This window comes from Palaemon carinicauda, chromosome 5 (assembly GCF_036898095.1).
Source record: "Palaemon carinicauda isolate YSFRI2023 chromosome 5, ASM3689809v2, whole genome shotgun sequence".
Lineage (NCBI taxonomy): Eukaryota > Metazoa > Arthropoda > Malacostraca > Decapoda > Palaemonidae > Palaemon > Palaemon carinicauda.
Genome location: NC_090729.1, coordinates 160,849,512 through 160,921,600, shown reverse-complemented (window position 1 = coordinate 160,921,600; position 72,089 = coordinate 160,849,512). Strand labels below are relative to the sequence as shown.

Genomic DNA, 72,089 nt, shown 5'->3' with positions numbered 1-72,089 from the left:
AAGAAGCTAGCTATTTAGGCACTTATTTGATTTACAGTTTTTAGTATTCCCTCGTTTGAAGAGTTTTATTGTAGCGCACGCTTGTTTATTCAGGACACCACTGTATGGAGTTATTTGAGCCTTATTACTTTGTCTATTCAGTTATTCATGACCTTTTTTGGTCTTTGGAGTAATTCTAGACACTTTTGTCGTTAGTGTCATTTAGAACACATCTAGGAGATCGTCTTAGACACTCATTGGATAATAAAGTGATCTATTAAGTTATATAGAGCACTATATTGCTTGTGGTATTATGTTCTACATACCTGGGTCTAAGGAGCTTTTTTGTGCACTCATAGGATTGAAGATTTCATGTCACTCATTGTTTTCTTGATTCTAATCCGGCAAATCATTGGTTGATTTTGCTCATTCTTGTTTTCAAGAGTTCCAGTTTTATTTTCAATCTTAAGGCTCCAGAGTTATGTGGCATTGCTCTGTGATCTAATTGAAAAAAATCTTTGTAATTGGTGAATTTAAGATTTATACATATTTCTGATAATTTATCTTTTATCTTTTTGTAAGGGGGATATTTAAATGAGAACTTCTGTATCAATGAAATACAAGTTATCTAGCCCATATGTAGCACCTCAAGTTTTTCTTTCTGTTCTATCTGCCAAACAGTCATAAATCTGGCGGGAAATTTGCCTTATCTATTTTTGTTTCTTGAATAAGAAAATATTAAAAGCATAATATTCTGTAAATTTCTTGCATATTGCTAAGGGAAAACCGTATGCAGTAATTAACTTTTGCTTTCCTCGTATTAGAATTAATGTATTCCTCTTTTACCATTCTGTTTTCTAAGGATGAAGACAAACTAGAATCCTTCTTTTGATTTATATGTTAAAGATAAACAATAATATGGTATCTTATATTTCTTATTCCTTGATGCGTGAATAATTCTTAACCATCAGTCAAATTTCGTCCCAATACCCAATCTCCCTTTGACCTTTTGTACTTTGCAACATTTGGCATTCTCTCTCTCTCTCTCTCTCTCTCTCTCTCTCTCTCTCTCTCTCTCTCTCTCTCTCTCTCTCTCTCTCTCTCTCTCTCTCTCTCTCTCAGAGAAATTGAAGAACTTAAAGTGAGTGAAGTAATGGAGAGGCTAGCTAATGAAACTTAATAGATTAAATAACAAAGAAAATGTTGAAATATAGATCAATAAGCGTCCATTCAACAAAAGGATTACGAACCATTGGGTGTGGGAGAATAAAGGTAATAGATTTAAGTTATTGAAAGGCTAGATATGAAATTAAATATATTATCTCAGTATGGATGTAGTGCCATTAGTGTACCTCCAGCGGTCCATTGTAGGCATTGTTTAATGGTCTTTGCAACATTCCTGCTGACCCTACCTACACTTGCACATTCCTTCTGACTCTTCCTGCATTTGCACGTTTCTTCTGCTTCTGACCCTACCTGTACTTGTACGTTCCTCTTGACCATACCTGCACTAGCACGTTCCTTCTGATCCTACCTACACTTACTGATCCTAACCACACTTGCCTGTTTCTTCTCAACTTACATGCACTGTCATGTTCTTTTTGAACATCCTGCACTTGCTCATTTCTTTAGATCCTACCTGCATTTACCCGTTCCTTCTGATCCTACCTGCACTTGCCGTTTCCTTCTGATCCTACCTGTCCTTGCATGTTCCTTCTTATCCTACTTGCACTTGGCTGTTCCTTCTGATTCTACCTGTACGTGGCCGTTCCTTCTTATCCTACGTGCACTTAAACGTTCCTTCCGACTCTACTTGCACTTTTACGTTCCATCTGACCCTACCTGCACTTGCATGTTCCTTCTGACCTTGCTTGCACTTTCTTTCTTACCCTATCTGCACTTGTTCATTCCTTATAACCCTACCTGCACTTGCACATTCCTTCTGACCCTACCTTGTTTTGCACTTTCCTTCTCATCCTACCTGCTCTTGCACTTTCCTTCTTATACTACTTGCCCTTGTACATTACTTCTGACCCTACTTGGGCTTGCACTTTCCTTCTTGTCCTACTTGTACTTGCACGTTCCCTCTTACCAAGACTGCACTTTTTTTATATCCTTGTACTTTAACTCTGTACCCGCTTCCTTTCTTCCATTTTTCTGTTGAATCTCTCATCTCTTACTACAGTGTAACTGTAGGGATATCCCCCAGTTGCAGGTGGGCACGGAATGACCCCACAAGCCCCAGTGCTGAATTTTATAGCCAAAATTCCTAAAGCAAATCCAATCCTAAATATACCCTGAACTATGGATGATTGGCAGTATAAAAGTGTGTTGGTGAATGAAAGAATAAGCTACAGTATATCGATTAATGGAAATATAAAATGTAAAATATGTCATGAAATATTGGTGAAATGACGTAGAGTCCAGCTCATTAGATATTTGTGAATTAAAATGCATTTGTAATAAATATCAACGATATTAAAGGTTATAAGTTCAGGTTTGTATCATGGATTTAACGTAAACAAGTGTTTTTGATAAAGTGTTTGTAATAATTTGGTAAATAACAGAAACCTATGGCAGGTCAACAACTAATACTTTAATTATTTATTCATAAATCACCAACTATAGGTCTATGGCATGAAATAAAAGAATCTAAATGGTGTGACTGTTGACTGATATTAGAAAGGATCATTCGTTAATTAGGAGTTATAGAGGGCTATCGCAGGAAGAAGCTGATTACTGATAAACTTCTGCAGTGAACTGCATTGTTAGATGAACACTTTAATTTCTTGGGTCCATAAAACCTTTTTGTAAAATGTTTCTGTATAGATAAGGGAGGGAGAAGAGTTTGGAATCAAGGTTATGTAGATAACAGTGGATTTGTGGTTATGTATGAAATAGATAGGTAATAAACTAGATTGGCCACTCCAATGTAAGGAAGTTCTTTTATTTTCCAGGTACTTTTAAGTAGTTTGATAATATTCTCTCTCTCTCTCTCTCTCTCTCTCTCTCTCTCTCTCTCTCTCTCTCTCTCTCTCTCTCTCTCTCTCTCTCTCTCTCTTTGTGGGGGGTGGGGTGCTACATGAATATACCTTGAAGAATAATATGCTAATTGTTAAAAGTAAAAGGAAATTTTATACACATTTTTAGATAATATTGAATTATGGAGAAGTTCTCTTTTATTTCAACCCGATGCTCACTTGCAATTTCAGATCTCCCACTCCCCATCCTTGATCCTTCCTTTATGCCAAAATTGGAAATGTTATAAAAACCAAAACAAAAAGACTTAGCCTTGTATGGCAGATGAGTCTCCCACTGCCCCCTCCTCTTTGAGCCTCAGCATTTGCCATTTTATTCCTCACCACAAAAAGGGCTAAAATATTCATGAGGTAGATCCTGATCTTAACTAGAGCAATCAATTGTTCTTTTAGACTGTTATTTTATTCCCCATGTACAGAACTTGTTCATTCTATCACTGGTGTCATGAGAGCAGTAGATCAATGTGGTATCTTGAATATATTGTACTTGTCAAATGCCGACAGTCTGAACTGGTAAACAAGTTGGACTTAGTCTGCTTATTGATCCAGCAGTCTTGTTACTGCAGGTTTTCTCCTGCCAGCTAAAGTCATTATAAATTTTGTCTTTAATATGCCATTACAGTATTAACTTGCTCAAAAGCCTCATTATTTGAATTTGTAATTGTTCATTAGATTTTAGAATTTTCTATAAATGACCTTAAATAATGTATTCAAATCAAATATTTCAGAATCTTTAAGAAGGTTGTGTTGTAGGAGGTTATAATGTCAAATGTACAGGTTTTGGTACTATCATTTTCATATCTATCAAAGTTGTATACACTTGTGTCAATGACAAAACCATCAAATTTGTTATGAACTGTGTAATGTAAGTAGTGGAAATTCTAATGTATAAGGGTCGTAATTCAATTTGCTTCAAACCTGTTTGTGCTCTTTTTGAAGTTAATAGTAACTCTTATTTATATTTTTTTCTTAAAATCTTCAAGTTCAAGTATAATTAAAATGCCGTATTAAGAATTAATGATAATTGTACTTTACGTAAGTGTTTCAAGGAATTGGGTAAGAAGGTCATTTTTAAGTCCTGCATTTCAGAGCTTTTTATTAAGGCGAGATACGTAGGCTCTCTGAAAAGGTGCACAGCTCGGTTCATAAATTCCATTTTGTTTCTTGTCTCGTGTCATTTGTGCCTATGACATAAAGAAGGGATAAATAACACTTTAATCATTTTTAGATGAATGGTGAAATAAGTTCTTAAATACAGAATCTTGTTGTTGACTGGAAAGCTGTAGGTTTGTGTTGTTTAAAGGATGTGGAAACTGATTTGGTATGAAGAATAGGTTTATAATTCATGGCAAACATCTTCTCAGGTTTGTGTGTTTCAAGTGCGAATTTCTAGGATTTATGGCAAAGAATTTTTTATTTCCTTACATTGGTCAATGTATGAAAGTTCTCCATTTCCATAATAGTGCTTAGTTTACGTATCCTCATAACCTGTGTTTTAAAGATGCATTGATTTCTGTGTAGCTTTTTTCGTGAATGCAATATTGATGTGCAGAAATAATCCTCTCTTAAAACAGTATCCTTCCTTTAGGAAAATTCATAACATAGAGACGTGTTAGATTTTTTACACTTACAAATTTCACAATAATTGGAATATCATACTCAAAAGTTCTTTAATGCCCTAAATATGAATAATTCATAATCCACTTTACTCCTTTTCCGAGTCCCCTAACCATCTTTATAGTTAGATATCTTGACAATATTTGCAGTTGAATGTAGGAATCGATTTGCAGTCTTAAGAGACTTTAAGAGACGAACAGAGAAATAATGAAGAATGGTGTGATATTAAGAGAGCATATATCAGTCAGTTGGTAGTGAAGTGTTGGGACATGCAGTTACAAGGAGAAAACCGTGGGTATCAAATGATACTTTGGATACTTAAAAAAAAAAAAAAATAAGACAAATTGATTGTTGAAAGTTTTTGAGGAAGCAATGAAAACTATAAGGTACAGCATGCTAAGTATTCCAGTATCGATAGTGAAGTCAAAAGAAAAGCTTGAAATGAATGGAGAGAAATTTAGACAGGAAAGCAGATGAAGCTGATAAAGCTATGAATTCAGGGAGTGGATATGGTGTAAGAATTGCTAATACAATTATTAATGAAATCTCTACTGTGGCAAAGAAGAAGAAACATATACCCATCAAAGAGGGAAATGGATCTATTATAACAACAGAAAGTGAAGAAAGGCAACATTTAGTGAGGTCATGAATAGAAGATATGAAGGGAATATTTTGATTGATATACCTGAAGCTGCTGATGACCTTCATGTACCAATGAATGAATTCAATGTGTTTGAAGTCAAATCTATAATTAAAAAATCTAGAGCTGGAAAGAACCTGGGTACGATGGAATAACTACTGAAATGATAATGGCCAAAAATGAGGTGACTCCCAGAATACTTACAAGATTATTTTGTAGAACGTGGCGTGAAGAGGTAAAACCTGATGAATGGGAACTAGGAGTGTTAGTGTAAATGACCCCACCCACCCCCCCCCCCAAAAAAAAAAGAAAAAAAAAAAGAGAAATATAACTGATTGCAGTGATTATAGAGGCATTACACTTGCGTCAGTTGTTATGAAAATTTATAGTATGCTCATATTAAAGAGACTATAGAGAAATATTGATGAAAAGCTGAGAGATGAACAAGCAGGATTTCGAAAAGGTAGAAGTTGTACTGACCAAAATTTATGATATGTGGTACAGCAATGTGTAGAATATAGAAATCTACTTTTGATGGCATTTGTGGACTATGAAAAAGCCTTTCAAAAGTGTTCACCTGCCAATTTTGTGGAGAGTCCAGCGTTACTGTGGAGTTCCTCTTAAATATGTAAATTTGATTGTCTGTTCATGAGCATAGCAAATGCAAAGTTAATGTTATTTGAGTCCTATCAAATGGATTTACAGTGAATAGTTGAGTACTCCAAAGGAATGGGTTGTCACCTATGTTGTTTGTCCTCCTCATGGATTTTGTAATGCATAGAACAATTGTGGATGGTGGAGAAGGATTGGACTGGATTGGTAACAAGAAATTAACCGACCTAGTGTAAGCTGATGACACTGTCCTTCCTTATTAGCAGAACACCACAAGACTTGCAAAGCTTGCTTACCAGAATGCATGAAATATCACATGAGGTTGGCTCAAGATAAATAAAAGAAAGACAGAGGTGAGAACGGAAAATTACTATTGCTTGCTAAGCTACAACCCTAGTTGGAAAAGCAGGATGCTATAAGCCCAGTGGCCCCAATAGGGAAAATAGCACAGTGAGGAAAGGAAACAAGGGAAAACAAAGTATTTTAAGAACAGTAACATCATCTCCTATGTAAACTAAAACCTTTAACAAAACAAGAGGAAGAGAAATAAGATAGAATAGCGTGCCTGAGTGCACCTTCAAGCAAGAGAACTCTAACCCAAGACAGTGGAAGTCCATGGCACAGAGGCCATGGCACTACGCAAGACTAGAGAACAATGGTTTGATTTCGGAGTGTCCTTCTCCTAGAAGAGCTGCTAAAGAGTCACTTCTACCATTACCAAGAGGGAAGTGGCCACTGAACAATTAAAAGTGCAGTAGCTAACCCCTTGAGAGAAGAATTGTTTCGTAATCTCAATGTTGTCAGGTGTATTAGGACAGAGGAGTATATGTAAAGTATAGGCCAGACTATTCGGTGTATGTGTAGGCAAAGGTAATATAAACCGTAACCAGAGAGAATGATCCAATGTAGTACTGTCTGGCCAGTCAGAGGACCCCAAAACTCTCTAGTGGTATTATCACAACGGATGGTTGGTGCCCTGGCCAACCTACTATGTACTATGTAATGAAAGATGAAATATCATTGGGAAGTGAAAGGATTAATGAGGTGGACTCATTTAAACATTTAGGAACTATGATTTAATACAGGATCTTTAGAATTTGAGTTAAATGAAAGATTGGAAAAAGCAAATCAGACAATGGCTAGGTTAAGTAAAATTTGGAAATCAGATCACCTGAAATTACATATAAAAATATCCAACAGATTTTGTAGATTTGAGAACAAAGCCCTCAGAAGAATATTGAGAGTTAAATGGCAGGACAGGATTAGAAACAAAACTATGAGAGATTACCGAAGTGCCATATGTGGATGAGATCATGGCGAGTGGTAAATGGGAATGGTTTACGTATGACGCTCGCATTCCCCAAGAGAGATTAGTTCACCAAGCTTTCAACAGGTCTCCACAAGGCACTAGAAGAGTTAGAAGACCCAGGGCTACATGGCTGAGGACTATAAATAGTGAAGTAGGAGATGATGAATAGAGAAGCATTGAATTAAGAGCTCAAGATAGAGATGACTGGCGAAATCTAACCGAGGGCCTTTGTGTCAATATGCGTAGGATGAGATGATGATGATGATGCATTTAAATTGTCTCAAGGTTTTAATCTTGCCGAAAACAAAGGACCCACTACTGACCTTGTAAGTAATTATTTTTGTGCTCACACCCTACGAGGATGCCATTGATTTGCTTGTTTGCCCTTGAAGGGACCATCAGTACTTATTCGGACTAGATAGTTTTAGTATTAAATTTGGAATTATAAGATTAGATTAAACATTTTCGGCGGAGCTGCGAAAGTAATGAAAATAGAATATGGTTTGATATTGCATAACATATCTACCTTAGTGTTACATTATTTTTCACGACATAGTGAAATAGGGTAACTCGCACCTCACCCTCCCTTCTCTCTCAAAAAAACAAGAACGGAGTACTGTCATCAGTGCATCTCACAGGGTCTTAACAGTGCTCCTTCAGGATACTGTAGCTGCTCTAGCTTTATAGCCTTCAACTCTACCACCCCCTTCCTTGCCTTCAGTCTTCCGTCTTACTGTCGAAGCTCTTATAAATTTTGTTTCAAAGCACCTGCATGGTTTCCCCCTGGTTGTACTTAGATGTTGAATGACCTCATAAACCCAAGCGCTAGGCTACATTCTTAAATTTAATCCAATTTCCCTCTTTTAAAACACTAATAACGTGATTCCCCGTCAGAGAATGTTTTTTTTTATCTTGCTGCTAACAAGATCAATTGTGTTTTTAAGCCACTTTTACTCTCTAAAATGGTTATTCATCGCACATTTGTAAAGCAAAAAGATTAGAATCCGGTAAATTTTGACCCTTTATATCAGTATCTGATTTAATTGTTATGAGAATTTGTAAATATTGAATGTTGGGACTTGGTGCCATGAAAGTGTTAAGAATTTCACTACGAGGAATGAGGGATTGCTGCGCTAGTATTGAGTGGTTGATGTGAGATTCTTATGGAGAAATTAGATTGTTCTTTTGCCTAGTTCCTTTCAATGGAGCATGTCCGAAGGTGGACAAGGGAAGTCTTGTTTTTTTGGTAGTGTTTTCTTACAGAAGTCACACTGAAAGGGTTTTAGTTACAGCTTTTTGTAGATGGTTAGGGATTAGGATTGTAGTTTTTCCATCTAGAATTATGATGGGTTTTGCATTACAATTTACGTAGCCTAGTTTCTGAAGAAATTTCGTTCAACTATGTGGAAAGGTGAAAAATATCCTCTATCCATTTATCAAGTACAACACTTAGTCAGTCAGCTCAATGGCAAGCTTCAAACTCGAGTTTCTTTAAAACAATCTTTTTCCAAGAGTGTAGAATCATCAGCTTTAGTAAGCAGAGCGTAAAAAAAAATGGTATTTTAAGTTTTTGAAATAGACCATTATAATCTTAAAAACTGTATTAGATTAAAAGTATCGCTTGAAGTTTTAGTATATCATTGAATTTTATAGATTTTCTGAGATAACTATGCGTTTAACTCAAAAGTTTAGTGTTTTATATGAATTTATGTAAAAAATAAAATCTTTTAAGAGCAATTCATTTTCTCTATTTTAGAGTTTTAAAATCACCGAAAAGTAAATGATAGATTATATTTTTCTTTTTGTTCAGAGGTGTTTGAGTTTGATGCTTCACTCATTATAAGTATATTCTGTATTTTCCTAAAAAGGAATATCTTATATAGAAGTTATAATTCTTGGTCCTGTGTTTCTTTATAACGAAAACGATTCTAGTGTATTTTTATTCTGAATACAACGTGTAATGAATTCATCATTATTAAATGTCACCATGTTGGTGAACTGCCGGGTATTATAGATAATTCAGTATTTAATAATCTAAAGATGTAATTTCCTTCGTTGGTAATTTTTTTTCAACCATCTTACATTGAAAGGAATTTGGGAGATTTAGAGATGTTTATTTTCCGAGCAATGCTAAAATCCTATCTATTATTCAGTATATGACCATCTTATTCCGGTTTTCAGTAGAGAATATCATACTCCACGAATGTGATCTCCACTTACCTGTCTCTTGTCTGAGCTCATTCTGATAACTTTATAAAGGCATTTTAAACTTCATTTCAGGATGGGTTAATCTAAAGTCTGTTAAAAGCTAAAATTTAGAGTATCAAATTATTTTAATTACCGGTACTAAAAATAGCTTGATCATCAACTATTTGAACCGTAACTTGTAGTGATAAATTAAATTACACAGGACCTGCTAAAACAGGTTATAAATGATAAAGGTCATCTACTGAGATTATTGGCAGAAGATATCTTAGTCAGGTACAAGCAGAGAATACTATAGTAAGAGCTTATAAGATGAGGACTGTGTTATAAATAATTATAAGACAGTGATAGTATATTAAGGGCTTATATGTTGAGGACAGTAACAATGGATTATAAGCTGAAGATAGTATATTAAAGGTGGGAAAAGCATCTAGTGGAGTTGACTTTATCTAATTCTATAGGCGTATAAGACATACTCCTATTTCTAGGAGTCTTGTATATTTTTTGGGCACTAGTTTCAGTGGATTGTCAGTAGGCGTTATATCAGCTCTGAATTAAGACTTCATTACCTCAAACTGTTGGCAAATATTCAATTAGCATCATATGTGGGCTATCATAACTGTTTATCTACATGTACCAATTTTCATTAGTTTTTTTATTTTGTTTAATTGGTGTTGTTAGCTAAGTGTTTTGGCTTAAACTCGCTTTCCATGGTTGCTCTCTCTAGGGTTTGCATTTGAGAACTTATTACAGAACTAAAGTGATTTAGGTGTCCACGTGTAAGATGAATGCGTACTTCGGTCCGATCTGACTGTCTGCTGGGAGAAGTAGCAAGGATGGTCAGGGCAGTAGTCTTGCACGGCTCTTCTCTTTTACCCGACTCAATCATGTGCATTAAATGGGACGAGACAGGGAGGCATCTTGGCATTTGTGAATCTTGTCTGCTTTTGAGAGAGCTTCAGATGTCTGTAGTAATGGATTGTTCTGAAATTGTATAAAGGCATGAAAATTACTTAATTACTGCTTTTAGATTCCGTGTTTGTTTTTCCTTCTAGAAAGAGTAATAAGTTTTTTGTCTAGCTCCATAATTTCATGTTTCATTAAAAAATAACATAAATAGGGTCACTTAAAAATGACATAAATGTTTTAACTTGTAACTTAATGAGAGCTCCAAACTATTCCTGAAGTCTTTAGATTACAATCCTGTTATCATTGTTTGTAAAATTATCAATAAAATGTTAAAAAAAAAGGAAGGAAAAGGAAAGCATTCAAGGGCCTAGTAACATTGCCTCCTCAGAAGAAAACTTTGCATTAAGTTCCTTGTTACTAGGTGGGACAGGGGATGGCCTTGGTGGGCTTTCCTTTTCCTCCATTTTTTTTTTTTTTTTTATTAATAATTTTATCTTTCTATTAGAGAAATCACTGCTTACTTACACAGTCATGAAATATGTAACCTTAAATTCTAAGCTTCAAATGCACCAACCAGTTGTTCAAAACAGAAAATGGACACTGATGGGAAAAACAAAGAAAACGAATCCTTTGTCATTCTGTGCACTATATTGGATGAAGGGAGACTCACTTAAGAGCGTTTCTTGATCGAATCATGAGCTTAATACATGACAAACGTTAAGTTTTCTTTGAATCTAAGATATTTAAAGCTTTCAGAAAATGGGGTTTCATGAATTTGATGCATATGTGTCATTGTCTCATGGTGTTTGTATTTCCATTGTATATAACTACACTGAAACCTGTCATGTTTGACATTCAATCTTCTACAATAAAAGTCTTTTAAAGAATTTTATAAGTTTTTCTCCGCCTATATTGTGTTAATGGAAAGATTTAAATGTAGGTATTCTTTTGGATAAAATTCAGAGGCTTTTGTGGAATATTAACAAATGGAAATAAGGCCATTATTATCATGACTTTAGTAAGGGAAAAAAATCTACTTGACAAACTGCTGGATTAAGAAGTGGACTTATATCCAAAATGTAATACCAGACAGTTCGTCCATCTTGACTTTGAATATATCATGAAACACTTGGTACTGCTGCTGTTCTCATACCCCAGTGTGGGAGTGAACGACCTCTGTAGGGGGGGGGGGGGGTGCCAATAACAGTCCAAATAGAGAAGTGACTAGTTAGAACAACGGACTACTTCATGTGCTTTTTGGCCCATTTTTTCGTGGGGAATAAGGCATTTGCTGGTACTTCAAGGGGTAGGGGGCCGATTAAGGAGAACACTCTGTCATACGAGGTTTAGTATAGGAATTAAGTTTTAGTATTCAATTTTCTTTTTTTTTTAATTTTTTTTAATCCTTTTCTTTTTGTGTAGCCTACCAGGTTAACTAATTAAAGATTTTGATATTTTTACATGTTTTTATTTTATTCTTATTATCGTTTTTACAATGTTTGAGTATGGTAAACATATCTTGAATATTTCAGTAATAATAACTTTTATTCAAGTGAAAATTACTTTGAACATTTTGTTGTAAATAATAGGTGCTGCTTGAAGAGGTACATTGTACAATTGGTAAACAATTCTTGATACAAGAGATTTTCCTGAATTTTTCACGAAAAGACAGTGGATGGCACAAAACATTTATATACTATTCCATTGATTTCCAAATTTTGGGGCGACTACCTTTACAAGTTACACGTTTAGCACTGATCTCACTTTTTTTGCCATAAATTAGCATTCAGAACCCTTGCCCTTATATATCTTGAAGTATTTTCGTCCATATTTTCATAATTATGCAATTGAATTATTATTTACAAAATATTGAAAACTATCATTATAATTATAACTAATGTACATTTATGAGTTTTATAAACATCTGTCTCCAAGTTTTAATTATTATAATTAAGATTTGTATATAACAAAATTGTAAATGACAAAACTTGTTTTATTGTATATAAAAAGCACCTGGTTTTAAAACATTTCATATCCACCTAATAATCCTTTTTACTTCTTTTATATGAAGGTATTTTAGATTTGCAAAGCAATTCTATCTCTAAAACCTTGGATACATTTAAAATATACAATCAACATTTCTTTCACAAATGAAAATTTCAACCACAACATTACCCACTGAATCTATAAGCACTTTATAAGTACTGGCCTATAAATACTAATTCAAAATGCTGTTGAAAGTTATCTCCCAAGAATTCACTAAATTTTCAGAAACCCCAAAAATCTTTCTTTGAGCTTCCCAATAGGTAATTATTCCTCCCATTGTCCTAACAAATTGATCACGACCCCCGGGTGCAATTCCTAACCCCTTCAAGTTTAACCTATTTATCAAGAAATGTTCACTAATTATTAATCTTAACCTTTTCATCAAGTATAACTAGTCTTTCAGGGGTGATCTTGAAGTTTTACATTAAATACAATCTTAGAACATCTACTTTAATATTCTATGAATGATGATTTGAAACTATTTCAATGATGTCTTCCCTCTCTAAAGTCTATCACAACTCGAATTGAATTACTATACCTTTCATGAAAAATTTAATATAAAATTTATTTGTAAAATGCTCTATGAGATATATTCTACGCTTGAGTAAGAAGCAGTTAATTGCAGTTTATACATAAAGAATATGCAAAGCTTAAAACCAGTTGACAAAAGACACTATCATTTCAATAGCCATTTGGTCATTCTAATGTTTAGAAACAAATTCCCGTTCACTAGAAGGATATATAAATAAGTTCTACTGCAAACAAGCATTCGGAATGTCATACGTGACCAGAATAATCAAAATTTGGATATTTTAGAAAACATTCATTTAATGAAAAATATTTACTTATTTGAAATATTTTGATTTTTTGTTGTTGTGTATATAACCTTATTGTAATTGAGAGAGAGAGAGAGAGAGAGAGAGAGAGAGAGAGAGAGAGAGAGAGAGAGAGAGAGAGAGAGAGAGAGAGAGAGAGAGAGAGAGAGAGAGAGAGAGAGAGAGAGAGAGAGAGAGGACTCTAAAGCTTAGAAATACTATTCAAGACCTAAAATATAGGGATTCCCTTGTTATAAAAATTATTCTATTCATGACTTTCCTTGCTTCCCGTTAAACACTATATGAACTAGTTGCTTGCAAAACATGGAAAACACTTTAATAAATAAAGTGAAATCTTTACAAAGCATAGGCCTACCTGGTTCTCCCTTGGTTTTACTGAAATATATGAAAAAATTCTAGTACTATGATATTTTCAGTTAAGGAGTGTCATTATTGCAAGAGGGAAGGATAAATGACAAAAGCCAAATTCAATAATTGGTATTTATTTTTTTTTTACCTTAAATCACAGAGGCCATATTCATCAATTAGTAATTTTTTTACTTTACTATATTTATAACCCCAGTATTTATACGTGTCAATTGCTAGAATATGATAAAGATATTCTTCCCCACCTGCCCTTTAATAAATAACGTGACTGAAAAGCAATGGCAACATGTGGCTATTAGAATGCCAACCTTTTTCTTTAGTTTAATAGCGACTCTCTTGAGCACATGTGCTAATACCTTTCAAGTGATTTCAAGTGGACATAGGCCTACTATAGATTTGACGTGTAAAAGAAAATTCAATGACAGTTGTTAATAATTAGATGACATTTAGGAAAAAGGAAATGGTGTACTGAAGAAAACCAAATGATTTTCGTAGTTGGAATAACTAGTTGTAGGTTATATTCACAAGCAATTTATGTAATTTAATGTAAAGTGTTGAAAGAATTTTAATCAATTGCTAAAAAGGTCACACATTTAGATGACTTGTTTACAGAACTTTACACAATTCTACAAATTACAGTATATGATCTAGAATTACTGTAACCCAGCCACTGAGGGGGGCAAGCCAGCCTCAACTTGGTGCCGGTCCCAAGACCTGGTAAATGGGAAGGGTTGGCGACAAGGTAGGCATGCGAACATGAGAAATTAGCCGAAACCAATATGGCCAGTGGAGATTGTGAGATTAGAATTAATGCTAGGGCATATATATGAAGAAGTGTGGGACAGAGGTAGATGGAGAACGCTGGACAGAAACATTGACCACACAAAGTGGGAAAAGATGCAGACACAGATGATGATGATGATCTAGAATTACTGTATTTTAAGAGATTCAGAGGAATTGGACATTTTATTTAACATTTCTTAGACTTAACTAGTTTTTAATGTTCAATGTCCTCCCTTTTCAGACAAATTTAAAATACATATAAAACCAATTCATCTAACATTACCTATAACAATTCCAGCTATATCTGTATTCGCTAACTAGTTTGCAAGCACCTAAAATAATTAGATAATTATGCTTATTTGATATCAAATAATAATTAGGAAGTGGCAATCTGAATTTTAATTACAAAAAAAAAAAAACTTATAAATGTTGATCTGGCCTAATTTTTCAAGTTAAATGTGTGTTTAGAATTCACTAGAAAAATATTATTACATAAATGCATAGAACTAAAATAAAAAATTAGCTTTATATGCACTGACTCTGCAAAGATTAAGAGCAAATAAAATACTTACTACTACAGTACACTGATTAAAGTTAATAGCTTTAATGATTAAATTTACGGCTTCCAGAAATAAACTTGTAAATAACCTAGAAATATCATTCCTATAAAAATTTATATTTACTGTAACTTGACTTTTTATTTTCATCTTCAATTAGTGATTGCCATTGAACTATGAGAGATAAATGGAGTGACCATTATTAACACCCAACCCCCTGAAATCTCAATACAGTAAACTCTAGTAAATTGAGCATCAAGATATTTGTAGTACTGCAATGATATTTCTCATAAGGGTATTTCAATACTCCAGAAAAGTTGTGAGAATTTGCTGGTGCTCCTTTTTCAGTAATAAATCCCTGATTATTTTTTGCTAGGTGCTCTTTTTTTCTGTAAGTAAATCCCCGATTATTTGTTGCTGATCTTCATCTTGTCAAAGTTTTCTTCTCAATGATTCTGTCTGAAAAATAAATAAAACATGTTAATTGTACAGATATATCAGTCTTATTACATTTTTTACAGTGCACTTCAATATCAAGACTACTTTTAGTGACAATTTGCATGATAAAATTACAAAGAATATAAAATATTATAAAGTATTAAATATGAATGTGGAAATAATGACAAACTAGACATGCTCATGAAATTTATAATAGCAAATATTACAACTGAAAGTATGTCCCCTGAAGTGGATAAATATTACCTCCTAAATCCTAACAAGGAAATACTTCACTCCAAAAATTGAATGGCCAGCCTCTAGTCATCCACTGACTAACAGAACTTCCCCTACCCAACTTTCTTCAAAAGGTACTTAATAAACATTAATTCACTGAATAAAACATTTTACCTTACATCACAACGGATACCTGGTCAAACCCACAATACTCAAATATTTATATAAAAAAGCTATGTATCAATTCTGAGCAAAAATAGGATTTACTGACAGTAAGAGTTTCAAGTGTGTGTTATTTAGTATAAAAGTTTAGTGCTGTGTACTGTAGCCTATATGAGTAATTAGTGGTGTTTTCACTCCTAAAAACAAAAAAACTACCAACTTCTTCCTAAATTTATCGGGAAAATGTATCATTCTCGTCATTGAAATGAAACTTAATTTTCATTATATATTGCATGGATCCTCCATAAACTAACTCCAGCTATCCTAAATCAATCATTTATCAAGGTGGATTTTCTGGTTAACCTTCAGTCAATGAACCACTTTGTTCTATCCATCTTTCTTATCTTACCTTAAATTGTGGGAAAACTTCTCACAATCTCCGACTCACTAACCAAGTCTCGGTTAGTTCATTGTCAAGCATGTTCAACATTATTGTTTTTGACTTGCAGGGTATACTTCATCCATGGACTAACATCCAAAATTATTAAACTAACAACCTGGTAATACCGGAGTCATATCTTAACGTTCAGAACCTCAACACATGTCTTTTGCTCTTGATTAACCAACGCTACCTAAAATCAAAGAAAAGTCGATCCAACGTTTTCATCGATTATATAATCCTGCCTTTACCCAACATTGGCTGCCCTATCCTATCTTTGTCCATTGACTGACCTATAATTTTCTGCTTAAATTACTAATCATGTTTCATATTAACTGATAAATTAATTATTGTTTTGATTATTATAGTACGTTTACTTCACCGAATCTTTAGCAATAGTCGGCATAACTCATAATTGCAAGCTCATAGTATTTAGTGCTTTGTACGAATCTAAACTTCAGGCTATATAGTGTACCCAATAAATTAGTAGCAAACTATAGCTTAGATTAAGCCATCTATCCTACAACCATAAGAATGAATAAGAATATCATCATAGGATGAGGATTTAAGTCTTTTACTGTATTCCCCTTTGTGATTTAGAAGTACCGTATAACTTTTACAGATTTCTGTATTGATAGTAGGATTGTAAAATAATTTTTTTATATATACCCATCAGTATTATAAAGCATTGAATAAACTGTATGACATTGCTTTGACATGCAACTTTAACTAAAATAAATTATTACAGAGCAGCTAAATAAATAGCTGTTACAGTTATAAGAAAATTAAACCCCAATTTTTAAAGACAGTTAAAATATCAAGCAAAATATGCATGGTCTAATATTCAAGCAAAATATGCATAGTCTAAGAAAGACTTAAGGCAACAAACTAGAGATACTTCTCTTAAATAAAAAAAAAAAAAAAAAGTACATGATTATTAACACATCAGGGCGACAGATGCTTATCCCAGAATTTTATCACTGAAGAATTGAATTCCTCTTTAACTTGGAGATTCAGCTAGTGGTGATCTAGCTTGTAGGGTCCAGCAAATAGACCTAGCACCACTATTTACAATGCACAAAAGGTGCAAGAACACTTATTTCAGGTACAGAGACACCACCTATATGTGCTTGCTGATTTTTCTTTCCATAAGGTACCATCATTCACAAGAGGCTAGCACTACTCTCTCTCTCCCATGTAAGGCAGAGAAAGGAAGAACATTGTTTGCCTTCACTGGTTCACACAGGCCGATGACAACATACTTGCATGGAAAGACAGGAACTCTTAAAAGTGACAGCAACCAGGGTTATAATCTCAGGAAAACATTGAACGAAAGGGGACTGGCAGCAACTTTTCCAAATACACAATGCAGGGGTTTCCTTTGACAGAAGTACATTGAGCCTAAGAGTAAACCATTGCCTAAGGTTTGTTATTGTTATTGTCATACAGCTACACTAGCGAGGGAGACCGCACACGGTAGTACTATCAGTCAGCACGATTCCCCCACAGCTATCCCACAACTACAATTATTAGACATAACGGCAAAACTTTGTCTTCCTTAAAAATTCTTGCAAAAATGCTTTGACCACGATCAGACCTCTCAAAATCCTCAAAAAAAAAAAAAAAAAAAAAAAAATTATACCTGCCAGATTTGGATACTGGGAATACATCTCAATTTTCTGCTGGCTGAAAATTAAATGTGAGCTCAGTAGGCTGTCGGGAAGGCACGGGCTTGCCCACCAGTCGGCAGTAACTACCACTGCCTCGTTAAAAGCACATTCCAATTAAGGGATGAAGGTTTGTATTCCTGTAAGAAAGAACAATGCATGATGGATAGCCATCGTTACAAAAAACAATGGAGTGGCAATGCTGTCAGAAGTGAGATAAAAGGAAAGCAGTCTTAATGCCATAGTCGAGTGTCAATAGTTCAGGCTAAGAATAGCAATATTAGATTTCAAAAATAAGCTTACCAAACAAAATCTGAGTGCTGGTATTTTAGTGTTATTCATAATAAATCTCTCCTCAGTTATAAAAGGTTAGACTATCACTAAAAGATGATAAAGCTTGAGTAAATTGATTTTTAGCAATAATGCAGAGCGATAAAATCTTCAAATAGCTAACCATTCTAGTTCTAATGTTACTTTATACACTTCTTTGCTTGGCCCAGCATAGTTGCCTGTGTGTCAGCCTGGAAATATCAACTGTATTTTCCTTCTAATCTTGCTGAATACAATGGACTGGATTTATGGATTTGGGTTATATAGCCCAGCACTGAGGCCTTTGAGATCCTTAAATGACTAAGTGAACCTACAGGGAAAACCTTGGTTAGAGGTTAGCAGAGAGAAGACACCAAGATTTCAGAAAGGAGCCGATAACATTAGTATGGTAGAAGGATTTACAGCAAGTGCAGTAAGGGGCATGGGGAAGGCTGCAAAGACCCTTTAGTAATGCCTATAGTATCCCATGGGAGGTCCACTGATGACTTTTAACCCGTATGGGGATCGTCACCATGGACATGATATACTTTACCAGCCTGGAAGCTATTTAACTCCTATAGACAAAGTTTGACCGAGTTTAGTACCAACGTGGAGACATTGGTTTTCAACTTTGCCTTGTTAAGGAGTGAGGAAATCATGGGGCTAAGTTAGACTTTGTAGCTCTCGTTTGTTGGTAGATTTATGCCCTACTTTTAGTTTTTGTGCTACTAACATTATCGCAGCTAATTATCTAGTAACTACTGTATACTTGCCCATTGAGCACCCCTTGGTCAAGTGGACACATCCTAACTAAAATAGTGTCTAAATCAGTTTTAACCAGCTCCAATACAATTAACCGAGTAGCCAGTACTACCTCATTGCAGTAAAATCTAATCTTATATGGATCCTTTAAGTTTATCATCATTTGAAAATTTTATCCATTATATGAAAGGCCACCTAGATCCATTACCTGGAATCTGAATTCATTCAAATGTCTAGAAATCCCAATGCATATGGGAGCAAGACACTTACTTTATTTTGTTGACCAAGATATATACTTCAGTGGCAATCCAACCATTCCCAAATATCACAAATTCTATTAGTAATTTGAGTTTTCTCTAATTATACAAACCTGGGCCCTTCAAGGGAACTATGATTTCAGTTTTGCTGGAACTCCGCTGTTAAAATTCATAGATATGTCGGTATTTATTGGCAGAGAATACCCAAACAATCGCCAGCTCACCAAGAGGCCACTTAGACCTTCACCGAGGGCATGTGGGACGTAGTGGGTTGGTTGAGGCTTGAAGTGAACCTAAGAGACTTAGGTTTGTTTAGTTAGGAAAAATGCAAATTACTTTTAAAATCTGCAATTAGTTCCTACCCAAATACAAACGTTCGTCATTTAATAGGAGACACTCGAATAGGAGGAAGAAAGCCCCGTTAACCCTAATGGCTGTTTTCAAATTCATGAAATATCAAGACATTTAGACCACAAGAAGTGCAAAAGCTTTGACTCCTACTACTTTCTAACTATTGAGAAATAGATTCTTAAAGATTAAGCTAAGTTAGTGCCTGTAGACAGATGGTCACAGAAGAACCTCTGCCTTTATAAAGATATGCTGTTATAATACAGGGCTATATAAAGTATTGGGTTCTGCATACAAACCATCCTTCCCCTCTTGAGGAAGATAGGGGAGATGCTTCGATAATAAAATATATAGAACAGAGCTCGATTTTAAAGGTTGCGTGCATCAAACGTCCAATCTATTAAATATCAGCACAACTGTTGCACCCCTAGAGAGGGGAAGGAAGAGAGGAAAAATATAAAAAAATACCTGTCTCCAGTGCTGAGGGAGAGGAAAATTATGAAACTATAAAATTCGCTTATGTACTTAGTCAAAGCCAAAGCAAAGTCCCTATCTGAGGCTAGTCTTGGCAGTTCATATGGTGCCCTCTTCCAGGCAAGAGGTTGATTTTCAAGAGGGGAACAGGTTTGGACCATCTTCTAATGAGCATGAATGATTCCTATGAGTAAATATCCACTTCTATCAGTATCCGAACCTGGCTCAAGTATGAAAGATACCCTTTTATTACCGAGACCAAGAAGAGGTTTTCCCTTTCATAGACATGGCAAAAATTCCACTACGAGCGGAATACAGACTCAGAGGAGGGGTAATCCTTCTATGACAGAAACCACAAAAGATGGCCCATTTTGCTTGGTAAACATTAGAAGTAAAGAATTCTGGAGGTATCGAGACATGTCTTCTACTGTCTTGTGTGAACACCCTCTCTCTCGGAAGAGGTGATAGATAACAACCCCCTTTGTAGTAATAAGAGAGTAGTGGAACCACTGCAGGTGGGGCTGACAAAGCACGTTGTGCAAAGGTGGAAGTTTTCTCAATGTCTACTAGTAGGGCCAGAAGGTCTGGGTACCATTCACCACAAGGCCATTTTGGAGTGACTTGAGTCAATTTTATACCTAGAGATGATAACACTTTATTACCTTCTGAAACAATAGACTGGTAACTTTTTGTTGAGGCTTGGGCGAACATGACTATTGTCGGGGAATCCCACGAAGTCATGAGCCTTGTCACTACTTGGGGATACAAAGACCATTCCGATCCAACTATCTAATCCTGATGACCACTTATCCACTATGATGTTCCTTTTTCTGGGATTGAAGCACGCTGAGAGGAATACAGTATTGCATTGTGGACTGCCCAGTCATATATCAATACAGCTAATTGATAAAGAAGCTGTGATACTCTGCCACCTTCTTTGTTGACATATGCCAATATGGTTGTATTATCATTCATCCATGCAACTGAGTAGCCTGTCATTAAGTTAAAATTTTTGTAGGGCCAGATAGACTGCCTACAATTCCAGCACACCGATGTGAAGGGACCTGTCCTCTAGTGTCCACAGTCCTGACATTAGATGGTCCTCAAGATATACCTCTGACATATCCATAAACAAGGAGATTCGGGGGGACACGCATGGAGAGGTCCGGTTAGCAGATTCTTGTCATTTAGCCACTAAATAAATCTAATCTGGCGTCTTGCTCGACTGGTAATAGAGCTCAAGTGAAATCTGCGGCTTGTGACCAGTGTCTTTCTTGCCACCACTTCAATGATTGCAGGTGGAGGCAACTGTGAGAAACAAGATTTTCAAGAGCTTATGTAGCATAAAAGCTGAAACCATTGTTCTCTTGGTACCTGTGTCCAACATAAGAAGGGGCGAGATGCTTCCTTAAGCTTGGTTACCATCTTAGGATGGTTATTTTCCCTGCTACCATGTGTCCCTGACTAGGTATATCATTCTTTGCTTGGATGTAAGCTTGGATTTCTCCAGATTTGGAATGATCCTCAGAACCCAACAAAATGAAAGGAGTCTGTCCCGATGATGGCAAAGTTGGTTCTCAGAGTCTGCCAGTATTAGCCACTCGTCTAAGTACCGAATCAGACTAATTCCTGTGGCATGGGGCCACGCTGATACTAATGTGAACACGAGTGAATACCTTGTGGGTGGGGCATGACAACTCAAAGCAAAGCACTTTGAACTGAAACATTTTACTCCCTAGGACAAAGCGTAGATACTTTCTTTGAACAATTGATGGGGTTCTGGAAGTACGAATCTCTGGGATCGAGTGAAATCATGAAATTCTTCTTCCTTAGTGTGTGTGTCTGCCTGCTAGGTGTTTCCATCTTGAGTCGAGTCTGATGACTGAATTTGTTCAGAGCTAAGAGTTTCATTACTGGTCTCCAGTCCAATCCCACAGCCTTTCTGATGAAAAGCACACGGCTGAAAATGCCAATAGATTTGTGTCTGACTTCCTCTACAGCACCTTCAGCAGCATATTCTGCATCTCTTACTGAAGGCCAAGGTTGTTCACCCTTCCTGGCTTATAGGAAGACCACACCATCGAAGCTAGAATGAGGGAAAGGGAAAACTGGTGATGGCAATCGGTATCCAAATTGAGCATATTGACCATCCCCTCCTCTGCCTCACGAAACTGACACATCATCCATTTCTCTAACAATTATACCCGCACTAGCGATTAAGTGGGGGAATTTCAGGCCCTAGTATGAACGAGGGCCTCGCCTATTTATTCCTCTGACCCCTTCGTTGGCAAGACAGACGACCAAAATCAGAGGGTTTTTGAGCCTCCCATGGTGTGGATCTATTGTCATGTCTACTCGTCTCTAGTCTAGGGACTGATCTGAAAGTTTGCCTACAGTCCAGGAACTGATCTGAAAGTTTACCTAGGAGGAGGATATAGTCTTTATGGTTATTGGAAGCTAAGAACAGTTCAAAGATACTGTCCAATAGAGAAAAGAATCCCGATACAATTTTATCCATTAAACCAAAATTTCACAGCCTTTATCCCAGACAAGAGTTAGGTATGTGAACTTCCTCTTCTTTGCATCAGAAAGGTATGAGTTCGAAGCCAAGTTCCTCGCAGTACCTGTACAGTGTCCAACCAGGAGGCTGCAGCTTCCATTTTACAGGCCTCTAAAGTTGTGAATGTAACGAGTTAAGCAGCTAGTTTCTTACCTGTAAAGCATGGGGCCAGTTAAGAGAGTGCAGAGTTCAGGGGCAGAGTAGAGGGATAGAGTCCTGTGTCAATAGCGTGTCTGATTTGGAAAAGTTTGTGATGGAATTTTAGAGGATTGGTCTGCTTTTGGGAAATCTTTCCTAGCCAATACCTACATATCGATCTTGTCGAATGCCTACTTAGCTACCTATGACAGAGGGATTTCTAGTAACTGTCTCAAACCAGGGGGAACACAGTCTGGCTATTGTTGCTTTCCTGCCTTTTTTTGGAGGTCTAAGGGCTTTCCCAAGGTCATTACCCTTCCCAATCAGGGACAGGCCCTGTAGATGGGAAAACTTACTCTGCCTCGTCGGGCACAGTGCAATCTGGCCAGGCTGCCCGTGGCACCCGATCTACAGAGTTTTTGGAGTTCTCACCCCAGGAGAGGCCGCTCCTCTCTGTAGAGGAATTGTATTGCTTCCTGTCTTCCTGTTCAAATGCCATACCTAGCAGGCATCAGAAATGGTTGGAAATTAAAACTTATCTCCTATCTTCCTATTTGGGAAACTTAAAGGTCTCACAGGGGAAACTTTGCCCTTATGATGAGAACTCCTCCACAAACTAGATGGCAAACGGGGAGGAGGAAGATTGTCAGGATATCTCCTACGAAAAGTCCTAATGAATTTGTGAGCTTGCACACATCTTTATCATCTACCCTATGTATATCCTAGAGTAGAGGGGAAAGAATGGATCAAGAGTAGACCGTTTCAAGGCAACTGGTGAGGAAGCTTATGCGGGAATAGACAGGAGCACACCAGCATGCGACTACTCGAGTAAAATGAATGAGTGCACCCCTGGTAAGAGGATTGTCCGCTATGTCCTGCCTTTTTTTTCAAATTATTCAAAATACACCACTTCTATATATGTTTTAGACATATATAATACCTTTATCATATAAATATTTCAAGCTATTTGATCAAAAATTTGATTTATTTATTAAGATTTTTAAAAATATTTTAGGTAAATTTTTCTCCACTAATATGACACCGATTGTATAGAAAATCGTACCATAAAAACTACTTTACTGTATAACCAAATAATTCTGTGTGACAGAATTTTGGTTTTCAATTTGTTTTTTTATGAATTTTGTTTATTTTTGCTCGTCTAAATGCAAAATAATTGTGAAAAAAGTAAAAAAATAAAAATTGACACAACAAAATTGTAGGATTTTTATTCCTCTTTTCAATGATATCTTTCACTCTATAATTGAACAATAAATAAGTGAGAAAAATTTACCAAGGTGTGAATAAGTATGTTTTAGAGTTGAGATCCCATAGATTTGCTATAAATTTTTGCTTTAGAAAAATCAAAACATTATTATGATAACCTTACATTATACTTTTGTTTATTCCTACATGAAGGCTCCCTAAAATGACAAATTCGAGATAATTTGTATTTTCCCTAACCATACAAACCTTAGCTATTTACATAGGGTATTACTTTCGGCGTAGCTGAAATGGCGAGCCATTAGATTTTTAATGAGGGTTAACTACCCCCGCGCTAGTTAGCGAGGGGGTAGGGGAGGGGTAGCTAGCTACCCCTCCCCCCCACACACCAGTGAACTGATTCACTTCGCTTAGAGGTAGGACTTCACGGGGGACATGGATGGCGGGCAAATATGTGTAAATAGCAAAGGTTTGTATAGTTAGGAAAAATACAAATTATCTCCGAATTTGTCATTTGTTCCGTAACCGAAATACAAACCACGCTATTTACATAGGGCGACTTAACCCTTAGGTAGGGTGGAAAGTCCCAGCCTTACTGGCTTTGGCTTTACTCGGGGACTCAGAATCCGAGTGAGCAGCACTCGAGAAAAGGAGTCCCTGCACCTCGCAAGTTCCTTGCTTCACCTACGTAAGCTTGTGTGTGGAGGAATGAAGTGTGACTCGTCCTTGAGAGTTGACCTGAAGTCCTTTAGATGGAATTCTAGGCTAGGACGTTCCCAATACCACCTCGTCAGGGTATGGGGGACGCGACAGTATTATATTAATACTAGGAACACAAGGAAGCATGGATTACCTGCAGTGGTTTGAGGTCAGCTATGCAGAGAACCCAGGATGCTGCTTTCCCCAAGAGAGGGGAGGATGAAGAAAGAGTAAGAGCCAGACATACTCTTTCATTCATGCAGTCTAAAACCGGGTAACAATGCCCTCAACCTTCTGCTACCTGTCCATTAAGGAGCCTGAGGTTAGACCAGCTGTTGTGTAGCCACCACAGGGCCGATAGAAACGTATCGAGGCTCCTGTGGGTCACGTCCTGCAGGTAGTGGACTGTGAAGGTCGTTTGACGCTTCCAGACCCCAGCTTGTAGCACCTGCATCACAGAGAGGTTTCTCTTGAATGCCAGGGACGTTGCGATGCCTCTGACATCGTGCGCTCTAGGGCGACGTGATGGAGGAGGGTCCGGTTTCAGGGCATAATGGATGACCCTTCGAATCCAGGCTGAGATGGTATTCTTGGCGATCCTCCTCTTCGTCCTTCCTGTGCTCCCAACCAGGGCTTGCACGCAAGGACGAAGTGCAGCTGTTCTTTTAAGATAACGCCTCAGACTCCTTCCTGGGCATAGTAGGAGATGGTCTGGGTCATCTGTTAAAGAACGGAGACTCGAAACCCTGAAGGAGTCGAACCGCGGGTCCTGAGCTACAAACTCAGGGACGAACCTGAACGTTACCTCTCTCCATCCCCTTGAATGGGCGACGTCGTATGAGACCATGAAGTTCACTGACACACTTGGCTGAAGTCAACGCGAGTAGGAACACCATCTTCCAAGTCAGGTGTCGATCAGAGCCCCGGCGTAATGGTTCGAACGGAGGTCTCTTAAGAGCCCTGAGGACTCAAACCACGTTCCATGGAGGAGGTCTCACTTCCGACTGAGGGCAGGTAAGTTTGTAGCTTTGTATGAGCAAAGAAAGTTCCAGCGGGGAAGAAATGTGTATTCTTTCCAGCCTGAAGGCCAGGCTTAAGGCTGAGCGTTAGCCTTCACCGTCGAGGCCAAAAGGTGCATTTCTTCCCGCAAATATTCAAGAAACTCCGCTATTGCTGGAATAGTGGCATCGAGACGAGAGATACACCTTCCATGACACCAACCACAGAAGATTCTCCACTTCGCCAGGTAGACCCCTGCAGATGACTTTCGCAGGTGTCGAGACATCCTTTTCGCAACTTGTTGTGAAAAGCCTCTCTCTGTGAGATGCTGGATAGTCTCCAGGCAAGAAGCCGAAGCGATGCTATGGCTTTGTGGAAGATGTTGCTGTGTGGTTGTTTGAGTAGCTCGTATCGTGGAAGAAGATCTCTTGGAAGTTCCGTCAGGAGCTGCAGAAGGTCCGGGAACCACTCTGCATGATGCCATAGCGAAGCTACTAAGGTCATTGACAGGTTGACCGATAGTCTGGTCTTGTCGAGTACCCTTCTCATCAGACCGAACAATGGGAGGACGTAAACGTCGATGTTGTCCCATCATTGTTGGAAGGGATCCTGCCAGAATGCCTTGGGGTCCGGGACTGGGGAACAGTGCAGCCGAAGCTTGACGTTCAAGTTTTTCGCGAACAGGTCCACCGTCGGGGAACCCCACAAAGTCAGGACTTTGTTGGCTACTAACGGATCCAAAGATCACTCGGCACTCACTATCTGCAATGCTCGGCTCAGACTGTCAGCGAGCACATTCCTCTTGCCCGGAATGAAGCGAGCCGATAGTGGAACCGAGTGGACTTCGGTCCATCTCAGTATCTCTACTGCAAGATGGGATGGCTGTTGTGAAAAGGTACCTCCCTGCTTATTGATATAAGCCACTACCGTGGTGTTGTCGCTCACGACCACCACGGAGTGAGTCTACAGGATCTGTTGGAATTGTTGAAGTGCCAGATATACGGCCTTCATTCTAGCAGATTTATGTGGAGGCACTTTCCTGCTTCTGACCAAAGGCCTGAGATCCTGTGGTTCAGAACGTGGGCCCCCCACCCTTCTTTTGAAGCGTCCGAAGACAGCATCAAATCCGGGGGGAGGACGAGAAGATCCACTGCCCTTTAAAGGTTAGCTTCGTCCCTCACCACTGAAGGTCCGTCTGTTCTGCCGGACCCATAGGGACCAGAATGTCCGGGGAATCGAGGCCTTGATTCCACCGGGACTTGAGCCACCATTACAGGAATCTCATCCTGGGGCGGCCGTTTGGAACCAGACGGGTCAAGGGGGAAAGGTGCCGTAGGGGAGGAGCTCCGATTGGGCTGGAAGCTCTTCTCGTCTGAGGAAAGGATCTGTGACCCTTCTCAGCCTTGCTATCCTGTCGTCTGATGGAAAGGCTTTGTGGAGATTGGTGTCCAATATCATGCCTAGATATACCAGTCGTAGAAATGGAGGCAGAGAAGACTTCGAGATTTACCATGATCCCTAGATCTTGGCAACGTCCCAGAAGCTTGTCTCTGTGTCGAAGGGGGTTCGACTCAGAGTCTGCCAGGATCAGCCAGTCGTCCAGATAGCGGAGGAGACAGGATGCCGATCCTATGTGTCCACGAAGATATCAGGGTGAAAACACTGCTGAATACCTGAGGTTCTGTGGAGAGACCGCACATAGCCCCTTGAGCTGGTGGATCTTGTTGTCTGGGCTGAACCTAAAGTACTTTCTGGAAGACGGATGGATTGGGATCTGGAAGTATGCGTCCTTCCGATCCAGTGTACACATGAAGTCTTGCGGTCTCACTGCAAGACTGGCTGTGTCTGCTGTCTCCATGTTGAACGGAGTTAGTCTGACAAACTTGTTCAGGGATGCGAGGCCGATGACGGGTCTCCAGCCTCCAGACGCCTTCTTTACGAGAAAGGGTCGACTGAAGGAGCCTGGGAAGCCGTCGACGACCTCCTTGAGAGCATTCTTCTTAAGCATGGTCTCGAATTCTGCCCGAAGGGCTAGCCTCTTTACCCATCCCATGGCATAGGAACTCAACGCCACTGGATTCGCTGTCAGGAGCGGAAGAGACGTTAAGAATGGGACGCGGTATTCTTGACTGATCACGGAGATCGTCCCGGAATCAGACTCGAGTTGCTGCCACCTGAATGCGCAACTTACCAGCATCCCCCCCACTGATGGACATGCAGGGGGATTGCCAATCCTAGTGCTCGCGGCCTTGGCCACTCCCTCTAGGATTCTTGCCTTCCCTGGAGGACTTCTCGCCCTCCTTGTCTCTGACAAGAAAGGGCTACTGGTTGGACGCGTTCGTCTTTGCTGCCGCTACCAGTTTCGTCATCTTGAATTGGCGAGGTTGTTGAGGTTTGTAGGGCGAAGAGAATCGTGGTTCGATCTCTTCCACCTCTCAGCTGCCTGTTTCGTATCCTCGGGCTCAAACAGACTCTTTCCCAAGATGGAAGTGTGTTTGAGCCTACAGGTATCCATGGCTGGAACCTTCGAGTGGAACCTCCGGCCACCGCATCACGTTGTTTCAAGATCGAATTGCCCACAAGTTCGAAACCTGGTGGGCCATAAACTCGATGGTACATGTGCCCGAGAGGAGTAAGGTCTCCAGGGCTTCCTGGTGCTCTCCTTGGACAGATCCTCGGGTCGTGGCAGGATGCCCCGAGACCCTAGCCAGACATCTAGCCACGAAGTGGCCTGTATGGCAAAATCGTGACCTTTCCCTGACTCAGGGCGAGGATGTCACCTGCCGGCTAGAGTGTCTCTCAAGAGAGACTCCCCTGGAAGGCTCTTCCACGGAGAGGTGCTCTGAATCATGCTGCTCTCCTGGTGAATTGGCAGCAAAGTCACTTGTACCCTAGGTTTTACTTGGGGGAACTTTGAGTCCTTCAATTCCCTCCTAGGAGGGATACGTAACTCCAACAAAGAAGTCTGAGGGCTCTTCTCTCCCTAACACAGGACAATTCTCCTGCTCGAGGTAGGGTTTCTCCCATTGGAGAAGATCTCATCTTGGTAGAGGAAGCGCGCTGGTGCTCGCGCGATGGTTAAACCCCTTGGGGCGCGCGCGAGACACGCTGGCGCTCGCGCGACGGGAAAAAAACAAGGGTCGCGCGCGAGACCGTTGAAAACATTCTCGCGCGAGCATGAGGGCGTGCAGGCAGGCGAGATATCATTGGGTGAGCAGGAATCAGATTGAAGAGCCCGTGAGAAAGTCGAGCGTGGGCGCGGTTGTTGGAGCTTGAAGATAGTCGGTGCTTATGCGTGAAAGAAGATCGACAGCGCTAAAGATCGACGGCGCTGAAAGATCGTCGGCGTTTGCGCGCGAAAGAAGATCTTTGGCGCGGGGAACCATAGGAGCCTGCGCGTGGACGATCGTCGGAGCTTACGTGTGTAGGAAGATCGTCAGCGCTAGCGTGCCAAAGAAGATCGTTCGCCAAGAAGATCGCCGGAGCTTGACGATCGTCAGCGCTTGCGCTCGTAAGAAGATCGACAGCGCTCGAAGATCGTTGGCGCTTGCGCGCGTAAGAAGATCGTAAGTGCTCGCTCGTGAGAGAAGATCGTCAGCCAAGATGATCGTCGGCGCTTGCGCGCGTAAGAAGATCGTCGGCACTACCGGGCAAAGAAGATCGTCGGCGCTAGCGCGTTAATGAAGATCGTCAGCGCTAGCGTGCCAAAGAAGATCGTTCGCCAAGAAGATCGCCGGAGCTTGACGATCGTCAGCGCTTGCGCGCGTAAGAAGATCGACGGCGCTCGAAGATCGTTGGCGCTTGCGCGCGTAAGAAGATCGTAAGTGCTCGCTCGTGAGAGAAGATCGTCGGCGCTTGAAGATCGTCGGCGCTTGCACGCGTAAGAAGATCGTCGGCGCTAGCGGGCAAAGAAGATCGTCGGCGCTAGCGCGTTAACGAAGATCGTCAGCGCTTGCGCGCGTAAGAAGATAGTCAGCGCTAGCGCGCAAAGAAGATTGTCGGCGCTAGCGCGTTAACGAAGATCGTCGGCGCTTGCGTGCGTAAGAAGATCGTCGGCGCTTGCGCGCAAAGAAGATTGTCGGCGCTAGCGCGCAAAGAAGATCGTTGGCGCTAGCGCGTTAACGAAGATCGTCGGCGCTTGCGCGTAAGAAGATCGTCAGCGCTCGCTCGTGAAGAAGATCGTCGGCGCTTGCGCGCGAAGAACATCGTCGGTGCTTGCGTGCGAAGAACATCGTCAGAGCTAGCGCGCGAAGATGATCGTCAGCGCTAGCGCGTAAGAAGATCGTCGGCACTAGCGCAAAAGAAGATCGTCGGCACTAGCGCAAAAGAAGATCGTCGGCACTAGCGCAAAAGAAGATCGTCGGCGCTAGCACAAAAGAAGATCATCAGCGCTAGCGCAAAAGAAGATCGTTGGCGTAGGAAGATCATCAGCGAGCACGAGCGCGCTAAGAAGAAGGACGATCCAGAACTGGAACAGGATTCCTCTGGAAGGATTTCTCAGGAACGGCAGGAACAGTCGATGAGCGCTTGCGCGCAGAAAAACATTAGCGCGCAGGGCGAACCTGGCACTTAAGGAGCTTACTCACAGTGTGAGAAAGCCCCTTTTGCCCCGAAGGGACCGGTGCCCGTTGGATAACGGGGTGTGAAGGCGCCCACAGCATCAGCAGCCAGGAACGGAGACGGCAGGTCAGCAGGACTAGTAGATGGCGAACTGCGGAGAGGTCCCGAACCGCTGGCTGGTCTGAACAGGAACAGTCCTCTGAAGAGGAGTCTCTATGAGTGGTCTCTCTCGCGAACGAGAGAGGTGAACAATTCGTAGAAGAGACACTGAAGATGGCGCCCCATAGGGCCGTTGGATCAGCAAGCTGACCTATAAGGAGAAAACCTCCGAAGAGGAGTCCTTATGAGTGGCCTCCGTCGCGAACGAGAGAGGTCACAAGATCTTGCAGCTGCTCAGTTCCTTGAGCATAGCTGCAGGTGCGACCGCTCAGCCCCAAGAGCATAGTCGCACGATATTCCATGGTCCGGTCTTGCAACTGCTCAGCCCCTTGAGCATGGTTACAAGAGCGGTCGCTCAGCACTAAGAGCATAACCACCCGAAGACCAGGAAAAAACCATCCAGGAATTAATAAGGAAAGAGAAGGTCCCCCATGAAGTGTAACCGCGGTGGCCTGGGACTACGCGGTGACGTTGTCGTACACTACACACACAGCACAACACTGAAAAGGAAACTTACTAATTTCTATACTCAAATATATACATAAACATAAAGAATGTTTACATATATATTAAGTATAAGAAGAGTAAGTAATTAAGTAAAGACAAAACATTAATGGCTGCCAAGCGAGGGCGGGAGCAGATACGTCTGCCCACCGCCTGAGCCAAAAGTGAAGTGAATCAATTCACCGGTGTGTGGGGGGGAGGGGTAGCTAGCTACCCCTCCCCTACCCCCTCGCTAACTAGCGCGGGGGTAGTTAACCCTCGTTAAAAATCTAATGGCTCGCCATTTCAGCTACGCCGAAAGTAATACCCTATGTTAATAGCGTGGTTTGTATTTCGGTTACGGAACGAGGTATTTAAACCCTAAGTGTACTAATTCACTTGTGTAACGGTGTCATGAGTTGCCAGCAGCCTCTCATAGTTGTAAGAGTTTTAGTTAGAATGTTCCAGCTTTGTACTCTTCCATGTTTCGCTCTCTTCTTGGTTCTTTATGTTGCTCTCTGGTTACATTTTGTTCTTTTTTTGACCTTAGGTAACACTGGCCTTGCTATAAAGTTCACGAGGACGTTGTGATAACACAACGTACATATGTACACACGAACTGCAAGTAAACAAACACGCATGCATCATAACTTCTATACTGTACATCTTTGGAAACTCTGGCTGGTCTTCTCGTAGATTGATTGATAGATTTCAAGTTTTCTGGCATCTTGACATCTAAGGTCATTGACACCAATTTCATTTATTATATATACAAAATAAAAGAATATTCAATCAAAACCATAAAATTTAAGTTGCCATTATAAAAGTTGAATAGTTCTCAGAATACCTGCTTCTGAAATAAATCTAAAAATGCCTCTCGCATGGTAGGACACATGTTCAAGAATCTTAGCAAGAATGAACCTGCCATCCTTACCTCAAGCCTCAAACAGATATCTATTCCTTAAGTTGCTATAATTGGGGCCTTCGGTCAACAAATGCCTCACTGTTAAAGGTACCAAACACTCGTTGCAATACGGTTGGTGTTGGTCCTTTAGCAGAAACGTATGTAAACCGAGTGTGACCAATGCAGAGATGACAAAGAGTAGTCTCCCACTTTCGAGGCATCTTGTCATTACTTCTCTCATCTTATTTTGAACCCAACTATCCAAATGTTCTTGCCAATTATCATAAACCAACTTCTTCATGCTAGGTAAAAACTCATTACAAAGAATGGGATACCTTATTGGTAGCAACTAAGTCACAGCATTCTTTGCCCATAAATCTGCCCTCTTATTTCCAGACACACCTACATGTGCTGGAACTCAACAAAATTGAACGGTCATACCCCTCACTCCCATAATAAAAAGCCACTCTAAAATCTTTAAAACTAAAGGGTTATTGGAATTAGAATTTTCTAAAGCTTGTAGGACACTTCTTGCTTCACTAAAAATGGTAAAATTGCCCTCGTCTTTCAACGTTATTTTCTCAATAGCAGTTAGCATGCCATATAATTCGGCAGTGAATATAGAGGATATTAAAGGAAGTGCACCTCTACAATTAAAAGCACTACTATATACTCCAAATCCAACGCCAGCATCAGATTTGGAGTCATTGCCTTCCATCTCTGCCAGAAGTATGAGATTTTGAAACATAAGTGGAAAAATTGCTATACAGGTATAGATGCAAAAATAAACGCACAAAAACGATTCTGTCAAACTCAGTCATGCAGACGCAGTACGGCGGACGTCATCATTTAAAGACCGCTTGTTTTCATTATTTGTAAGAATAATTAGCTGAAATTTCTGGAGAGCATGAAAGCCATGTTTCTGCATACATAGAAACAATAAAAACGTTTTTTTAATTTTTCAAGTTATGTCAAAAACCATAGCGGATGGTTTCCTCAAGACCAAAAATAAAAATTAGAGCGCTTTAGCAGGTAGGCGAGAGGGTGCGCAATCAATCACCCATAGGTAAGAGGGTGTGCCATCGATAGCAAGCAGGTTAGATGGTGCATAAACAATGGCGAGTAGTTAAGCTTGCAGAGTGCGATTGCTCACTTGTGTAATGGCACGCTCTAAATAGCGTGTGAACACCTAGTATCATGCTTAGTACTGTTATCACTCTAATGGGAGCATGAATGGGTCAGATGTAACTCCCATAAGTGTGTGAATGGCAACAAATCTGCAATCGTGAGTATGTGTGGTGACAATTCACCCACATGCTCGCCATTGCGAACAGCTGAGGAGAAAGAAAATTACTGCACTATGCAATTTCTGTCTCTTTGTCCTCAGTGAAGGATTGGCCAACTATGAGAGAGACAGTAGGATTGACATATATGAAACTCCTATTGCCTCACACTGCGAGAAAAACAGGAGCGACATATGAAATTCTTATCAATAGGGGTCAAAGGAATAATCATCCAATCGGCTAAAATCAAGGGCAACGGCCCAGTTTTCTTCCAACTAGCAATGTGTACGAAGTCAGCTGACTATATGTATGAAACGGAAGGCACTTATACACACGTAATAATGTTGTTACAATAGCAGTTTCACTATATTCTGGAAGCATCGCAATCTAGGCTGAATGTGTGCTCTCCCACACTTTCAGCTTTCCATTTTCTGCCTGGAAAGCAGTGTGCTTCAAATGATCATGTCAGTCATCATTGCTAGCTTTGCGATAATTTAACGTGTGCAATTGCGATTACATGTTCAGGACTTAAGGAACTTTTCCAATTGGGGAGTGCGTGCTCAGAGAGCTGTGCACAAATCCTTAAAGCTTTTTAACTTAAGCAACGTTGTGCACGCCACAAGTTTGCAAATGTCAATAGCACTAATGTGAGGTTGGGCTGTGTGTGGGTATTAGAAGGGCACTAAGCACATATACGGCCTGGTAAAGTACGGTTTTCCACTCTGGTCTAAGAAGGTTGAGTGTGTGAAGCAGCAAGTTCATCGGTAAATAATGATTCAGATTCCAAACCCACTGCACGCTCGGAGACATATTGCTTTCGAGGGCACGCATCAAACATAGAAAGATTACAGTTTCCATTTCAGGAAGAAGGACTGTTGCTCCCAATACAGTCTTCTCTTCAAACTCATAAGGTATTGGACAATTGGTAAAGTCTGACTCAAGGACAACATATTACCGAGCCACTTGAGTTCAAACCTTAGGACTGTCATAAGAGACTGAAGTTTATTCCCCTTTCAAGGAATTACATCTAAATGCATAGCACAGCACCATCATTGGGAATAAGTATTCCTGCGTTAAGAAAAAAATTTTAAGCCCAGTTTGAAAAGGTGCTGACAGAAGAGGCAAGGCTTCCCTTCTGCCAGCATCTTACAACCAGCTATTACCAACACACAGTTAAAAGTTTTTAACTGTTGAGTCCCAGCTGAGCTTGAACCAATTTTCATATCAAAGGACGATGGTTTGTTTTTGTGTAGGGACAAATCTAGAATTACTACAACTAACAATTATCATTACAGAAAAGAAAGAAAATCCTACTGTAATCTACTACCAAGAAAATTCTGCCTTGAATAAACTAATCATGAATGAAATTATTTAAATTAAATTCTAGACTCAATCCATAACCTTGCCTATCCTAATGCAATCCACTGACACAGTATAATCACCATAATTCATAAAAGGGCTAAACTAATTCTAATTTACTCAAGAATTACTCCAACTAACAATTATCATTACAGAACAGAAAGAAAATCCTACTGTAATCTACTACCAAGAAAATTCTGCCTTGAATAAACTAATGAATGAAATTATTTAAATTAAATTCTAAACTCAAACCATAACCTTACCTATCCTAATGCAATCCACTGACACAGTATAATCACCATAATTCATAAAAGGGCTAAACTAATTCTAATTTACTCGTCAATTTAACCATAATCTAACAAGCCAACACTTTTTTTTTAACACCATTCAATTTAACTAGCAATGAGCCTTTTACATTATAACTTTACCTTTTAAATTCCAGTCAATGCAGCTAGCTGATTTTCATATACTCTAAGAGGTCATTGAAGAGGAACAAAAATTATAAACCTTCAAATTTCAGTCTCCTACCATGGAACAACGCTCAAGATGCACCTGAAATAAGAAAACCACTTTTAAAAATATTTAAAAAATTATCCCATTTTGTATAATCACAAACTGAATGGAACATGACTTTCTTGCTTTTACAATTATCTAAAAGGAACTCTCAAAAATCAATGTTACCCATTCATTGGTATTAATCATCATGAGTTTACTCTTTCAAAAATATCCGAGTGTACTTATTGACAGGTATTTTTCAATGAACAATACTAGAAAATAATCATCTACTCCCTATCCCTAGTAACCGAATATGACAAATTCGTAGGTAATTTGTATTTTTCCTAACTATACAAACCTTAGCTATTTAATATGGGTAATTACTTTCGCCGTAGCTGAAATGACGAGCCATTAGAATTTTAACGAGGGTTTACTACCCCACCGCTAGTTAGCGGGGGGGGGGGGGGGGGGGTAGGGAAGGTAGCTTGCTACCTCCCCCCCCCCCCTCACACACACGTGTGATGAGCTCACTTTGCTTAGAGGTAGGACTTCACGGGGGATAGGGCTGGCGGGCAAGTTTGAATAAATAGCTAAGGTTAGTATAGTTAGGAAAAATACAAAATACCTACGAATTTGTCATTTGCTCCGTAACTGAAATACAAACCACACTATTTAATATGGGTGACTAACCCCTTAGGAAGGGTGGTAAGTCCCAGTCAGTTCTGGCTTTTGGATTTGCCTGGGGACTCAGTATCTGAGTGTACCAGCACTCAACAATAAAGAGTCCCTGCACCTCGCTAGAACCTTGCTGCGCAAGGGCTGCGGCCTACGTAAGCTGTGTGTGAAGGTATGTAATGTGACTCGTCCTAGGAAGTTGACCTGTAGTCCTTTAGATGGAAACTTAGGCTAGGACTCTCCCAATACCACCTCGTCAGGGTATGGGGACGTGACTATTAACTTAATACTAGGAACACAAGGGAACATGGTTTACCTACAGTGGTTTGAGGTCAGCTGTGCAGAGAACCCAGGATGCTGCTTTCCCCAAGAGAGGGGAGGATGAATAAAAGAGTAAGGGCCAGACAAATCTTTTCATTCATGCAGACTAAGACCAGGTAACAATGCCCTCAACCTTCTGCTACTTGTCCACTAAGGAGCCTGAGGTTCTAAACCAGCTGTTGTGCAGCCACCACAGGTCCGATGGAAAACGTATAGAGCCTCCTGTGGGTCACGTTGTGCAGGTAGTGGGCTGTGAAGGTCGTCTGATGCTTCCACACCCCAGCTTGAAGGACCTGAGTCACTGAAAAATTTCTCTTGAAGGCCAGGGATGTAGCTACGCCCGACGTCATGTGCTCTAGGGCGACATGACAGAGGAGGGTCTGGATTCAGGGACAGATGGATCACCCTACGAATCTATGCCTAGATGGTGTTCTTGGTGACCATCCTCTTAATCCTCCCAGTGCTAACAATGCTTGCACCTGGTGACGGTCTGTTGCCGTTCTTCTGAGGTACTTCAGACTCCTTACTGGGCACAGTAGGACAGTAGGAGAAGGTCTGGGACATCTGTTACAGAACGGAGACTCGAATCCGGAAGTAGTCGAACCGAGCGCCCGGCACCCCCCGGATTTTGAGTCTTAGCACCAACTCAGGGACGAGTTTAAACGTTACCTTCCCACCATACCCTTGCATGGGAGATGACATATGAGAGACCATGAAGTTCACCGACTCGCTTGGCCGAAGCCAAAGCTAGTAAGAACACCGTCTCTCAAGTTAGGTGGCGAACTGAAGCCTGCCGTAATGGTTCATAGTGAGGTCTCTTAAGAGACCTGAGAACCCAAACCACGTTCCATGGAGGAGGTCTCACATCCGACTGAGGGCAAGTAAGTTCATAACCTCGTATGAGTAGGGAAAGTTCCAGCGAGGAGGAAAGATCATTCCTTTGAGCCTAAGGCTAGACTTAAGGCCGAGCGACAGCCTTTCACCGCCGAGACTGAAAGGCGCCTTTCCTTCCCGCAAATACACGAGGAACTCCGCTATTGCTGGAATAGTGGCATTGAGTGGAGAGATACCCCTTCCAAGACACCAACCACAGAAGACTTTCCACTTTGCCTGGTAGACAGATGCGGATGATTTTCGCAGATGTCTGGACATCCCAATCGCAACTTGTTGCGAAAAATCCTCTCTCAGCGAGGAGATGCTGGATAGTCACCAGGCGTGAAGTCGTAGCGAAGCTACGGCTTTGTGGAAGATGCTGGCATGTGGTTGTCCGAGTAGATCGTGTCGTGGAAGGAATTCTCTCGGAAGTTCCGTTAGGAATTGCAGAGGGTCCGGAAACCATTCCGCGTGATGCCATAGCGGAGCTATGAGGGTCATTGAAAGATTGACCGATATTCTGGTCTTGTTGAGCACCCACCTCATCAGACAGAACAGGGGAAAGGCGTACACGATGTTGTCTCCCCATTGTTGGGAGGCATCTTGCCAGAGCGCCTTGGGATCCGGGACCGGGGGAAAGTACAGTGGAATCTTGAAGATCAACGCTGTTGCGAACAGATCCACAGTTGGGGAACCCACACAAAGTCAGGACTTTGTTGGCTACTAGATGACACAAAGACCACTCGATACTCACTATCTGAGACGCTCTGCTCAGATTGTCGGCGAGCACATTACTCTTGTCTGGAATGAAACGCGCCGATAGTAGAATCGAGCGGACTTCGGTCCATCTCAGTATCTCTACTGCAAGATGGGATAGCTGCTTTGAAAAGGTACCTCTTTGCCTGTTGATGTAAGCCACTACTGTGGTGTTGTCGCTTATTACCACCACAGAGTGACCTGCCCGGTATTGTTGGAACCGCTGAAGGGCCAACAAACCGGCCTTCATCTCTAGACGATTTATATGGAGGCACTTTTCTGATTCTGACCACAGGCCTGAGGTTCTGTGGTACAGAACGTGGCCCCACCCCCCACCCCCTTTCAGGCGTCCGAAAGCAGCCTTAAATCCGGGGAAAGGACGAGAAGATCCACTTCTCTTCGTAGGTTTTCGTCTGTCACCCACCACTGGTGGTCCGTCCGTTCTGCAGGACCAATAGGGATCATGACGTCCGGGGAATCGCCACCAGGACTTAAGCTGCCACTGGAGAGATCTCATCCTGAGTCGATCGTTGGGAACTAGACGAGCCAAGGATGAAAGGTGACCAAGGAGACGTAACCACGATTGGGTTGGAAGCTCTTCTCGACTGAGGAAAGGGCTTACGACCTTTTTCAGCCTTGCTATCCTGTTGTCTGATGGAAAGGCTTTGTGGAGATTGGTGTCTATAATCATGCCTAGGTAAACCAGTCTTTGAGTGGGAAGCAGAGAGGACTTCGAGATTTACCATGATTCCCAAATCCTGGCAAAGTCATAGAAGTTTGTCTCGGTGTCGAAGAAGGGATGACTCAGAGTCTGCTAGGATCAGCCAGTCATCCAGTTAACGGAGGAGACGGATGCCGATCCTGTGTGCCCACGATGATATTAGGGTGAACACTATTGGTGAAACCCTGTGGTGCTGTGGAGAGACCGAAACTCAGCACCTTGAACTGGTACCTCTTGTGTCTAGGCTGAATCCTAAGTACTTCCTTGAAGATGGATGGACTGGGATCTGGAAGTACCTGTCCTTCAATCCAGTATACACATGAAGTCTTGCGGCTTCACTGCAAGACTGACCGTGTTTGCGGTCTCCATGCTGAACGGAGTTTCCTTTAATCTGGACCTCTGCCCCAAAGGCCCGCCCCCTTGCTGATCCCATAGCAAGGAGCTAAATGACATCGGATTCGTCCTCAGGGGAGGTAGAGATGTTGTGAACGGGGCGCGATATCCCTGACTGATTACGGAAATCGTCCAGGAATCAGCCCCGAGTTGCTGCCACTTGTCTGCGCAACCTTGTATGCATCCCCCCCCTGGCGGACATGCAGGGGGACAGCCAATCCTACCGTTTGCGGCCTCGGCTGCTCCCTCTAGGATTCTTCCCCCCCTGGAGGACTTCTTGCCTTTCTTGACCTTGAACGGAAAGGGCTTAGACACCACTGTCTTCGTTGCCGTTGTCTTAGTGGGGCGTGGCTGCTCAGGTGCTGGAGATTTATAGGGCTTGAATGTCAACCTATGTAGGAGGGAGTCTTGGTGACTTCCTCCACCTCTCAGCAGCCTGCTCCACATCCTTAGGCTCAAACAGGTTCGTTCCCATAACGGAAGAATGTCTGAGCCTGTAGAGTTTGGTGCTAGGGGCCTTCCGGTATTGTCTTGGAGTCCTTGACTCCTTCCTGGGAGGGATGCAGGACTCCAACAATGACGGAGGCAGGCTCTTCTCCACCCTTATTCGAGAAGACTTTACCTCGCGAGGTGGGGTTTCCCTCAATGGTGTGATGGGGGAACGTCTCACCTCACGTGACTCTCCTGAGGACAGGAGATCTTCGTCCGAAGGGGAGGGAGAAATGTCTGAGGGGGGAGGGTGCCTGCCTCGAAGACTTACGAGGAGACAGCCTCGTCCTCGGAGAAGTTACCGCGTCCGAAACTCCTCTTTTCCTCTTCAAGGGAGTAGATGCAGCCAAGGATTTGTGGCCAAATTCAGAGAGAACAGGATTGAAAGCCTGTGCTACCGCTCTGATTATAGCCCCAAACCAGGGCTGCCGGATGACGGCTGCGCCATCAGACACTCCCTCTGGAAGGGGAGTCCCCTGTAAGAAGAAAGAAGATAAGGAAGAAATGTCCCTGGACCTTTCTGGCACCTTCCCCCCTACCCGCACGCGTGCTGTTCTGTGCTTGGGGGGGGGGATGCAGTGATGGCGCCCTTACCGCGCGTTGTCCGGCAGCCTCGAGCGAGGGAGGGTATTGGAGATTGCGCTGCATATTGCACTGGAAAGTGCGCTGGGGAATACCCGGGCGCGCGGTCCCGATGGGGAATACCCGGGCGCGCGGTCCCGATGGGGAATACCCGGGCGCGCGGTCCCGATGGGGAATACCCGGGCGCGCGGTCCCGATGGGGAATACCCGGGCGCGCGGTCCCGATGGGGAATACCCGGGCGCGCGGTCCCGATGGGGAATACCCGGGCGCGCGGTCCCGATGGGGAATACCCGGGCGCGCGGTCCCGATGGGGAATACCCGGGCTCGGGCTCGCGCGGTTGAGACTTCATAGAGTGCGCAGGAATCAGATTGACGTGCAGGATCAGAATGAAGAGCCCGTGCGGGCCAGAATGTTAGCGCGCGAGCGCGCATTAGACCATCAGCGCGCAAGCGCGGAAGACCATCAGCGGGCGAGCGCGCAAGAATATTGGCGCGCACGCGGGAAACCATCGGTACCCGCGCGCGGAAAAGATCGTCGGCGCTTGCGCGCGTAAGAAGATCGTCGGCGCTTGCGCGCGTAAGAAGATCGTCGGCGCTTGCGCGCGTAAGAAGATCGTCGGCGCTTGCGCGCGTAAGAAGATCGTCGGCGCTTGCGCGCGTAAGAAGATCGTCGGCGCTTGCGCGTAAGAAGATCGTCAGCGCTTGCGCGCGTAAGAAGATCGTCGGCGCTTGCGCGCGTAAGAAGATCGTCGGCGCTTGCGCGCGAAAGAAGATCGTCGGCGCTTGCGCGCGAAAGAAGATCGTCGGCGCTTGCGCGCGAAAGAAGATCGTCGGCGCTTGCGCGCGAAAGAAGATCGTCGGCGCTTGCGCGCGAAAGAAGATCGTCGGCGCTTGCGCGCGAAAGAAGATCGTCGGCGCTTGCGCGCGAAAGAAGATCGTCGGCGCTTGCGCGCGAAAGAAGATCGGCGAGCGCGCGCGCGAAGTGCACGCACTCGCGCAAAGGTAGCAGTGCGCACGCGTGAAACCATCAGTACCCGCACGCGGACAATCGTCGGCGCTTACGCGCGCAAGGAGATCGTCGGCGCATGCGCGCGCAAGGAGGTCGTCGGCGCATGCGCGCTCAAGGAGATCGTCGGCGCATGCGCGCGCAAGAAGATCGTCGGCGCATGCGCGCGCAAGAAGATCGTCGGCGCATGCGCGCGCAAGAAGATCGTCGGCGCTTGCGCGCGCAAGAAGATCGTCGGCGCTTGCGCGCGCAAGAAGATCGTCGGCGCTTGCGCGCGCAAGAAGATCGTCGGCGCTTGCGCGCGCAAGAAGATCGTCGGCGCTTGCGCGCGCAAGAAGATCGTCGGCGCTTGCGCGCGCAAGAAGATCGTCGGCGCTTGCGCGCGCAAGAAGATCGTCGGCGCTTGCGCGCGCAAGAAGATCGCCGGCGCTTGCGCGCGCAAGAAGATCGTCGGCGCTTGCGCGCGCAAGAAGATTGGCGAGTGCGCGCGCTATAAGGTTGAAGGGTCAGCTGGCAGGACGATCAGGAAGTGGGATGTGTCCTTAAAAAAATGGCGGGCATCCCCCGATGAGGACTGTAAGCAGGTCTGCTTTAGATTCCATTACCGAAGTCCTTCGTTGCAGCGCAAGGTTGCGCTGGTAGATCGGTAGGTCAGCTGATAGTCCAGGACCGAAGTCCAAGGACCACGTTGCAGCACCAGGTGGAGGTCACTGGAAGTTCTGCTTGATCCTCCGTGGCGAAGTCTCTATGAGAGACCTCTCCCGCGAACGAGAGAGGTACCCTTCGTAGAAGAGACTTGAAGACACTCGTGGTGAAGCCTCTTGGGGCCGTTGGATCAGCAAGCTGACCTTATCAGGAACGATCCTCCGAAGAGGAGTCTCTATGAGTGGCCTCTCTCACGAACGAGAGAGGTGACACTTCATAGAAGGGACCTGAAGACACTCGTGGTGACGCCCCCTAGGGCCGTTGGATCAGCAAGCTGACCTTATCAGGAACGATCCTCCAAAGAGGAGTCTCTATGAGTGGCCTCTCTCGCGAACGAGAGAGGCGACACTTCGTAGAAGAGACTTGCCAAGACTGTGCTCCACCCCTGAAGGAAGAGAAACTCAGCAAGGGGGGAGAAAAGTCTGGCCGAAGGGCAACAACAGTAGTCGAAGGCGATGAATTTATTAAGATATGGGAAGTTCTCCTTCTGAAGGGAGAAAAACCTCACACCTGGGGAGGAAACCTCCCTCGGAAGGGAAGTTGTCCAACCCCTGGAGGCGAACCTCCTTAGCGTTTTAAGATGACCTGAAGGGCTGGCACGTTGTCACGGGAGTACTTCTAAGAGAAGGGATAACGCCCATGACGACGTCCTCTGAGGGACGGCAGCGACGGCAGATTCCCCAGTCATGAACATGACAGCTCGGCAGTGACAGCAGATTCCCCAGTCATGAACAGGACAGCTCGGCAGTGACAGCAGATTCCCCAGTCATGAACAGGACAGCTCGGCAGTGACAGCAGATTCCCCAGTCATGAACAGGACAGCTCGGCAGCGACAGCAGATTCCCCAGTCATGAACAGGACAGCTCGGCAGCGACAGCAGATCCCCCAGTCATGAACAGGACAGCTCTGCTTCGTTGGTACTCTTTAGTCAAACGAAGAAAAACTGCATAGTTAACAGGGAAAATAAAATTAAATAATTATTTTAACAGAAATTCCCCAGGGAGGAACTCTGAAGAGGAACCCCGAAGGAATAACATAAAATAAGAATTAAGTATGCGCCCTCCTTCCCCAGATGACATCCATGGGAGAAGGGGGGCGGAGTAACTGTAATAAAAATAGAATTATAACAATTATAATTATCTAAATCATCTAAGAATATACACTAATAGTGAGAACCACTGACCCCTCGAAGGGAAGCGTTCCCCACGGAGAAAGCTGAAAAGTTAAAATACAATTAGATTTCACTAAAAATAATTGAGACAAACAACGGAATAGCAACCTAACCCGCAACGGGAAAGGAGCTATCGTAATAGTACGTAGTTGTAGTAAGGGGAGAACGACCTCGAGTAGAGAGAGATCGTAGTCAATCTAAAAAAGGCCACATTCCCTTCGCGGAGAACCCAAGTTTCCCGTAGGAAAAGAGGCAAAGCGAAGATAATAGATGAATGAAGAGAGTCCAGGCGATGACGGTTCCCCTGCGGCGGCCGAGTTAACGGAGATAAGCCGACGGGAAGACCGATGGACCAAAGGGAGAGGTCGTTCCCCACGAAGTGGAACTGTGGTGGCCTTGCACTACACAAGTGTCGTTGTCGTACATCACAAACACAGCACAAACACTGAAAAGAAAACTTACTACATTTCTATACACATATACATAAACATTAAGAATGTTTATATATATATTACAAGTATAAGAAAAATTAAGTAAAAAAGACAAAAAGCATTAATGGCTGTCAAAGAGGCGAGGGTGATAGCGGACACGTCCGACTACCACCCGAGCCGAGAGCAAAGTGAGCTCATCACAGGTGTGTGTGAGGGGGGGGAGGTAGCAAGCTACCCTCCCTACCCCCCGCTAACTAGCAGTGGGGTAGTAAACCCTCGTTAAAATTCTAATGGCTCGTCATTTCAGCTACGCCGAAAGTAATTACTGTACCCATATTAAATAGCATGATTTATATTTCAGTTACGGAACAAACCTAGATTCTATTATTTCTCGTACAAAAAGAATAACTGCGGTGTCTCTACCACCTATGATCCCCATCAACATGGGCACATGGATCTCTACACATCCCTCATGAAGCTGAAAGAGAGGATGTTTCCATCTGTAAAGTGTACTTTACCGATAGGTGTCACAGAGATGCATAGCTGAGAGAGAACAACCCAACCAAGGCACGTCTCTCTAGGAACATAACCAAAGAGCTAGCAGATCAAGATATTGCTAAGAGTAGGACCCCCCCCCAGAGTCTAGTAGGTGTCAGAATGGTAGATGAGACGTACCTCCATCCTCCAAGTGGAGAGGGCACTCGGATAATTCTCTGATGCCAGTACATCAGTTGCATCTGAAATACTAGGGTCATGCAGTGGTTAATCAAATCTAGGGCAAACAGTCACAGGGGTAGCTCATTTAATCTTTTCTTCAGGCAGCAAGTGGATTCCAAGGTCTTGGGGTTGAGGAAGAAGAGTCGATGACGATTCATTGTTTAATAATCAGATACCCAGATTACAAGGGCCTGCAACAGGCTCCGCACGTCTTTATAACTGCGCAGGAAAACATATCGTACACACGGATCCCACATGCCCCTCCAAGATTGACATGTAATAATTACAACAATTACACTGCAATCTGATAATTATCAAATGGGGTAAATCAGTAACAAAACAGATAGGATGCACAATGTAGCATATAGCTACACAAAAATAATCAGAGTAAATAAATCAATAATTGCTTAATAAAATGGGTCGAATTGGCATAATAGAAATGGATCAACTGCATACTGCAAACATAGCCATACAAGAAAAAATTAAAACATTCACAGAACAAAGCAATGTGAGCAACACTATCAGATGTATAGTATAGCATGAATTTTCAATTCTTCTTTAAAAAAAAAAAAAAAAATCCATAATAACACGTGGACAAGGAAATCATATATTTATAAGCTAGCAGTACACAAAAGCAATGACAATTACATATTATTTAACAAATTCAGTGAGCCAGCCAGGTTCTTTCCTGGAGCGTTGTGGTCTCGTAGCACGGGGTAGGCTGGGTGTGGGGGAGCTAGACCTGGGCGGGCTCTCACTGCTGCTGTCAGCTGGTGTGGTGCTAGGGGTTGGGTCAGACGGTGGGCTGGGCGTGGGACAAGCTATCTGTCCCTTTAAATGTTTTCTGTTGCGCAATGATAACCTTCCACTCCCGTCAAGCCTTACTGTGTACTGCCGGTATGGGTGATGGGAGATGATGACACCTAATCTGTCCCACCTTTTAGTCCCGGGATCTTGAATCCTAACCTGGGTGCCCACATGCAATGGAGTCATGTTGCAAGAGCGTTGTCTTGGTGATTGGGGAAATCTGTCACTAGATGATGCCATCAATATTTCCCGCTGTCGAAGGGTTCTTCTCCAGTGGCGATCTACCTTATACTGCTGTCTTGCTGTAGGAACACCATCACGAAGTGCTCTTCCTGTTGCTAGTTGAGCTGGTGACTTGCCTATCTCTCTCAAGGGCGTATTCAGGTATTGCAGCATTGCCTGTGTGCACCTGTCGTTGTCCAAACTACCGTTGGCCCCCGTGTTCGAGCGGATGATTCTTTTGGCGGATTTCACAGCAGCCTCTGCCCTCCCATTTGACTGCGGATAATGAGCAGATGAAAGGCGGACAGTAACCCTCCATTTCTTAAGAAAGTCCATCATCTCCTCACTAGCCAAGTTAGTGCCTCCATCAGTGGAGAGTTGCTCGGGAGCCCCCCACCTGGAAAAGTAGCCACGTAGTTTCGCTATAATTTTGTTGGAACCAGTTCCCTTGGGGAAATGCGCTATTTCTAGCCAACCCGTCAGTCTGTCAGCGTAGGCCAAATAAACTTGTCCTTCGAGTTGAAAGAGATCAGCCACCGTCTGCTGGAAGGGGTACTCAGGGGGAGGGGTAACAATCATGACTTCTGGCGGTGAAGAGGGCGTGTGCAGGTTGCAGACATCACAGGAAGCTCGGCATTGTTCCAAGTCGCCTGCTATTCCAGGCCAATACACGGTTGCTCTTGCACGACGTAACATCGAATCTAGCCCTTGATGGCTGGCATGCAGGTTCCTTGCTACTTTATTACGTAATGAGTCAGGTACCACTAATCTCACTGCCCCCTCCTCATGGGTATATGTCACCATACTTTGTGCAGCAGCCAACCTGTCCCTTACGCTGTAGAAGGGTCGAAGACACTGTAGTTCTCGGGATTTTTGCTTAGGCCAGTCCCCAGCACGGACTCTTGCAAGCAACAGCTGGTATACGGGATCATTATTTGCTGCGTCCATGACCATCTCTTCGTCCATTGTAATACCGTCATCTTGGCTCAATACAGCTACTGTTGCTGCTGCTACCGCCGCGGAGATATCTTCTTCTTGTATGGTGTCCTCCTTATCTGGGACTGCCGTTAGGGAGGGGTACCGAGATAGAAAATCGGCTGCTGAATTCCACTTTCCTGGCAGGTACTTTATTGTGAACTTATATTGCAGAGTCTTTTCTTCAAGGCGGAATAACCTTGGGTTCACCACATCTGTGAGGGCCCTATCCCCCAAAAGCTTCACTAGTGGGCGGTGGTCTGTTACGATAATGAGGGAGGGGCATCCCAACAGAAACAATCTTGCTTTCCGTAGACACCAGGCCACTGCCAAAGCTTCTCCTTCCACTGCTGCGTATCCGGATTCGGCAGCAGACAGGTGACGACTCCCACACAGAGCCAGCCGCCAACCCCCTTTGCAACAAAAAGGGGTCTCTAGGGAGGTACAACCACAGTACTGTTGCAGGACAACGAAACCTATACCTTCCCTACTCCAATCTGTGATTACTGCTGTAGGCCTAGTCTTGTCGTAATACCGTAGTCCATCCTTTGCCAGCCGACAAATAATATCTTGAGCCTGTCGGAACTTGTGTTGCAGTTGTTCGTCCCAATATACCTTCTTTCCTGTAGATTTCTTCAGTAGTTCCCGGAAGGGCTCCATGAGGGGCGCGGTGGCCAAAAAGGGTGCCAGCTGATTGACGAAATCATACCAGGATCTGATATCCGTAACTGATGGTTGGGCTGGCATGGGAAAGTCTCTTATGGCAGCCAACCTTTCACTTGTAGGCTCATACGAGTCCCACCCCAGGTGAAAACCAACAAAGGTAGCCTCTCTCCTGCAAAATGAGAACTTTTCTGGTTTTAGGGTAATGCCTTTCTTCGCGCAGGTAGCCAGAAAATCAAAGGTGTGCCAAAAGGCTCCCTCAACACTTATGTCATGCAGAAGGGTGTCGTCTACACACTTGTACTTGCGAGGAATATCCATAATTGCGTCATCAAACCGTCGAGTGTAGGCATCGGAAGCTGCACAGTGGCCCATCGGGGTGCGACGATACTGGTACCTGCCCCATGGGGTTATGAAAGTTGTCAGTCTTCGACTGTCCTCATCCAACTCCACCTGGTGGAAACCCCAGAACGCATCTGCAACAGTCTTATAGCTTCGAACAGGTACACCAGATACTATATCAAAGGGTGCTGGTGTATGGTGCGTTTCCCTCTTGCAACATGCATTTAAGCGCTGATAATCCACTGTCCTCCTCGGGTGGCCATCCTTTTTGGCCACTACTACCATTCTGGCGCACCACTCTGTGGCCTCCCCCGGTGGTACTGGCTGGATGATGCCCCTACGTACGTCCTCCTCCAGCTGAGCCTTGACTTCATCTTCCCAGTGCTTTGGGACCGCTGCAGGTGTGTGGCAAGCATAGGGTATGGCCCTGGTGACGAGGTGGATGCGGTGGGGTGGGCCCTCCATAACTGGGAGGGGTGACTTGGAGGTGTTGAAGGTTGTCGCCGAAAAACGGAGTAGCCAATCTGGAAGTAAGGGAACGTTTTCTTCCAGCGGGGGGAATGGTAACACTGTCGGACGTGAGAGATCCACCTCCTCTACTGTATCAACGGTGGCAACACTGGCGAGATGATAGGGGAACGTAGCTGGGACTAGACCCAACTCTTTACACATTGACAATGACAAGTATAAATTTGTTGCAGAATTCACGAAGAAAATCTCCTGCATAGAGGATCGACCATTTAATGATACACAACACTTAGTTGCCCCTAAACACTTCAAACGAATGCCTGCAACATCTCTCAGCGTCTGCTGCTTTTCAACTTTCGCGGGGTCGAGGTGCAGCAGCTGCAACAGCTCGCTGCCAGCGACGCAAACCTGGGCCCCCGTATCGGCAACGGCGGTGGTGGGTACACACTCCCTCCCCCCCGGCACTGACACTGATACATTTAATAACGGTTGTCCCGCAACGGCGGTAGATGCAATCACTACAGCACTAGATACTTCTGGCAGGACCTTACGTTTGCCCCTACAGCATTTCTTCAAATGCCCCACTTTCTGGCAATTATAACAAGTAACACCTTTGGCCGAACACGAATTCTTATCGGAGTGCGAACTGCCACAGTTGCCGCACCTCGTTGGCGGCGTACGATGCACAGCACGGTGGATAGTGGCGGCTGCACACTCCCCCTCCTCCGTGACATTGGCTGCCTCGACTGGCGGATAACTTGCAATTTGGCGGGAAATTTTCCCGCTCTCACCTACATCCCTAACCGCAGCTTCAAATGCTATGCACTGTGCCCTGAGGGCGTCTACGCTATCATACCTATGATAACTTTGAAAAATTTCTCTTTTAAGCACTAAATTATTCAACCCTACCATCACTTTACGCAATAGCATATATTCAGACAGATCGGAATTACACTGTGGGCACTCGAACTTGCAATCTAGAGCTAACTGAGAACACCTTTGAAAATACACATTGATAGGCTCATCCGTGGCCTGAACATCATTAAAGAATTCGCTCCATAGCACTGCTTGGTTGGATGACCGTAGTACTAGCTTTTCAACGCTATCTAATGCCTCCTTGGGGCTCACACATGACCATTGGGCCGCTGAGAACTTTGCATCTAAAGCTCTCTGTAGAGCTGGCACACACAGAAGACGGATGTGCATGACGGCCTCCAAACTAGGCCACCTGTTCAGGTGAATCCAGCACTCCATAGACCGCCTCCATGTCCTGAACGCCGCTGAAGACATTTCCACATCACACTTCTCAGGAGCTGAAGCATTGGACACCCGTGGCACTCCGGCTACCGGCAGGTTAGCCACCTGGGTTTGCAGTGCAATGATAGCTCGTTGCTGGGACATAATGGTGTCGCGGGCCTGACGAAGTGACGGAGTTGCGATGGCCCTCCTGGAGGGCGTTGCAAGACGAGGTCTAATAGGTGGTGCCATCCTGATCTACGCTCCACAGGCGTAGGTTCATATCTCACTGCGCCATCTTGGGGTTGAGGAAGAAGAGTCGATGACGATTCATTGTTTAATAATCAGATACCCAGATTACAAGGGCCTGCAACAGGCTCCGCACGTCTTTATAACTGCGCGGGAAAACATATCGTACACACGGATCCCACACAAGGGAAGCGTATTTCCTACCCATACTAGGATCTATGGTGATGGGTCATTGTGGGATTACTCACCAACAACCTGTGTAACAGCCAAGGCAAGATCGCCCTCGGTTTGATGACCTAAAAGGGTACTATGGTCGGGATAGCTCCATTACTTCATGGCAGAGGCAAACGGCTCTCTAAATTAAGGCAAGGACCTTTTCTATGTCATTATGGCAGGAATGGAGTGTGGGGGTGTAACAACTCTCTTTCACCTAACAGTGCTGGAGCTCAATCTCTGGAGGGACTGTTCATACTAGGCTCTCGTTCTGTTTGACCGCATCCAATGATAATGGTCAGTGGGAGTTCAGATACTTCCTCCTGGAGAGGGAGAGGGGCTTTCTTAGGGCCAAGGTGTCCCTCTTATGTCACACCAGGACCATGAAGGTCTCTACATAAGCCCACCCTCACCTGGCCTACATTACTATTGCGTGAACCATTCACCTGAAACCTGGGCAATTGCTATGGCTGTTGTGTTATGGGCTCACCATCCCGTTGAGTTACTTAGGAAAAGTGCTCACTGGAAGTCTCAAAAAACTTCTTGGGAAATGCCTCCTATGAGCCTTATACTACTACATCCCATTCTGATTAGTGTTTGAAGAAAATAGAAGGAAGGAGGCATTTGTAGAGGAAAAATGAAGTAATCTCACATCTTCCCTTAACAGCCTTTCTTTCCCGTTACTGTATGCGACAAGTGGTTCCTGAATGATGAGGAGGGCTTATGTCACAAACCTATGTTTGCTGATACAACCACTAATGAAGATTTCAGTTAATCAGCATTCCCAGTTACTCCATCCTTTGCTGTGTCAGAGATCAATACCTAGTGAACGATGTCTGAAAAAAATACCAGCTCAGCTGAGAGGGTTAAGGATTTGTACTCCATTCCGATGACAATACCAGCTCAGCTGAGAGGGTTAAAGATTTGTACTCCATTTCGATGAAGTCTTACTGAAAAGCCAGTCGATAGATGAGGCCTAGAAAACGACCATCGGTAAAAACTTCCAGCATGAAAAGGCAAGATCATTTCACCCGTAAACACGTTGATGTGGAACCTTGAAGGTAAGAATGGAATATATTTGGTTTGAAGAGGGTTAGGGGAAGGGGAGCTAGACTAAAGAGCATGTCATGACGTCACTATCCAACCAGCCCTTCTGACAAATGGAGAAAAGGACTGCCTACATCAGTGCTGATCAACAGCTTCTTACTCCCTTCTTGGGTAAACCTGGGAGGGGACACTACCTTTGGAGCAGAGCCATATTAACTAATGGAGGGAAAAATGGCTAGTGGTCTGTGCCATTTTCTTTTTGCTATTTAGAAAGACTTAGTTGTCATTACCGTCGAAGGGCTAGTGCCTTGAAAGATACTATGTGGTAAAGGAAGGCATCCTATCACACAGGCCTCCACTTCCACCAGTGTCATCCTACAGCAAATTAGCATAGACCCGCTCAACAGCACAAATGTTGTCTGTGCAAGCATACCTATAAGGTTTGTTACACGAAGAAAAAGGAAAGCATCTTTACGCCCTGATAACACAAGCATACATAACTTTGGCCTGAAATCCAAAGTTGAACCCTACTGTTATACAAATTTTGATACCTTGGCCCTAACACAAGTTGGTAACTGGACACTGTTTGCATTCGAGAGACTGATGGATCATGGTGGGTTATTATGCATGCATTTGTTTCAATATACAAATACCTGGTAATAGTTTACAACACCACGCTCTCCATTTACTCCAAAATAATACAATCCTGCAGTTCTCATCTTCTTGCTCAGTAATTAGGTGGTTATTTAAATTCTGGGAAAGCAATAATTAGCAAGATATGTTGGGGAAAGGGGAAGGGGTTATAAAAAGAAAATAACTGTTTCCTCACTAAACGACTTGGAACTGACATGTTAACACAGTCAACAAAACAGAATTCGTGATGCGAGTGTACATAAACAGAAGTTCGTGATGCCAGCGTACATTTGATATACTGTATATTCAAAATATACTAAATTAAACATTGAGTTATTAATCAAAAGTGTCACTTTGTAAATTGCATATTTTATGGACACTTTTGAGTAATTAATCTATTTTCAATTAAGTATATTTTGAATAAACTGTATATCAAATGTACGCTGGCATCACGAACTGGAACTTCTGTTTATGTTCGCTGGCATCACGAATTCTGTTTGGTTGACTGTGTTGACGTCAGTTCCAAGTCGTTTAGTGAGGAAATCGAGCTATTTTCTTTTTATAACCCTTTCCCCCTTCCTCAACATATCTTGCTAATTATTGCTTTCCCAGAATTTCAATAACCATCTAATTACTGTGCAAGAAGATGAGAACTGCAGGATTGCATTATTTTGGAGTAAATGGAGAGCGTGGTGTTGTAAACTATTATCAAATACCTTGTTACTTGATAGAGCTAATGATTTGGTTTTTGCTTTGCAGTATGCTCGCTTCGCTGGTGAATAAACAATCTCGCTGCTCTGTTCTGGCAAGCAGACTATGTTTCGTTACACGTGAGCCCCGTGAGCTATTATTTTGGATATAATTATAATTAAGGATGGAACAACAGTTTGAACAGAATTAAAGTTTCTCCCGTCGTAAATGATGTGCTTTCACTGAATTTGACCATCGTTTCAACAGCAAATAAAAAAAAAACATATGTCAGACCGTTTAAGAACTGCGATATTTTAATAGAAATCTAATGGTTTTTGCTTCGATGTGCACTGGCAGAAAAAGAAAAACATTAAGACCCTATGTACTGGCAAATAGTACATGCTGAGCTGTGCATGCTAACCACATTAATTATTAATTCTTAGATAACCAAGTTTTTATTCGCAGTGAAATTGTCATTTTCGGAAAAATCGAACGTTTTTCTATATGAAAAACCAAATCTTTAGTAGAAACTACTTTCCCGTCCATAACTATAATAAAACCGTATTTTGGCATTAATCAATTACCAAGTATTGAAAGAGGTAAAGAAACTTGAAGGGCCGAGTTGAAACTTCGTCCGTGCTCTAACATCTGTTTGAGCATGGACTGCTTCCATTTCCCATAACCAGACTAAATATACCAAACACTCGTTTCTATCCTAACCTTATATTAACATGATCAATACAGCAGATATGATTAAGTATATTCTAATATTGAAAATAACGAAGAGGTGGTTCAAAATATATGGCGTTGGGCCCTTTATTCTCTTTGAAGCAGAAACACCACCTACCAATTTCGGTAAATTTACAGTTTCATCCATTTTGGGGAAACTGGAATAAAAATATATTTGTTGCATCAGAAATAGTGTAGTTCCAATGAATTTAACGTTTATTTTGACCGCAAACCATCCGATTTGGAGATTTACTAAGTTGTTCTAGAATGCAGAAAGACCCTACTTCATCCCAACAATTATGGGGGACACCAGGTGGGAACCGGGGTTTTGGGTGGGGGGGGGGGGCATCAAATGATATTTGCAATAAATGAATACTTATCCTTCCACCACCCCTCCCCCTATACCCCTATCTAGCCCTACCGGGGGGGAGGGGGCTCCGCCCCCCTGCGACCCCCCCTTCGTCCCCCCCTTAAGGCCACAGTGATTTTCAGGGCACTACTGAACCTAATAAACCCACCTAACCTAGCCTAGGGGCTCTGTACCCATACCTAGGGGCCCTGTACCCCTACCTAGGCCTACCGGGGGATGGGGGGGGGGCTCCGCCCCCCCCTGCGACCCCCCCTTAAGGCCACAGTGAATTTTGGGACACTACCGAACCTAATACAACCACCTAACCTAGGGCCCTGTACCCCTACCTAGGCCTACCCCTGCGAGGCCACCCCCTCCCCCCCTTACAGCCACTACCTAACACATCCATCAAACCAAATCCAAAGGGATGGTACTGCTGCATACATCGTTATACTATCACCATTATAATATACTCTATAAATTAATGAAGCTTACCTTAAACTGTTGGTTCATCAAGATGTGCTGCTGCTTTGAGGAAAACGTGAAGCCGTTGGGAATGTTCCTTGACATGCAGGCCAATTTTGATTTTGTAAAATTAAATTGTGTCTCTGGCACAAATGCACTAGTTTTTCAACAAATTCATTGTAAGTTACGAAACAGTCAGGACAAGAAAATGGAATTTCAACTTCTTGTGCAACATGCGATGACGCCCTTTCATGGTCTCCATGTCTAAAAACGAAATGAAATGCCTGGGAAGATATTGTATTGTGGCGCTGTTGTATTGTCGCGCTGTGATTGGCCAGACATGTATGACGTCATAGTGGACAGGCGCTCTGATTGGCCAAACGTGTAAGACTTCATAGTGGACTAGTTTGTCAGCGGATTATAGTGGTTACAGGGCTCATTTAAGCCAGTGTTGCCAGATTGGGCTACTTATCGCAAATCGGGCTACTTTTTACAGCTTCTTGCGACCAAATTTCACAACTTGCTACTTGCTACTTTTTGGGCTACTAGTGGTTTTAATTGGGCTACATTTGGGCTACTTTTTATTTTATATAGATTTTTTTAGTTTAACTGCAAATAAGCAAAAGCTTAAAGAGAGTTCTTGATCAGTGGGATGCACTGAAAACTCACTTTCAGTTTGCAGCTTCATGTGATAAATATGTATCTAGAGAACTCTACTCTATGTACTCTGACCATAAAAATGAACTCTACTTGACATTTCTAAGACCCATTATAAATGATTTCGAGAGGATAAACTTGTTTTTTCAAAGAGAAGAAGCAGATTATTGTAGCCTACTCAGAGAGCTAGAGTGTTTTACATTGGTGATGCTGAGAAGAGTTTTACTTTCAAATTATGTTAAGCTTGAAGGTGATCTGAATATGTCGTCCATATTTCTCCCTTTAAAAAATGTTGATTTTGGTTATGAATTCACCTCCCTCGTATCCAGTAAGAAACAAGCCAATTTAATTTCAGAGCAAGAATTGCACGATGTAAAATCAAGATGCCACAAATTCCTTTTAAGAGCATGTAAGGAACTACTTTCTCGTCTTCCTGAAAACATGGAGACCTTAAAGAAAATAAAGAACCTTTCACCAACTGTCTGTTTAAGCCACACACGGCCACCTTTCTCTGAACTACCTTTAGAACTAGCTGATCGCTTTGAAATAGCAGATATTGAAGGTCAATGGCAAACTTTGTTGAACCTAGAATGGAATAACATTTGTGATGGAGACATCCCAACTTCAGGAAATCAGTTTTGGACAAAGGCAATTGGTGTAACTAATGCGGGAGGTGACTTTATTTTAAAAGATAAATCGGAGTTTGCATTAAAAGTGTACAGCCTCCCCATAAGTAATGCTCTAGTAGCAAGGGTTTTCTCTAGAGTAACAAGCGTAAAAACCAAGTTGAGAAATCGAATGGGCCTAGATCTCTTAACCTCAATATTAAGGATAAAGACCAGTTTGGAATTAAATGGTAAATGCTGTACAGGATTTGAACCGAAAAGGTCCATGCTAAATTTTGACTCATCAATCTACAAAAATGAAAAAATGAGGAAAATGAAGAATGTCTAGTGGATGATTTGCTGGATATATTTGATTAATTTTCAACAAAAGAATAGAAAAGAATTTTATTTACCGTATTTTCATGAAATAAAATGAGATTGTTTTTCAAAATTTCAATTTTGAAAGATTAAGACAATTTCATTTTAATTTTCCAACAAAAGAATCTATTTAGTTTAATTGCAAATATGAAACATTTCGGAAGTTTACGTTTGAAACAATTGATTTTCAAAATAATTATATATACTATGGCTTAAAAAAGAAACTGAAAGATGTTTCAAAATATTTTCACTAGCAAGATAGCCAAGCAGGACCAAAAACTGTAGGTAAGTAATCATATAAATGTTTTTATTGATATATATATATATATATATATATATATATATATATATATATATATATATATATATATATATATATATATATATATATATATATATATATATATATATATATATATATATATGTGTGTGTGTGTGTGTGTGTGTGTGTGTGTGTGTATATTAATAAAAATTGGGCTACTTTAACTCTAAATTTGCGATTTTTTGGAAGCGTTTGGGCTACTGTTTGAAAATATATCTGGCAACCCTTATACAAGACACAGTCAACAATAACAACAGACTTAGAAAATATCTGGGAGGAAGACATGAGTAGCGTGAGTTTGATCGTCGATATATAAAGAACTAGGCATTTGCGACAGATAATATTTTACAGAAATACTACAAGACTTACTTTACACGGGAAATATATTATTATAATAGATTTCCCATAATGGATGAAACTGTAAATTTTACCCAATTTCCCTGAACTACCTACTGGAAGGAGGCTCCTATATGGGCTATAACAAGTGGAGCAATATGGGTATCTTATTAAAATCTTCAACTTCGTAAATAGAGGTTTCCGCCATTAGTATATGGTATTCCAGATACTGTATTTGCGAAAATCTATTCAATTATACGAGTTTCAATGTCGTAACTAATATTGCACCATTCTATAACTGCACAAGCCTATCATTATTACACACGTCACTTACGCCTTTTCTATTTGAAAATAAATCTACAGATACTTTATTATAACTGACCCAATGTTTACATTAACGGTACAAACCTTTGGAAAAATGGGTAATGGTCGATTACCTAATGTGTCGCAAACATGGATCGGTATTCGTGGTTCCATCTTTCACCAACAATAACCGGGAGGAGTCGTCAGTCATAGATCCAAGAGTCTAGTGAAACACCCCAGTGCGGAACAATACATTTTGCAGGAATATTGGAACGTGGATTTTTTTCTTTTTTATATCACTGTTTAGTCGTGTCTTTCTTTTAAATATTATGATATAAATATAGGAAAAAGATACATTAAATACATACTTGATACCGCTAATTTTATAGGAAGACGTAGGAAATACCATGAACTACTTTTACGATTTTTTTCCAAGACTTTCGGATTTCTATGCAGCAGTAAACAAACAAAAATACATAGACACACCCATAATGAATGGTCACATTCAAATGATATATATATATATATATATATATATATATATATATATATATATATATATATATATATATATATATATGTGTGTGTGTGTGTGTGTGTGCGTGCGTGTGTGTGTTGCTGTTGCTGTTGCTGTTGTGGTTTCACGATCGATCTAAGTCATTTAAAAATGTAAAAAATAATTGGTACATGTAAAAAAAATGGAAAGAGGAAATTTTTTTCAAAGCAATGTGTTTTCTGTATGCATTACTTTATCATTATATATACTGTAACTAACTTCAAAGTTGACTATTTTCACGTGGAAGTTTTTCTTTTGTCTTTTCGAAAAGTGATTATCGAAATGTAAGCAATTCTCTATATTTTCATGTCTGAATGAAAAATTTTAGTCAACAAAGCAAGTAGATGTATATAATTTTTGCTCCGATAATTTGGAGTTTTGAGAAAATGGGGTTCATTTTAATTTTTGTGTAGATTGGTTGAATAGATTCAGTATTAAGTATGGAGTTTTACGGGTAATTTTCTCATCACTGCGAATCGCAAGGACATATCCTCATAGTTCAAGGGTTTCTTACTAACCAGTGTTGAACCCCTTTCCTCAAAACCAAAAGTATCTACTATCTTGAGGCAGAGTTCTCTTGCTGGAACGTATACTCGGGTACACTTTCCTGCTTTATTATCTTCCTCTTGTTTATTTAAGTTTTATAGTGTCTATATGAAAAATCTATCTTAATGTTATTGCTATTCTTAAAATACTTTATATAGTTCATCACTTCTCTTGTGGTTTATTTATTTCCCTATTTCCTTTCCTCACTGTGCTATTTTTTCCTGTTGGAGCCCATGGGCTTATAGCATCCTGCTTTTCCAAATAGGGTTGTAGCTTAGTAAGTAAGTAAGTAAGTAAGTAAGTAAGTAAGTAATAATAATAATAATAATAATAATAATAATAATAATAATAATAATAATAATAATAATAATAATAATAATAATAATAATAATCCTTACACACACTCATAAACGTTACATGTACAAAATGCCACATATGGGCAAGACCTGATTAACGTGATATATTCTCGTCTGTGTATTTTTCTGGGTAAATTTACCCTTTTGGCCTATATGTATCTAGATATTGTCCCTGACATTGTATGCATCTTTCAACTTAATCCTAACATTAAAATTGTGAATATATTGTACCGTAAGTGTTTTGTACACGCTCGTATAATTTAAGGCTATTATTTATTTTTTTTCTTATCTCTCGCTCTCTCCCTTACGAACTTCGATTGCCTGAAGGTCTTATTGTTTTGTATCAGAAAATTACTGCCAAAACTTACCAGCTATTGGTGGGCCTGGTATTGTTGTCGAAATGGATGCATCCAAGTTGAGTTGGTGCAAATATAATCAAGGTAGACTTTTGACTAGTGTGTGTTTTAGCTTGCCATTGCATGTTTTAAATTGTTCGAATTTGGGTGACATTCTTGCTCTTAATTACTTGTATATAAGCTCGTTATCTGTTAAATAAACTTTACTTGCATTCACCTCGCCTCTGTGTTAGCACCTAACAACCACCTTGCACAATATAAACGAGCAGACAAAGAAATAAGAACATGAGTGCAACAAACTTCTATTTACGAATACCATATCAAATATATGAAAACTGATCATCTATACAAAAGGTAATCATAGAAAATGGTAAAATTACTATACAATGGGATAAATAGCTTTCCCTGGAATTTTAAAAGAAAAAATAAATAGGCCAAATTGTTACAAAGGTCACGTGAATATACAAAAGGACATTTATCGCATTTTGTTCACCAGTGTGGGAAAGATCATGTGACGCAAAGAAAGTGAATTCAGAGCTTAACAAGAGCCTGTCGAATAATCACCGGCTCACTAAAGGCAATGTCCCTGCCATCTCTTTATAGACTGGCCAGTATTGTACCACCTCAAAATCGACGAAACGCTATAAACAAAAAATGAAAGGGTCAACCACATGAATTATCCAAGGCATCCTCTTTATGGACATTAGACAACAAGACATCTACTAGAATCAAGAAAAAGGCTTTATGGCCGTGGAAGGTCCTGAACATCTAAACCATGCTGCCTACAGATTGATGAAATGGAGGTAGGGCGAATGTGATTCAATCAACGAAGCACTAGGCTTACCTGACCCTAGCGAACACCTACCTTGTGGAGCGTCCCTTAGCAGAAAGGAGTGAACTACCTTAAATCAAACAAAATCCAAGGTTGGGAAAACAGGAGATAGACTTCAGAAGTGGGGATATGTCACCAATGCTGATATTAGCCCCTGTGGTGAATTGCCCCAGGCTATGGACCACATCTTGCGCTGCTGCCCACTGGGACCTGGATGTTCTGATGACGGCTACTGTAGATCTACAGGAAGCAAATAGGTGGCCGTGACAGAGCCCAGTCCCACCATTGGATACACGAGTAGTGCAATAAGATATAACGATGATGATAATGATATTATTTTGTTAAAATAATAAAACGCAGGGAATCCCGTTTGAAAATTCACAATATTAAAACGTCGATAATTCTTTCATTTGTTCAAGGTATTCAAAATCTGCTTTTTTCACCTTAGAGCTCATTCTATCTACTTTTCAACCTATATAACGTCCTCTACGTAATGTTAATTTTAAACCCCCATATTTGCGATTGAGTGATAGTGTATATCTCTGTAAGACAGCAATATTATTAGAAGTTTTTATTCTAGGGCAATTTTGAACAGTCTTAAGATCACCTACCTATTCATACTGTATGTATTCTAAAAGTGGATAATTAGGCATACAAAATCATACCATTATAGAAAAAAAAAAACTTTCTCGCTCTCAAAATTGAAAGTCAACAGTATATTAGTGTAATGTATAACCTTAAAAGATACAAAAATCATAGAAAATAGTTTCATGGCTTACCACATGAGGGAAAAAATAAATATGAATAGTATGTTATTTACCTTCTTATTATTAGCCTTCCCCTACTCTTCTCATAGGTTTAGTAAATTGTAATAGTTGATAGCAATCTTGACCACCTGGTAACTTTGTTGGAAGTTTTTATTTCTGTTTGGACTAATTAGAAATTTTTTATTTTCTCTACAAAATATATATATATTTTTTTATAAAATAGGCCAACAAATTAATAATGCCTTAATAGAATAAATTGTTATCCTTTAGGGGAAAAAAAAAACTATTTGAAACATGAAATATAGACGTTCTCCTTTAGCAAGAAAAATGATAATCCGAATTTCCAAAATTCAAAGCCAGAGGTCGTGAGCGACTCATGACCTTTGGCTTAGAATTTTGGAAATAAAATGTATAAAAAACCGTATTCGTTTATTTTTTATCATCAGTACATTATGAAAATTAAAACCAAAAGATAACAGTTGATTAGAATGGTAAAATGCAGACGTCGGAAAAAACGAATTTTATTGAGAATTATGAGGAATAGGCCTACCTTGCAAATACTTAAAATAATTTCTATTACCAAATCTTCTCAAGATTCTTTGTATTCGAGCACATGTTTCCCTGAATTCCAGTGGATTGATATACTTTGCTAAGAGTTGCTCGTAGTAAATGTTACTCACTGAACTTTTCGCAGTCAATAAATGACAAATCACTGGACGTTCTATTCCAAGTTCGCATTATAACCTCCTGCGGGCGGCTTTTGCGTTATTACTTACTTGCTCTTTCCTAATTGTAGTCTTCTACCTACGTAGTAATCCTAGAGAACCAATCTAGGAGTGGTTGCAGTTCCTCTGGAAGCTCATCAGGTAAATCTTCAATAGCTCCATCCATGTTTTCTATAGCAATAAATACAAGACAAGTCAGTTTAGCTCTCAAAGAAAACTCTGAGTCATTGTTATATCTCCGTAATGGCCCATGCTAGCGATATGTCCCATTCCTCTATAACACTAGTGGGGTATTCAGTAGAGCACAAGACCTTCGCTACGGCAGCTTATTTCTCGACCTTTTGCTCGACCCTGACCTTTGACCTCAACATGTATTAATTGGCATGGATTTTCATAAACTCAAATATGAACCAAGTTTGAAGTCTGTGACTACGATGTCCAAACTTATGGCTGATTACGTGAATTGTACATTTTGCTTGACCGTGACTTTGACCTATGACCTCGACCTTCCAGAATTCAATCATTTTCAGCTTTTTGCATAACAGTTAATCCCTACAAGTTTCATTATTCTGCAATTTAAAATGTGGCCAGGAAGCTGTTCACAAACAAACACATAGACAGAGGGTAATACAAAACCTCCTTCCAACTTCGTTGGCGGAGGTAGAAAAAAAATCAAGTCAAATATTTCATTAATGCTCTTCATTATGACAGTGATGAAAAAGATGAATTCCCATGAAGAAAGACCGAAATTAATCTGTGTTGTTCTAAGTATGCGAATGCCCTGGCAAACAAAATGTCTTCCATGGAAATTAAAAAGATACAGGTCAGATGGAGACGGAGACATTCGTCGGTTGAAATAAGGTAGGATATAGGTTGGACGAATAACATAAGCTGGGATAATGTCCCATAGAGAAGGGATGGTTTTGTTTGTTTCACGAAGCCAATCAAAAGGAGGGACTAGTCTTGACTCTTGAGTCATTGAAAGCGTTAATAATAGTAGGCCTATTCGCTGTGGAAAGATGGGAAATTCAGAGAATTGATTCAAGGACAATCTTTGATGAATGACTTTCCCAGATGGAGAAAAGATTGATGCGTCCTTGACGACCAGAGAGAGAGAGAGAGAGAGAGAGGAAAGGATGTTGATAATGATATTGAAGATTGGTCAGATCTAGTTAAGTCATCAGGTTCCATGCTCCTAGAGCAGTCTTTAGATGTTAGGATATTGTTCATATACCGTATAGATTCAGTTGTTAGAAGAGGACTTTTTTCCACCCTCACAAGGATACAATGCTTTAATGACAAAATAATGATGCAAGAACTAATTGATGATGATGAAGATGAGCAAAGTAATTAGGATATACTGAATTCTATAAAATTCCGCATTTTACAAATACTGATATCATTACAACTTCAGTTATGAATTTCAATAAAAGTTTAAATATTTAGTTTCAACTGGCAGCGGTGGCTGTTTTGTTATAGCGTTTTTCAGGCCCTGACAGATGGCGATAGTGCAGCATCTTCTTCCTATAAAGTCGACGCAAACTAAATCAAAATAAAATCACTCAAAATATTTTCCTCCTCGAGACGCAGCTGGCAAAATGCAATGCTGCAATATTCCTGTCATTTGCTGTCGTTAGAGACGAAGTTCATATTGAAAAGTCATGAAAATAAGATCTCGGCGGGTTATCACAGGAAAAGACCTTTAAACTCTGGCAGGCTGAATGACACGTCGGCTGCAAAAATCTTGTTGTTTCAGCTTGTTCTTTGTGATTTCTTTCACACGTTTCCTTCATTTTCTTTAGTCAAATCGTGTGGATGTTTTCTGCATCAGCGTCTTTTATAAAGAATTAGTGTTATAAGTGATAAAATACTGTCAATTAAGCTACACCAGACGCTTTCTTTAGAAAAAAAGTTTTGGATTAGAGGAAAGAAAATGAACTGAATATCCAATTTCTTTTCATAAATTTTCCTTATTTTCCGTCTCCATCTGACAGACTTTACTGTCCTAAACTCTAATAAACTCAACAGCGAGTCTTTTATCCCTATCTCTGTTTCTTATTGCTTTTCCAAAAAGAATTCTAAGGGAACTTGGAAATGAAATTTACGATCGTTGTGTCTTATCAAGTAATATAAAGGTAAATTTATTACTTTTATTGTCTATGTTGTTAACCCTGGATAGGTACGGTGGGTCGTTTGCGACCCCGAGCGTCAAAAAAAAACAGGTTTTTCTCACGTGACTCACCCCTGTGACTGAATTTGTGGGTGATCGACCTGCAGGAGGTGTCTCCCCTACACGCTCTAGTAGTGTCCAGATGTGCATTTCTGTAGCTGTACTCCTTCCCCGATTTCTGAGACGCATCGGGGTCGTTCGCGTCCGAGTTTACCCTTCTGAGGTAGTTTGCATAATTATCAAAGTTATTACGTATTATGAAATTGTCGTAGAATGGTGCAACTTGTATAGGTTATCAGTTGTGGAAAGTCTTGGTGGATTGTTTGGCTACCATGTGCATGTTTTTTTTTTTAGTTAAAATGTCGTTCATCACCACGAGGACCATTTTACCGCGAGTGCCCCTTTTTCCTTTTTTTTTCATTTTTTTGCCAAGTCATTTTTCCGTAAGATATTGCCAAATAGTGTCGTAAAACTTTTGCTTGTTTAGTGTTGGAAAGTGTGTCTAGATGATCTGGCTACCCATGCATGACTTTGTTTTTGTCAGATACGACGTAGTTATTGGTATATTGGGTATTTAACTGCGGTTACCAATTTCTGTTTTTTTTCAATATTTGTAAAAATTACTACGTAGTAAGGAATTGCCGTATATTATTCATTTTTTTTTCATGTTTATGTGTTAGAAAGTGTGCCTTGATGGTTGGGCTAACACGTGCATGTCTTTCTTTTTATCTGAGATGTCGTATATTAGAATGTCGGGCATTTTACCGCGAGTGTCCCTTTTTAATTTTTTTTAATTTTTTGGCCAAGTCATTTTTCCGTAAGATATTGCGAAATAGTGTCGTAAAACTTTTGCTTTTTTAATGTTGGAAAGTGTGTCTAGATGATCTGGCTACCTATGCGTGATTTTGTTTTTGTCAGATACGACGTAGTTATTGGTATATTGGGTATTTAACTGCGGTTGCCAATTTCTGTTTTTTTTTCAATATTTGTAAAAATTTACTACGTAGTAAGGAATTGCCGTATATTATTGATTTTTTTTTCATGTTTGTGTTAGAAAGTGTGCCTTGATGGTTGGGCTAACACGTGCATGTCTTTTTTTTTATCTGAGATGCCGTATATTAGAATGTTGGGCATTTTTCCGCGAGTGCCCCTTTTTATTTGTTTTGCATTTTTTTGCTTAGTCATGTTACCGTAAGGAATTGGCAAGTAGTGTCGCAAAACTTATATTTTTATAGTGTTGGAAAGTGTTTCTAGATGATCTGGCTACCCATGCCTATTTTTTTTTAGCCAGATATGGCGTATATATAAGTATGTGTTCGATTTTCCTGTGATTGCCATTTTTTCGTTTTTTCCCATTTCTTTCAAAATTACTACGTACTAAGGAACTATCACAGAGTAATATTTCATTTATATGTTTATTTATCGGAAAATATGCCTTGATGGTTTGCCTAGCACGTGGCTGAAATTTTTTTTTTCTGAAATGCCGTATATTAGAATGGCCATTTTTCCACGAGTGCCCCTTTTTATTTGTTTTGCATTTTTTTGCTTAGTCATGTTACCGTAAGGAATTGGCAAGTAGTGTCGCAAAACTTATTTTTTTATAGTGTTGGAAAGTGTTTCTAGATGATCTGGCTACCCATGCCTATCTTTTTTTTAGCCAGATATGGCGTATATATAGGTATGTGTTCGATTTTCCGGTGATTGCCATTTTTTCGTTTTTTCCCAATTCTTTCAAAATTACTACGTACTAAGGAACTATCACAGAGTAATCATTCCTCTAGATGTTTATTTGTCGGAAAATTTTGTTTACTTTTTTTTTTATTGAATATCATCAAATTTTTTTAGCTAAAATATTGTTTTACATTTTTTTTTTCGATTTTATTTCCCTTCAAAAAAATTTTTTTGGGTCAGAATTTTAATTTTATAAACGTAAAATAATCGACAATTATCCAGCAACCCACCATACAATTTTTATGCATATCCAATAATAATTAGATTAGTAAATAACACCTTGAAATTGACATACCCTTCCTACATTTCAAGTGGCAGATTAGGGAGTCTGAGTCAGTGTGGTTGGCGGCCATTTTGTGGACATATCCGAAGCGTAAGCTGCCCTATCTATATATATTCTTGTTCCCTATAGAATTTGTGATATTTTGGTATATTTTTACCTGCATAAATATCATATTATATATTAAATATATGTATTTTTTTACGAAATTTCCAAGTACTCAAAAAATTACCTTTAGATATGGCCCCTGATATAAATGTAATTTACAAAATAATGAAGATTTTTTTACATATTTCTATTTTAGGATAACATATGTTTATTCCCTAAAAAAATTAGCCACTTCCTATTTCATTTGGGTACCCAAAAAAATTCATAAAATTTGGACAATTTTTTTTGGCCAAAAAAAGTTACCCTTTTTTTCTCATTTCAGATCTTCACCTCCATGGGTCTGACTTCATCCAAAATACATCAAGATGTGTCCTAAACATTCAAGAATCAATTCCTAAAAGGATTTGTGTATATATGTATAAACTTTTTTTTTATGAATTTTTATGTCAGGTCTTTTTTTTTTCTACTTAATTTTTTAAAATATTTATAATAAATAGTTTTTCTGCAGATGAGTAGTATTTATCTTTACAGTTGTTTTAAGCATTCATTGAAGTTTTTTTTGGCAAAAGAAAAAAGGAGGTTACTGCAAAAACTGATTTTTCAAGAATTTTTTTTGGCGTCGGGGTCGTTCGCGTCCGAGTATACCCTTAAAGGGGTGTCCGAGGACCGTACCTATCCAGGGTTAAAAGACCAGCATTATCATTATTTTAATGTAGCCTACAGCTGGATTGAAGGACTATTGGATGGGTAATTAAAACGTATTGTTTATTTTGCTGTTTTTTATCTGATGTTTAACTGAAACCGAAGGCCAGTGCAATTTAACTTGCTTTGATGCGTGGTGATTCAGTAGGCTTGTTGTCATTATTATTATTATTACTAGCTAAGCTACAACCCTAATTGCGAAAGCAGGATGCTACAAGCCCAAGGACTCCAACAGGGAAAATAGCCAAGTGAGGAAGGGGAATAAGGAAATAAATGAATTACAAGAGAAATAATGAACAATATAAAATATTAAAGGTTAATAACAGAAAACTTAGCTGTAGCATTTTTGTTTAAGAAGGACCAATTCTGTGTTAAATTTTTACTATTGGCAATATATAACTAACTAAGCTTTTTCTTTTGATTAAAACATGTCTGGTATTTGACTGACATTTACGTCTCTCATCAGAGGATTGATTTCGTAATGATATTGAACATTATTTGAACGAGATGATATTTCCCCTTTCGGAAAAATTATTGTCACCAGACTTTATAACTTTTACAATCATTAAATACACTAATGTTGTTACAGACGGGAGACCGATGCTCGTAGAGGGTTTTCTTGAACTTTTGTAAGTATTTTAATAAATGATTTGTTTCACGGTAATGACATTTAGTCACAATGACTGGTGTATAATTTTCTAATGGGTTATTTTCAATAAGATAGTGACGAATGTCCATGTTGCTCCTAGGGTTTCTAATAATATTTCAAAAGTGGCATATTTTGATTACGACAAAAGGCTACGTCTCATTAACTGTTAAAATCCTCTTCATTAATTGATATATCAGCTGATTGCCTGATATATTTTTTACTAAATCCATACGTTGATCTCTCGGTGATTGAAAAATTCTGTATATTTTTCTTAAAATAATGGTTTTCCAACAATTTGCCCCATAAATAACCATTTGTTCTTTCAAGAATAAAGACCAACGTTCTCTCATAGGGCAGTATGATTTCGGCGAAGCTACAACCATAGATATAGGCTACCACCACTAGATGTCGCATGAACCGATCCCGAATGCGTGTAGACGACAGCCATCTTGAAGAGGGTCACTTGTGAAGGTCGCTCGGCACAGATTCAGTTGTCATCATTGTTTATGATTAGCATGCCGCAGTTTTGTGCTGCCCTTGGCTGCAACAACATACGCACATTGGGGGGGAAGTCAAGACAACTAGTGATATACAGTATAAAAGGATAAACGCACAGAAACAAACACACACAAACTTTATATATATATATATATATATATATATATATATATATATATATATATATATATGTATATATATATATATATATATATATATATATATATATATATGTATATATATATATATATATATATATATATATATATATGTATATATGTGTGTGTGTGTGTGTGTATATATATATATATATATATATATATATATATATATATATATATATATATATATATATATATACACACACACACACACATATATATATATATATATATATATATATATATATATATATATATATCCCTTCCTGAGTGGTGATACCTGAACGTGGTGGAAGGGTTTGTGTATCGTCATGATCAGCAAAGCTGTACTAGTCTGGGACACTAATCCTACTAGGTTGGTTTGTCGTGAGCGATCAGACAAAAGACTACCACCATCACCAATCCACCACTGGCTAGGGCAGTGATGATACCTGGCCATACTCCAGACATTGAATAAAGACATGTCTGAGGGCTTTGTCATGCAGTGAGCTAGAAACCGTTGCATTTGTTGTGTGTGTGTATATATATATATATATATATATATATATATATATATATATATATATATATATATATATATATATATATAACTTTTGAATTCTCCAATGAAGGTCAATAAGTCCTAAAAGTATCATGATGAAATCAGAGAAGAATTTGAACGACTATCTTAGTTAAACATTTTCCTCGAGTTTATGCTCTACAATAGAATTTAGCTTTCAGCTGCACTCGGATAGATTTCAGTGTAACATGAGGTTGTCCTCAAGAGTTAAAAATCATGTAGCGAAAGCAAGTGAAATGTGAATATTCTGTGACAATATAACATCAGGCTTTCATTCCTGAATGATATTAAGTTTAGACGCATATGTTTATCTGCATGCAGATGCACGCTTGTTGTTTAGGAGTTTGTCATTTTCTGTTATCATGTGAAAATATCCAAGGGTTAATAATAATTACATTAGAGATATTCAAAAGCAAATTTACTGTTATTATGACTTTCCGGAATAAGTACAAAGGTAAATTTGCTGTGAGAACTCAGAGATACAAAGTTATTGCACTGAGCTGCAAGTTAGAGAGAGAGAGAGAGAGAGAGAGAGAGAGAGAGAGAGAGAGAGAGAGAGAGAGAGAGAGAGAGAGAGAAATTTGCAATAAGACAGAGCTTTGATTCCCTCAAACAAAATTAAAATTCCTTACTTTTCGCACATGTGCTTCCTCATTTTTTACGACATGCTTCTCGTATCTAATTATTGTCACTGAAAATTAATTATCTCTATCCTTCGTCTGATATTCATATCTTATGTTGAATCATGTTAAACCTGTAAAGCATTTGACTTTCTGACTGTCCATTATTTTAATTCCAGTTCCATCTTACAGTGTGACTTCAGTCATTATCTTAATGTTTTATACACTAACATTCTTTTAATTTGGTGTTTTTTTTTATAAAAATATCAAAACCGCTAAATCTAACATATATATATGCTGCTGCTGTCGTTATTGTTTTATTTTGTTAACAATGTTAATTCATATACACAGTACGAAACACTAGCATTAAAAGTGATCCGGATACTGGGTATGGACTGGACGAAAATAGGTGTAAATGTGAAGAAAAAATGTCAGCGTAAACAATAATTATTATTATATAAAGGTTAGACTGGAAAAGGGGTGATGAGTTAGTAACCCCTTATGTTTGTTGTCTGATGTAATGTAGAATATTCCTTTTTGCCGCCAATACTCATACTATAACTACATATGAATAGCTTAATTTTTAGTTTAGAAAAACTTCTTAATAACAGTTCCGTCAAATGGAAACATACTAAAACAAAATTTGGAAAAGTATACTCTCCTCCTTTATGTGAAAGAGATGGGGGTAATTGGATAGTCTTTCTCAGACGGTTAAGTGTTATCAGGCCATCCTTTTTCGTTATATGTATCCAGAAAAAACTTTTATAATGATAGCCCCGTTAGAAACATATGTGAACAGCTTCCCGGCTAACGTCTGTCAATCTTTTAAATCATCTGGCACAATACAGTATATGGCAAAGACAAAGATAAACTTCACGTGTGGGCGTTTTACTTTAGCTAGTAGATAACGTATGTACCCTTGCGTTCTACAAGTAATAACGATGTGAGTATGATTTCTACGGCCATTATTATTGTGAATTATATGTGATTATGACATAATAATAATAATAATAATAATAATAATAATAATAATAATAATAATAATAATAATAATAATAATAATAATAATAATAATAATTTATACTTTGAATTACATACTGATGTACTATCATAACCGAGATAAACGAGACCACAAAGTTAGAGTCATGTAGGTTTATATCTTGAATGAGGTGTGATTGTATGGAGAAATATAAGATCAAAGAAGGTGGAGAGCTAAGTGGAAAAGACCGATGGAAATGGATAAAAATCAATAGGCAGAAAGCAATGAGCTGGTACCTAAGTGACATTAGGTGCTGTCTACAGTACGTCACACGAGAGATACACTTTATAAGTTGTACCTCTCCTTGGCAGATGTATTGCATGTTGTAGGAGATAGACATGGGTGTGAAAAGATATATATTTGCCATAATAATTAGATTTGGTAGTTATATTTGCCTAGACATGGGTAAATGAAAGAAATACTGTATATTATATAGAAACCTAATTGTTCAAAACACACAAATTGGTAACCTAGTTCCAATTTAGAGGTTTAAAACATGATTCAAATGGCTGACGTGATTGTTGGATTGGCTGACTGATTGAATGATTTTTGTAAATTGGCGTCCTAACAATTACAGTGAACGATAGCGGCTGAAGATTTTTGAAAAATGATAGAAAAAATATCGAATTTGTCAAGATGTCACAGTCTCTAATCCAATTCATTACCTGGAAAAACGATGAAGCATAGACGGTGATGTTTTGCATTGTAGACATCTCCTTTAAAATATGGAGTTCCAATGAGGCCAGAAGACAAAGGAGTGAATAGACGAAACGATCTTCTTAAACTGGTGTACTACTGTAGTTATACAGCAAATGTCTAAACAATCCACACTCCTATTATAATAAAAATTGGCAAACAATTTCATCTTTTCAAACGGTTCGTGAATTCCATTATATTTCACGAGTTTTATACATAGTTTATAAGTATAGCCTACAATCAATATTGAATGAGTATCTTACATGACGTTTAGAACGGTTGCCTATTTTATAAAGCTTTACTTTACTCAACACATACAGTACTATTCTGTCTTTGGTTGCCGGTTAACTCTAGACGATCTGTAAATATAAAAGCAATTATAGAGAGATTCCGATTATTTTGCTTATCTTGTGAGTGTGCATACGAACGTTTCTAAAACATATCTAGGAAGGTTAGATGTTGATTTTAATAGTAGGTTATATGAAACGATAAAAAAAAAAAAATTACCCTTTGGGATGATTCCAATTCCGAATATGGATCTGGATGCAGATCCAGGAACGGATAGTAAAATGGATATTATGATTCTATTTTTTTTTCCATTTAAACTCCGTGAAGGGGTGGGCTATACACGTAGATCTACGGTACACTTAATGAGATATATCTGGGGTTTCGTTTAAAGGTTTAAAGGCCACTCGTGAATGGCAGAGGCAGGAGACAGTTACTATGCCCCGAAACTGACCATATATGCATATGATTAGCGTTGTTGATCAGGGATTACGTTATTTGATTCCATTTTAAACTTCATGAAAGGGTGGATGTTATTATTATTATTATCATTATTACTTGCTAAGCTACAACCCTAGTTCGAAAAGCAAAATGCTATAAGCCCAGGGGCTCCAACAGGGAAATAGCCTAGTGACGAAAGGAAAAAAGGAAAAATAAAATATTTTAAGAAGTACTGTAACAACATTAAAATAAATATCTCCTATATAAACTAACTAGACTTTAACAAAACAAGAGGAAGAGAAATTAGATAGAATAGTGTGCCCAAGTATACCCTCAAGCAAGAGAACTCTAACCCAAGACAGTGGAACACCATAGTACAGAGGCTATGGCACTACCCAAGACTAGAGAACAAGGGTTTGATTTTGGAATGTCCTATGTTTATATTAGAGATAAATAGGCTTTGAGGTTTATTCTGTTTTGAATGTAGATACGGTTGCAGATTCAGGTGGGAATCTCCAAAAGGAAACAAGGTTTCAACGTTTGAATTCATTAACAATTTGCTGAATGGTGGACTATAAAGGCAAAGTAGAATTAAATCAATTTCAAGAAAGAGCCGTATGGGCATTGGGATTTGAAATATATGCCAAACTGTATTGATGGATATCAAGGAAATATTTAGAAACAGTGCATCCGGGGCCAACGAAGAGTACTAGGAAAATACATTGTGTAATAATAATAATAATAATTATAATAATAATAATAATAATAATAATAATAATAATAATAATAATAATAATAATAATGTAAAGTTATAAACAGTAGGTGATGGGGGAGAAGTATTATTATTATTATTATTATTATTATTATTATTATTATTATTATCATTATTATTATTATTACTTGATAAGCTATATCCCTAGTTGGAAAAGCAGGATGCTATGAGCCAAAGGGCCCCAATAGGGAAAATAGCCCAGTGAGGAAAGGAAATAAAGAAATAAATAAATACATGAGAAGTAATGAACAATTAAAATAAAATATCTTAAGAATAGCAACAACATTAGAATAAATCTTTTATATAAGACTATAAAAGCTTAAAAAAAAGAGGGGAAAGGAATAGAAATAAGATAGAATGGCGTGCCCGAATGTACCCTCAAGTAAGTGAACTCTAACCCAAGACAGTGGAAGACCATGGTACAGAGGTTATGGCACTACCCAAGACTAGAAAAAAATGGTTTGATTATGGAGTGTCCTCCTAGAAGAGCTGACCTAGAGTAGGGTGATGACGCTGTCCTTATTAGTAGAACATCGCAGGACTTGCAAAGCTTGCTAACCAGAATGCATGAAATATCACAAGAGGTTGGGCTCAAGATAAAAAGAAGAAAGACAGCGATAATGAGAACGGAATATGCAATGGAAGAGGAAATGTTATTGAAAGGAGGAAGGATTAATGAGGTGAATCATTTAAATTTTTAGGAACTATGATCTCCGATACAGAATCTTTAGAATAAGAGTTTAATGAAAGATTGAAAAAAGCAAATCAGACAATGGCTAGCTTGAGTAAAATTTAGAAATCAAATCACCTGAAATTACATATGAAAATCAGTTTACTGAGGTCGGTGTTACTGTATGAACACGAGTCGTGGTATGACATTGAAACAATATAAAAAAAATATTTTGCAGATTTAAGAACAAAAGCCCCACAAGAAGACTGAAGTTAAGTGGCAGGACAGGACTGAAAAGGAAACTATAAGAGAGATTACTCAGTGCCATATGTGGATGACATCATGGCGATGGGCAGATGGAGATGGTTTGGGCATGCTCTTCGCATTCCCTATTGTCTAAAAGTTCAGTGGTCTTTGATACTGAAACCTATTTGACTAACAACATAGTTATCAGAATAATTTACATTTTTAAAATTTTGCAATTTTACAATTTTGCAATCGATTTCAGAACAATTTCACACCAGTCTATGATATTTTTGTCAGATCAGCACAAATGCAAAGGCACAGGTAATTGAGTGGGTGAAAACGTATGAAACCGGAGTTTTACAAGTTTCATAATCTAATTTTTTTTAGAGAAGCTCCTAAGCTTCGATGATCCATAGGTCTTGAAATGATTTGCAATGAACTGGTAATTTTTCTTTCAAAATAACAGTTTTGAATTAGATACACGTAATGTATTTTCTTATTTATTTATTTCTTCTTTTTAGGGTATTTTGAAGTCAAATAATCAGGGGATTACGGGTAGATGCTTTCTTGCCTCTGCGCTATAACTTATTATCCCAAAAGATTTAAAATTAATTCATATTAATACATAATTCATCTTTTCATCGCACTTGATTTTTTTTACACTTGCCAAACTACCACAAAATACCTTAAACTTCTTATCATCAACATCATCAGCCGTTACTAGTCCACTGCAGAACAAAGGCCTCAGACATGCACTTCCACTTGCGTCTGTTTACGGTCTTTCTATTCCAGTCCACACGCACAAACCTTCTTAGTTCATCAATCCATCGGCTTCTCTTTCTTCATCTGCTTCTTTTCCAATATCTTAAAACATAATACATTACTAATCCTAATGATTTGATGGACAGGATTCTTCCTATCCAATGAATAGAGCACCGGTGACATTC

The 72,089-nt window shown here is 40.2% G+C and overlaps 1 long non-coding RNA gene across 1 annotated transcript; it reads right to left on the bottom strand.

Moving 5' to 3' along the window:
• Window positions 1-15,160: 15,160 nt before the first annotated feature.
• LOC137640638 (uncharacterized) lies at window positions 15,161-55,594 on the bottom strand. Its single transcript, XR_011044429.1, has 3 exons — window positions 55,483-55,594; window positions 34,781-34,904; window positions 15,161-15,356 (listed from the first exon to the last, which is right to left on the bottom strand). It is a non-coding gene; the product is annotated as an uncharacterized lncRNA (long non-coding RNA).
• Window positions 55,595-72,089: the final 16,495 nt, after the last annotated feature.